The 72089-nt window shown below is 41.2% G+C and overlaps 2 long non-coding RNA genes across 2 annotated transcripts; both read left to right on the forward strand.

Moving 5' to 3' along the window:
* The first annotated feature begins 6701 nt into the window (after positions 1-6701).
* Positions 6702-31033, forward strand: LOC122456820. Its single transcript, XR_006275906.1, has 3 exons — positions 6702-6714; positions 12351-12354; positions 30894-31033. It is a non-coding gene; the product is annotated as an uncharacterized LOC122456820 (long non-coding RNA).
* Positions 31034-31602: 569 nt separating this feature from the next.
* On the forward strand, positions 31603-50421 carry LOC122456819. Its single transcript, XR_006275905.1, has 3 exons — positions 31603-31627; positions 33923-34078; positions 50254-50421. It is a non-coding gene; the product is annotated as an uncharacterized LOC122456819 (long non-coding RNA).
* Positions 50422-72089: the final 21668 nt, after the last annotated feature.

The following is a 72089-nucleotide window of genomic DNA, read 5'->3' on the forward strand; positions in this document are numbered from 1 at the left end:
ATAGGATAAAAAATTATAAGGAATACAAGTCCTCAGGCTTCAGGCTCTGATTCAGCCAAGCACTTAAGCATATGCCTAACATTAAGGATTTGAGTAGTCCTGCTGACCTGAATAGGACTTCATTCTTGCTTATAGTCAAGAACATATTTAAGTGATTAGTTAAATTGGGAGTTTTTATGGTATGAGACAATCATTGACTGCCTGAGGTTAGGAAGAGCCTTCCCCTAAGTAGTTATGGAATCCATTTGGAGGTTTTATGCCTCTTCTTCAGAACCATCTTATTCTGTCCATTATTGAATCAAGAAGCCTGGGTTAGAGTGGCCACTGGTTTGATCTAACATGGTAATTCCTGTGCTCCTAAATTCATTCTTCTCTTCCTATGAATGTATATCTATAATTATGTCAAAGAATTGTAACACTTTTGCCCTTCTGCTAAACTAATATGAATGTAACTTTGCTGGGTTTAACTTTGTGTCCTAATATTTTTTCACAGCCAGGTGATCTAGCTAGATGGCATCTAATATTAATGCTAAACCCTTAAAAACACAATGAGTGCATTTCACCACTTTCATGACAACATGCTACTGTAGGAACCAGGATGTGACTATCCCTCATGCTCTGGGTAAGGATAATTCAAACAGATGCACCATGGGTAAAATTATGTAGTATCTTGGTAAAAATGTTTAGTGTCACATTCAGGTAAGTAATGAAAATTACATTTAGAAATGGGAATGTGTTTTTTGCTATCTTTCCAGAGGGAACCAGCTTTATTTGATATGCAAATTAAAATCAATACCAAAGTGTGTGTTCATTCCGCTTTAAATCTCTGTATATTGTTCTTAGGTTGGCTTCATTGCTGTGTTTCTGAAGGAAGTCAATGGTCATTAACATAACTTTCTGCTGTCTTCCTCCACCTCCTTTCCTAGGAGTTTAAAAGGAAAATTATTTGTGATGGTGTTTGACTCTCCCCCACAGTGAAGGATTACAGTATATTATTGAAAGAATGAGGTGTTTAGAAATGTTCTTTTTGTCTTCAGACTCCCAGAAGAACACAGAGCATGAATCTCTCAGTGCTGGTTGAATAATGTCACGTACTATGACTTGTAGCTACTAAAGACAGCTGCACCTCATCTAACTCAGGGATGGCATCTCCTGTCTATATATTGGTTCTTATATGATGCATTTTGTGTGTGGGTGGAGATGGCAAAGTTTGTTTATTTATATATTTTTTTAAGGTGGCAGCAAAAGAAGGGTGCATTTAGCTGCTTATATGGGCTTCAGGGATAGTCCTTGCCACACATGGCCAGCATAATGAGTGTTCTAAGCCTGATGAGTCATCTAAGGTAATTCCCTTTGAGCCCTAAAGGTCCAGCAAATCCACAAGTAAGGGTCTAACGAGTTGTCCCCCAGGCAGGTATATATGCACCTAATGAAAGCAGCCACTCCAGTCTGCTCAGTGCTGCTGCCTTCCTGAGGATACTCCTGGGAATCTGGTAATTCTGACAGACTGCCTTTGGATATCTGCATTGTCCTCTGTGCTCAGGGCCAACCCATTCCTATTCCACTTACAACCTCATCAACCAGTGGAAAAGGGTTTATTGACCAATGTTGCCACATAAAGATGGCTGACTAACCTGTAGCATTTACCATATATACCTGTTTTCGTCTTCAAAGGCCCTTAACAGTAAGAAATGTTCCATAACATCTAGTGTCCTTTACTGTATAAGAAATTAGTGAAGAGGAACACATTACTCTACTGTCTTTTTCATATGATGATCATTACCAAATCAGCCACATAGTGGGACAGAGGCCCAGCACAATTGATCAGTTCCACTGACAAATTAAATGTTCTTTGTACAAGACCCTTGATTATCACATTTCAAGTGATATCTAGGGATTCCATTTTTAAAACAAGTCTCATCGATTGAAAAGATATTTCTTTGAAAAGGAGTCACAACAAGCTAGATAGAGAGCAATCCCCAGTAAATTTGTCAAACTTAAAAAAAAATGAACACTACAAAGGAAAATTAGGTGAGTTTTACTCTATCAAGCTGTTGGATAATAGGGGAGCTAACAGCCTGGCCACATTTTCATCTAATAAAAGGATGCAATTAGCTAGCTCAATTACTACTGCAAGCTTTCAACAGATACACAAAAAGAAGAGGGACAGAGCAATTTATTTTCACATTAAAACTATTAATCCCTGCAAAAAAACCCCGTACATTCTGAGGTTTAACATCACATTAACAATGCACTTTAATTATATTAAAAGTTTCTTTTGTTCACCCTCCCTCTAATTTTAGATCTGGCCTAAGCATTATCTGTCTTTAGTCAAAGTTAAATGTTCCACTTAATTGTGCTGAAACTACCAGTTTTCTGCAACTTCCTGCATGTTGCTTTGGCTTTGTTATTATTTAATTACTATTTGGATTTGAGGGGGAAAAATCCCATTTCATAATTACATTTCTCTTTTCACTAATTTAGCCTTTGAGTCTGAGTCCCCATCACATTTCTATGATCTAAGGTTAGTGGTCGTCCCCTAAACAGGCTTTCTTCAAGATCATTATTACATGAGCTGTAATTAATTCTTCTCTTTACAGAACTTACGATTCAGGGAATATAAGATCTACTGACGAACACAACTCAGTTATTGGCAATAGCAAGAGGTCCTGTTCCTTCAGTCAGCAAATCTAGCAATTGTCTGAAATGTCCTTAAAATGCCCTGTAAAAAAATATTTTCAAGGGCTGGGTAATTTAAATGGTTAGTAATAAGTTAAGGAGACATTTCATCTCTAGGTTGCCAGTTAGACTCTAAGCAGGGTTTGTGGTGATTGAATGTTATTAAGCAGCTTCTAGTTTGACATAGACAGCTGTCTGCATCATAAGGATCTCCACTCTCTAGTTTGTAGTGCCAGAGAGAGGTCAAGGTGTAAATGGACCTTGCAGACTGAACTTTTCTTGTATCCCTAGAATAGATTAATGCTCTGTCAGTGAGTTGCACTGACAGAGCAGTATAAAGAACGTAATGCTATGTAATTCAACTCATCATCATCATCATGGTCAAGTTTGTTCACTGTTGTGAATGCTCTAATGTGTAGGTGTGGTGGTGTGAATTTTATACAGTCATGAATGTTAATTGGTTATGACATGTTAAGAGGAAACTAGTCTCATGTTTCAGGGTATGAGACAATTACTGTAAGGGTCATGAAGGAATTCCCCCAACACACACCCCTATTTTCAGCATTGCAGAATATTAGCTAGGTGTTGTCAGGGCTGTGAAAATCCTAATCACTTCAAATAGATCATATGGAAGACTCATCTCTCTCTGAGGCATGTCAGATGAGCCATGCAGAATACTGGACTGGACAAACCAGCATTCTGATCTTGTGTAGTAAAGCCAATGGTATCTAAAGTGCACATGGTGACAAATTCACTGGTGAGAGAGTCTACAGCTGTTTTTGCTTCATTATTGCATGTTTTGAATACACATGTACAGTTCTGGGAGCAACCCTACTCAAACACCTAGATTCCTTATTTTATATTTTTTAGTGCATAGATTTAGGGTCTACCGTAAAAGCTCATTATGATGAGCTGTTCTGATGGAGATGACTTACATCACAAGAAAAACAATAATCTTCCTTGTCCTTTTGCCATGACTAGTTTCAGGAATTGAAGTTCACAATACAGTTTTCCCTTATTATGTTTGGTTTGAAGATTTGTTTCCTTGCAAACTTTTTGCTGGATTATTAGTCAGGAGACTTTTCATGAATTGGGCAACTCAATTTGTTTTGCAACATAATTTTCATAATCCTGTTATTTCAAGGGTCAAATAAAGGCCAGAGGAAAAAATAAAGATAAAGACTATGTATTTTGTAAAGAAAACAAATGTAAGAGGCCAGGTTTAGGTATTAATGGTGAATTAGTCACCCACAAAGCTCTTCCTGCTGCTATGAATATGATTGCATTTAGCTTTAAACCATGCCTTCATCTCATACAACAGTGGTTCCCAAACTTTTTGCTGGCATGATCCCATATTAATAAATATTTTTCCTCCCAACTCCCAACAGCATGGAGGATATCATTTTGAAGAGCAAAATGGAATCCTGTGTTCCACGTAATCTTGTACGTATGGTGTATGCAAGGTTACGCTTTGGTGCTATGGTGTATAGCAAAATGGCGTCCTCCATGCATCGTGACCTCCCACACACTGTACACAAGAGGTCATGTTGTGCAGAGCAAAATGGCATTCTCTGCACACTAAGGATCACTGCATTCCCATCTGCTGATGGTGCGACTCCATCTGGGAACCTCTGTCATACTGCATGGGACTCCCAAATTGCCTAGCATTTTGTTGGCTGGTAACCATTTAGAGCTTCATTAGTGTTAACCATTTTTTCAAATGGCAACTTCAAATGTTATTTCTGATCCCATCAATCACCTTACATATTGTTTTGTATCAGACCTAGAGGATATGAGTTTATCTTTTCGTGAGGGCTAGAGCAGGTCATAATTCAGAATTTCTCTTTCGCAGGAAATAATGACTTTTTTTTCATTCCAAATTGGAACGAGAGCAATTATTTTTCAAGTTTTCTTCAAATTGGAAATTCTGAAAAAATTTCATTCAGAGAACTTTGTTTCAGAAATTTGGAATTTCATTTCAAAACTAATTTTTTGTTTTGAAATTTATTTGATGGTTCTTTCATTTTGAGATTACTTTTGTTATGTTTACGTTGTTTCATGATGTGAATAGTAGTCATGAATATAATATGACTTGGCATATGATGTCATATTATGCACACTAATATTCACACTTCATGAAACAATGTAAATATTACACCAGTGATAACAAAATGAAAAAAAAAGTAAAATAAAATAAATCTCATTTAGAAATGAAATTTAAAAGTTTTACTTGAATGACTTCTTCCAAAATGAAAATTTTCTCATTTAGAAAATTATTTGGTTTTGGGAGAAATTGATACGATTTTGCAAAAATTCTGCTTTTATGAAATAATGTAACCTGAAGGAAAACTATTTCAACAAAAATTTCCCAGCCAGCTCTAATTAATGATTTTTTAATCAAGCTGTTTTTCTGCTATGATTATATGCTAGGGACTGTAGAAAATGAACAGCATTCAAAAGAACCACTGCAACCACCACATTATGAACAATGTATGATAATTATATAGATAGAATAGTTGCAACCAAATGGATATGCAGTGATTATTTAGAGAGAAATGGAGAGAGGCTACAAAGACTGGAATTTCCAGCTATAAGCTGTGAGTTCTAAGTAAATAAGAATGTCATATTGGAGTAGTCAGATATCTTATGCCAGACTGGCAACATTTATTCATAATGGAATATTTATGAGGTACTTAGGAATACATTCAATGTCTGTGACACAGGGCCTTCTATTCCTTCCTCACCCACGATTTGGTTACTTAAAGACCAGAACTGCTTTCCTAAAGCGATGAATAGTCAAGCCCTTTCTTTTGCCTTAGCACTGTATGTGTTAAAGCTGAAGTTATTTAATTTTACTGTGCTTTATTGAAATATTTTGTTGCTTTCAGCACAAATTTCATTAAACTGCATGAAAAAATATAGGTTGTATGTTAAGGACCATATTCTGGGGGCTCGTGAGGGAAGGGGCTGGTGGCACAGGAGAGAAGGGGGGAATGGGAAGCTTTTACCACCCTACCTGCAACTTAGGTCTTGTAAGCAGGTGGCATTTTCATGCTGTCTCCTCCATACTTGCCACAGGCGTTATCCAAATACTAATCCCTTTCCTGGAGTTTGCCTTTATTTATAAATGAAGTAACAAACCCCTACAATGGTTGATTGGCAGGTTGTTGGGTCTTCCCTCTTAGCTCCTTCGACCTTAGAGAGCTACTCAGACTTACATACCTGAGTTGGATATAAAAGGACTTACCAGGGTGAGTCAGCAGAATAGCTCTGCATATCCATTTAAGGTTGTAAAGCTTGGCACAGGGAAAGAATTGAACATAGTACTTTCCAGTAGCAGTGGAAACACTGAAAGGGTAGCGTATAGTGTGATCATGACTCTATCGGTATTTGGCTAAAGATCCAGGACTGGGGCTGGTCCTGGTGACTGCAGTGGGATGAGGGGGCAGGGCATATAGTACACTGACTCTTTATAAAGGTGTAGGAATCATCAGTCTTCCAGTACTCCTGGAGAAACTCCTACCTGTTTCTGAGTAGCAGCCGTGTTAGTCTGTATTCGCAAAAAGAAAGGGAGTACTTGTGACACCTTAGAGACTAACAAATTTATTAGAGCATAAGCTTTCGTGAGCTACAGCTCACTTCATCGGATGCATTTGGTGGAAAAAACAGAGGAGAGATTTATATACACACACACAGAGAACATGAAACAATGGGTTTATCATACACACTGTAAGGAGAGTGATACAGTGTGTATGATAAACCCATTGTTTCATGTTCTCTGTGTGTGTGTATATAAATCTCTCCTCTGTTTTTTCCACCAAATGCATCCGATGAAGTGAGCTGTAGCTCACGAAAGCTTATGCTCTAATAAATTTGTTAGTCTCTAAGGTGCCACAAGTACTCCCTTTCTTCCTACCTGTTTCTGTTTTCCCCAGGAAGAACAACTCCAGAAACTGCCTCTGATATGGTATGCTTCCACTCCCTGAATGCAGCCACGGTTGGTTAATTCACATTCTGTCCTTAAATGGCCAAATGGTAGGTAATAATTGGCTTGATGAAATATGGTACAATGTGTTTGGGTGGGACAGTCCTGATGGAATGAGACTGGGATAACTGGAATTGACCTGGAAGGAAGACACAAGATTTACTTGGCTTGTCCAGGGCTACCCTACTAGGTAAGAAGGAATTTCGTTGATTGAAAAGACTGTTTGATAAGGGGCTGAGTAGGTGGAAAGAGGTAGGATGGACTCGGGCTGCTTGGATGGAATAAGAAAGGTCTGATCTGAGCTGCCAAGATGGAATGCAAGGGGTTGATTTAGAGCTAATCTGAGACAATAAAAAGTGATTGCTCTGATGGAACAATGCGGAGATTCCCCTGATAAGGAACAAAAGTTTTATGGTTTTCAGAATCCAGTGTTAACACACTGCAAATGCTCATTGCATCACTCATCTGACAACTCCACAGCCCTGCGTGCTAACAAAGACATATGGCTTGTGGTTTCTCATTAGACAAATTGTGACTTTCATGAGGAAGGCTGGCAGGAGAGGAGAACAGAGACTGTCTTCAGTTCTTCTACAATTCTTGCAGACTGCCCAGCTCTGGGTGGGGGGAAAAAAAAATGCAAGGCTCTTTCTCACAGCCCAGCCCCTGGATTCCAGCTGCTTCAGACTAGATAATATTTAATGATGAATCACTCTGGAACTGAAGAAAAAAAATGAATAGTTGTCTTTGGCCTGTTTAATAGACTGTAATTTTTAATAACTGGAAATCTTTGCCAGAACCCCAGCTCCACTGTTGTCCAGTGAATTGATGAAAGATCCCAGAGCCACTGTCATTTTTTAAAATTAATCACGTTAAACTTTTTGCACCACTTACTGTGGTAGAAAAGGGTGCTATTTAAAAATTACAAGGATCATTAACGAAAACTAAATTATTGTTTAAAATCAAGCACATCAATCTCAGCCCAGGAGGAGCCTGACCTGTATTTATTACTGCTATCACAATAATTACAATGGAAAATGTACTGTCATTGTTAATTTCAGCCTCATGTATCAAGGTAACTTGCAAGGCACAATATTCCCTCTTTAGGAATGCAGGGGAAGCGTAGGACTTAGTTAGCAGTGAGGGAATGATTTCTTTAGCAGTCAAGCTTCATTTTCATTTGCTTAGACAGCCTGCACAAATACACCTGCCTGCAGGGCTACAAGAGAAATATTATTCAATGGGATCCTTAAAGCTCAAATAAATTTGTTAGTGTCTAAGGTGCCACAAGTACTCCTTTTCTTTTTTAGGACAGTAACAGGAATCATTTGTAGACAATGGGCTACGTTCATACCCATTGAAGTCTGTACTAGGTGACAATTTTACACTGATTGGGTAATGGAGCTGGAGGTATAATAGGTCTTTTCATCTCTAAGGACTTTGATTCTAGGATTTGCAGCAGGGGTGAATTTGGTCTAGCATGCTTTCACCGTATTTCCCAGGTGATCTGTTGTCATGCCAGTTTCCACTGAATGATATATAGTGCTATCAAATCACAATAGCTTTAAAACTTTAGCATATTCATTTCCTATTGCTGAAATACAGTGAAATATAGGTATTTTGAATTTTAAATGAGGATAGAGTAAATAGCAATGACTTATTCAAATTGTCCTTCATTGCTACAGGACCTATAAGTGGTAAGGTGACTATTATGTTTCATCAGGCCATTTAATTAACAAACGATCAGTAGTGACTGAGTTGATCTCTAGGATACTGTTACCTAATTAAAACCTAACTGAGCATACCTAGTGCTGTTTGTTCACAATTATATCTATTGCCAGTTGAAAATAAATAATTTAATGATAAATAATACACAATCATTATAAATGCCTAAGCACAAAGGCCTTTAATTTCCAATGGGCAATTCTCAAGAAGTCCAGAAGCAATAAAATACCACCATCCCACTGCTCAGCTATCAGTTGCCAATATACAAGGAGGGCCTGATTCTGCAACCTTTACACTGGGTAGCACTTACAAAGGTAAGTAGTCTTATTGAAGATCGAAAGGCATTACTTGCTTGAGTACATCCTACTCAGTTTGAGTAAGGATTAAAGAGTTTGGCTTTAAGTGACACAACAAATAATACATATCATGCTGTATTGGACTGATTATGGGACTAAGAGCTACAAGGTCCTGGCTCTTTGACCTCAGCCATGTCCCTTAAAGGATCTCATTTTTACATAGGGTGAAAACGATGGGAATTGTAGGTGCTTGGCATCTTTGCAAATCAGGCTCTCAACCTCTTTCTATCTCCATTTTTCCTCTATAAAATGGACATAATAATACACATCTACCCCACAGGGGATTATGAGGCTGATGTGATATTCTAAAAGATTTAGATTGTTGGATGGAAGGCATATTAAAATATAAAGTGTTAATAACTAATTAATGTTTGTTAGAACTTGTCAAAAAAGGGGAAAAATATCACCATACATTTTCCTGGTTCTCCCCCTACCCCAAATTTGAAATGTTAACAATTTTGAAATTTAAAAAGGTTGAGCAGATCTAATGTTTTGAAAGTGCCACACAGGTGCTTAATTACAACACAAGCTAAAAAAGTAAAAGAAAACCCTTGAGCCTTGGAAAGGTGTCTGGTGAAGGATTCTGGAGCCATGGTCCTCTGATGAAGAAGGCTCTAGTTCCTGTTCGTCCTAGACTAGGGACTGCCAACAGGCCTTGCCGGTCTGTTTCCATTGGTGGACATGGCGTGACAGGTAGACTCGATAAATCAGATATTCAGCTGGTACAAATCAACATAGCTTCAGTGAAGTCACATGAAACCACACAGATATACGCCAACAGAGGATCTGGCATGATAATATTATCTAGAGAGAGAATAAAATAAGGACACCTGCTCTTTTCTAATGAGTTTTCTTTTGGATACACAGAAATATTGAGGTACACATCATTGCAGCAGATAATCTAGATTTAAAAACTGCCCCAACTTTCTTCAAACCTACTTTATAAAAATCAACGTGTTAAGCAATTGTATGGTCCAAATATTTTTATTTTAATATTGCTCCCTTTCTTGTCTTAAGTAGCAGTGCAGAATCTTGTGTGGTTAGGATCCATAGCAACCTCACCCTTGGCATGAAGCCATCATTCCTTTTTTAAAGGCATGGCTCATGGTGGTTTTGATATACCATTGTTTTTAAGTCCCTGCACAAAGAAATCAATTTTAAAACAGCATATCTGCAAACTGAAGAATGCAACTGAATGGTTTGCTCAAAAATTCTTGGCAATTAAGATGAAATAAACCTGACACTATGGAATTAAACATGACAATAAGAAACCAAATAAAATCCTTAATTGACAGTGTAGGGAGAGAGAGGCTGGAAATCCATACAGCAGGAATTGATGTAGTCAGCTTGAATGAGGGATATAAAAACCAATGATGTGTGGGTACCCTGCTTGAACAGCACATAATTCCTTCAGAAGGTGGGAAAATGGTTTTACAGAGTCTACAATGTTAGAAGTGATAAAACTATCTCGTCTAGGGTGATCACTTCACTTTCGTGGTGTGTAGGAGGTTTGGGGGGGCAGGAAGGGGTGGAGTGGGGGCAGGGCCTGTGGCAGAGCCAGGGGTTGAGCAGTGGCACATTGGAAAGTTGGCATCTTTAGCTCCAGCCCCGGAGTCGGTGCCTATACAAGGAGCCGCATATTAACTTCTGAAGAGCCGCATGTGGCTCTGGAGCCACCGGTTGGCCACCCCTGCTTGTGCAGTACAAGGGTGTTCAACAAAGCTCACAGCTGTGACATTCAATAGTGTCTCTCTGGGAGATCCTGGATCAGAAACCAGAAACACAGACACAAAAGTGACTCAATTAAAGAACGAAGAGTTTTAAAGAGGAATACATCTGTTCAATATAGCAAGTTCCCTACAGAAAGCATCTGTCATTGGAAGCTGACTGTTAAAGGCATTTGCAACAAAAACTACAATGTGCATACTAGCAGGGAACCCTTTGAAATGAACACCTTTTAAGGCAGCAAGAGTGGTAAACAAATACATTTCTTGTGCACTGAAGTTTTACAGCTTGCTGCAATATTTGAACAAACCTACCAAGCGTTGAATGACTCTTCCAGTTCAAGCAGATAAAAGTGAGAAGTATTTATGCAGGGCTGCTGGAGATTTTATGTTGGGTTAGGAATGCCATCCAGTGAAAGCTGCTTAAAACATTTTTAAGGACCTTTTAAAATAATATGGCTTGTGAAGTTATATATAATATATGTGTGTGTTGCTATATGCATTGTTAACAGGAGCTGGGGAGACTAATCTCTACACTTCATATCTGAGCCGGTGACTCTGACCAAAAGGGGGACATTTCGCCTGTCAGAGCTACCTTTGAATGGTGGTTAAGGGCAGAATCATGTGGCAGATTCTGATTTCTGAAGCTGTCGATCCATGATATAGTACTTCCCCAAAAGACATCCTAGTATTTATCAGTCCCACTTCAAGAGAATCTTTCTAACATGGCTTCCTTAACAGGTTTCTCAAATCCTTTACTGTGGACACTCAGATCTGTGCTTAAGGGACCACTCAAACACCCACTGAAGTCAATAGAAAGAATGTTCCTCCTTGCCCCATTGACTGTAATAGAGTTAACCACATGCAAGTGGTGCTTTCATGCTGAAGTGCCATCTTGCGGGTACAAATGCGCCTTTTGAATGTGCTAATGAGACACCAATGTGAAAATTGGCTTCAAAGACATTGTGGAATACACTAAAAGAGCTGAGTCCATCTATGTGGTTACTTGTACAGCCCTCACCATTGTAGTATCTGAGTGCCCACTATAGTTAACACTTGCTGAAAGAAGGGCAATTGGCAATACCCTTTCCTTTGGCATTAAGTCCCAGTAATTTCCCACACAGTTATAGTGTAATTGCTATTGCAAATAAGAGCTGTGATGGGAGCCTGCAGGAAGGGTCAGAACAGGAATAGGAAGAGGCAGGAGGGTGGACACTAAGACTCAGAGGTGCCCCAAATTTTTGGGTGTCTCACGCAGCCACGTATGCTGCGAATGCCTAAGGACGGCCTCATGCCTACAAGACATTGTAAAGGAGTGGCTGAATAGTCTAGTCTCAGCCCTGCAATCCTTACTTGGTAAACCCCCTATGAAACTCAGTGGGTCCCTAATACCAACAAATCTGCAACCATTAGGAATGGTAGGGAAATGCAGATGAATTGTACAAGAACAGAATATTGTCTATCATAGCTACCACAAAGTTTTTGACTGGCTGCCAGAGGAAGGGGAAGTTATCCAGCATAGTCAGACTTATATAAGGTATGAGCCATTGACCGGCTATCCAGCCATGCAGCTAGTTGAGCAGCAGTGGCATCCCAAGTCAGGGTTGTCACTGGCTGACTGCAGCCACTTTGTGGGATGTGGGAGACAAGTCTCACTCCCTGCCTTGCAGTGTGGTTGTGACTCAGTCTAATAGGTGTACAAAAAGTGATAACACTTAAAGCTTCCTGGCGGATAGCCAGGATACTCACAATAGGCTATATGCTGAGCATTATAAATCCACATACTTTTACTATCCACTTTTGTTTTGCATGAATGAGAGAACTATTTTAATTTTCTTCAGTTGTCCGGTTTCTTGGTGTAGTTTGTAGCTGGTTGTTTACCAGTTCTGTCTTGATAGTCCAGATTAAAAAATAAACCTTGCCTATTTATCACAACAGGTATATTTTCAATTTCCATCTAATTCAAGTCTTTTAGAAGATAAATAATTTCTTCCTTTTCCAATTCAGGAGAAAGCAAAGATAAATATAATCTCTCCTGCCTGTAATTGCACTGATAAACTAAACATATATATAGGGTTACAGATAAAAGTATCACATCTGTTTTAGTGACTGCAGCAACCATACAGATTATCCTATTTATTTCTAACCATATGAATTCTAGAACATCTCCTTCAGATTTCTATTCTACAGCATGCCAATAACCTATGAGAAATGCATTTATTTACTCTGAGGAGATAATGTTGATAAGGTAAAGTATAAATTTGAGTATCTGAATGTATTTTAGAGGGATTTTCAAGGATATGTGCTAGTCCTTTTCTCTGTTGACCTGACATGGTTAGTTCCATCCGTCTAATGGGACTATTTGGGTTGTAAAACTAGCTGCATTATTGTGCTGTCTTGAGAAAGATCCCATGAATATGGACATATACATACAAACTTGTAATTGATTATTATACACCAGGGAGAGCAATACATTAAGCTGCTGCAAGTGATATGCATAGGGTGGGGCAGAGAGGTTCCTCTGTATGCAGAGTGAAGGGAAGGAATATGCAGGGTCTGGGGGATGGGTAACAGCACTTAGAAGAGCGGATATGGGGATCATGGGGGTTAGACACAGCCAGCCTCTGCATTCAGAGCTGCTTTGCTTTTTAACCCTCCAATGACTCATTAACATGGATCCTCTTCCCCACCAGAACTCTCCTTCGCCCTTCAACCCTGACTTGGAATCACTACTCCCCTCTACCCCCAATACATAACCTTTCTCCTTCCAAAGTCAATATTTCTGGTGGTTGAGCTGAGAAACCTAGACCCTGGATCCCTGCTTCCACCCCCTCATCCACCCACTTCCCCCTTTCTGGGTCCCTTTTTCTCTTATCACCACTGCTTCCCTCCAACTCCTCTCTGGGCCTTTATTTCCTCCTATTTAATATGCCAGGTGCTGGGTGATTACATGGGGACTCTGTGCCTTTACAATTAAATTGGCTCTTTATTAAGAGAATTATTTACAGAGACAATGCAACTGCAGCTAGTATTTTAGCCATGTACCTACAGATCGACTTCCTGGTGCTGTTCCTCCTGCAAACTCTTCTCTCCTAGAACCTGTACCCCTCCCTCCTAGTTCCATGCAGGTTGCTGCATATTTCTTTTTAATAATTTTTGTTGTTGTGTCTTTCGTGCAAGTGTTTGCTGACTCGCCGGGGCCAGAGCTTAATAATCTGTAGTGCACCACAGAGGCATGACATTTACTGCTGTCCTGCTGAGGCTTGTTAGATCTCATTGCCCTTCAAGTTTGCTGGGCTTCGAGCCAAGCTCCCACTTCTTGTGTGTGTTATTGCAGATGGAGGGGGACTTGCTTCCACCTTGTGGATGTCTTCGTTCTATTGGATGGCTTCCTGTTGGCCCTCTTTAGTGATCATATACTCCTTTTCTTCTGACTCTCCTATGCCAGGCCAGCTGATGGCTGAGACTCTAAGTCTTCTCAGTCCTGGCCATGCCAGATGCCAGCCACTACTCTGCTTCACTTCCACTGTTTCACTTTCACTTCCTGAGTCTATAGCTACCTCTTATCACCTGTATCCCGCTGTAGCTTGGATGCTGTCTTTTGCCACTGCATTTAGAGCAGTGGTGGGCAACCTGCAGCCCACATGCCGCACATGGCCCATCAGGGTAATCCACTGGAGGGCCGCGAGACAGTTTGTTTACATTGACCATCCACAGGCACGGCCGCCTACAGCTCCCAGTGGCCACGGTTCGCCATTACCGGCCAATGGAGCTGTGGGAAGCGGCGTCTCCTTCTGTTGTCAATCATTATACACTTTGCACATCTTTCACTGTTCCACATATGTGGTCAATTGGACATTAGTGCCTGGCCAGTAGATACACTCCATGGCTAGTCTGAGACATGCCTCTATCTCTAAGTGTGAAGTGTGTATGCATCTCATTATGTCAGCTCTTATATCTTCTGAGATTACTGCTTGGTCCCCTTTAAACAAAATCCCACCTTGCACACACAGCTCATCCCTTACTAGGCTGCAGGGGTAAACTCCTGTGACACTTGCTTCTTGTGATCCAATGGCATGGATTATTTAACTGCCTGTAGGAGCCCATCACGTCTCGTTCTTTGCTGGATTGCCTGGAGCCTCCCATCAGAGGTGCCAAGGAACTGTAGCATGTTGATAGACTCAATCTCCTTCCACAGAGCCTTTCACTTTGAGGATGTTCTGGTGTTGTACTGCAATCAAATCCATGGCTTGCACTGCCCTTCCGTTTGGGGGACCCTGATTTTCCTCTGATTCAGGCTTTTCTAGTCTTCTGATTTTTGCCAAAATCAATAGGGTTCTGTTTACTGATGCCTGCAACATTCCCTGAAATTTTAGAATTGATTGGATATGACATTCCAAAGTTATCATGTTACAGACAGACACACAAACAGACATACCATGATGTAGAGCGTAGGGCCTCATTTCATAGGGCCAAATATTGCGGAATCATTGCAATTGGGGATGGGTGTGACACTTCCCAGGGGTACCCAGGGCTGTGAGATACTTTGCTACCAACTGTTCTTAGCATGATAAAGCCCATTCTGTGCCTATCGTGAGTCAGCTCCCATACTGCACTGGCCATGGGCAACACAAGTACTCTCTTCTAGGTCTTGCAGGCCCTGCTGTTACTTTACAGATTAGCTACTGGCACACCCAACCCTCGAGCCTTCCGAACATCTCCCTGGAGCATCCAGCCTCGGATGTATTGGACACTCACAGTACTTGTAGATTCTCTACTTCCAAAGAAATAGCCCAACCCAGTTTTGCAGTTACACCTCAGACCACCAGTCCCCTTAACACACAAGCATTTAGATGTGTTCATAGAGAAATCAAGTTTACGTTAATTTAACAAAGCCCAGAGATTCAATTAGTAATAAGTAGATGTATTGGAAATAAATGGTTACATATGAAATAAAATCATAAGACACATGCTAGAGCCTAGACTTAATTAACAAGATACTCTCATGTCTAATGAAGTATTGTGCACCAAAATTCTTGCAGTGCTTTACAGCCAGATTGACTGTGACCATCCTTTCATGAGACAAGCACTCTGCCAGTTGCATCCTCGATGAAGGATCCCAGGTGTTGCTTTGCACTCCAACATATACCAGGACAATCCATTGCTTTTATTAATAAACAGGACACCACCTTGCTGCTTGTTACATCCTTTAGATTTCAAAATCTCTTCTTTTCCACAAGGCTTAGTATGCCAATGGGCCTATGTTGTAAGGTGCACAATACACAAATGGTGAGACAGGGAGATAGGTGTCTGTTACCTTCTGCCTGAAAGGAACATTTTTGAGGTACGTCATCTCCTGGTGACCTGCCTTAACTTCAATACTTTAAGAAGAGTATAGTTTTCATTATAGTTACATAAACACACACACATTTAGCAACTAACATGACAACCAGTGGACTTCTGGCTCTCAGTAGAGACCTCACATGCTATTCTTTGGAGAACTATTATACATATACCTGACCCCATGAACCCCCTATGTCTTCTGCCAGTTGGGACCAGGAGTCCCTGGGTCACAATGGGAAGGAACAATTGCATCACATTTGTTCCATTCCCCTGTCAGTGAAGGATTATTTCCTGAAACACTTTTTCTATTGCTTTGTCTAGTTAATTTTAAATGTTTTGGATGGTGGAATTTCCACTATTTCTCAGAGGAGATTATTTCATAGCTCTCAACCTTAGCATGATTTTGCCTGATATTCAGCCTTTTCTGAATACTGTTGCGTAACTCCTGGTTATACACTCACAGAGCACCTTCAATGATCTCAAAACAAAAACAAAACAAAAAAAGCTTTGCAAATGCTAATTAAATCCTCTGTACTTCTGTGAGATGGGAAAATGTTATCTCCATTTTACACATGGGGAAAGCAGACGCACAGTGAAGTGACTCATCCTTGGTCACTCAGGATGAAATTCACTCCTGCACAGTGGGCTAGTGTAAGTCCTATGCACCATGTAAGTCCTGCTTTGATGGTTTACAGGGCGTGAATGGTGTATAAATGTCATGCTGTGACACAGAGGTAAATTTCATCCCCAGGCAGTTGAATGCCAGAGCCTGGAATTGAGCCCAGGAGTCCTGACTCCTCATTCCATTGCCTTGTACTGACCATATAACTTCTAAAGAATTCCTCTCCTTCCCTACCTAATACTTGCATCCTTTGGCACTTTTTGACTGTAATCATGAACTCTTAAGCATTGTTGATCTATATACATTTTGCTCCTTGCTTCCTAATAAATCAACCCGTTTGCTGCTTTAATCTATGGATGATGTAGGTTCTGTAAAGAATAACAAAACCCTTGTGCCTACCTAGAGATCTTTGTATTACTTAACGCTTGGCCGTCAAGAGCTGCACACATCCAACTATGATAAATGCAAGAAGCTTATTTGCTTGTTTTAATGCTAATCTGCGTGCTGCACAAGATACAATCAGCCTAAGAACATTCATTGCTCACCTGTTAGATTTAATAACAAATAATCTTGCTTAAATGTAAACAGACGTTCTCCAAACATGAAGCTGAAGCTAAATGTGATGAGATGTTTAAGAGCCCATGAAGTGGGGTTGGAATAGATACTTGTTTATTATGGGTTCCATTTAGTTTGTGAGTCATTCTGCTGTAACCCTGAAATAACAATAAATTATAGCACCAATTGGTTTAGATGAAACCATAATGAGTATATTTCAGGCTATGTTCTGCACTGATGGCCATGCAGGAAGACTGTAACTAACTGCAAATGTGCTCTTGAGGGACCCGATTCGGAGGACTCTTGTATGTCTGTGTATATAAAGAAACATAAACAGTCCAACACATAGAAGAATCACCCAGCTCCTTTGTGTGGGCTAGAATTCTTACTTGTTGGTTGGACTCTGAGCTCCTGGAGCCAACTGAAGGTCAGCAACCAATCCACTTGCTTAACCATCTGCGGATCACGAAGATAAGTATTATAGGACAAGCAGAAGTAGCAGAGTTTCTTTCCAGGGACTAGCCAGAGGCAAGATAACTCTGGCTCAGAATGCTATGCTTGTGAAGCCCACCCTACCACAGTGTAATGATGCTCACAGACAGATGGGCTACAAGCACTTTGAACCTAGGTTTTAAATGCCAGGGCCTGTACTGCTGGAGGTAAAGGGTCACATTAGCTCAGAGGTAGTAACAAACTCATAAAGCTCCATACATGTTGTAGCCACTAGATGGGGGACAAAGAAACACATGGTGTAAGCATGGGTTACACCTACCCAACAGCAAGAGTTTGCTATTGTAGCCTGATTGATGGGCTGATATATTGATTACTGCTTAATCTCTTAGATCTCAGTGGTTAATAAATGTATGGTCTCCTGAGGTCTACAGATATGGGGAATATTATGATCACTATCATTAGAATGAGAGGTCCTAGAAGCACACAAGAAACAATTGGAATTTATCACAAAGTCCCTTTATTAACAAATCTGCTAAACAGATAAACAAACCCACAAATGCTGAAATACAACAGCAGAGAAAGAGAGAGAGAGAGAGAGAGAGTGCAAAGCCCTACAATTGGCATCACTCACAGCTCCTGCTGGGGGCCCAGGAGCGTCAGTCATTTTCATCATCATCATCTTCATTGTCATTGTCATCATCTATCCTTCTCATCCTGGCATCTCCCAGTGCGTTTCCCTCCCCGCAGTACACAGGCCAGGCAACACCTGAGTTACAAATATACCTACTAAGATTCCTTCTACCCCTATTTCCTTATCCATACTTCCACACCCCACTAATTTAGGGCTGCCCTATTTTCATAGGCTACCTCATTAATGCCTTTTTTACCTCATTTTATGTCAAATAGTTACCATAGCAACTTGTGGTAAAGTTAAAATTCCCCAAGATGTTACTACTGGTCATCTTGCAATATTAACTGATCCATTGCAACATATTTTCCAGTCTATTGCTTCACAGTTTCCAGAATATTAACACTTAACTGATCTTTTGCTTTAATTTTACACTTTACTGGTACAGGGTTATTTCTCAGTCAATTAGTTATGTCAACCCATTTCAGGTTACAGACCTAAAGCCTGTAGGCCTTGTGTTACAGCCTTATCTGACTTATATACCTAATACACACTCATCAGAAATGCATACTTATACTTTACCACTTAAACCTACAACTCAAATCTAATCTATTATCTATACATTGATTACATAATTATATGATTATATATAATTAGCTACACTATTGTAATAGTTTTTGTGCATGTGAACTAAAGTTGTATTTAAAATGATGCATCCTCTGTTATTAAAAATAGCCCAGATTTGAAATATTTAAAAGTTTTAAAGCACTATTGTGCATTCATGTTTCGTCTCATCGGCTGGAGACCTGGTTAGTGTTTGACAATATTTTGATGAAGTGATGTGACACTGCACTTCCTTATCTAACTTTCACGGCCTTGAAAGCCCTTTTTATGTATTTCCAAACAAACTCATGCTATGAAATCATCCTGACTGCTTGGCAGGCTGTGAAAAAATTTGAAAACCCCATTGATAATGATACTTTCAAGATAATATTCTTCAGATGGCCTTGAGAATAGTTTTTGTTTTTGTTTTCTTTCATCCTGAATAACAGGTAAGGAAGATACATTGTAAACCCTGATATGTGAATGCTAGGGATAGGAGCTCATTTATTGCTGTCAGCTTCTTGAAATTGTGTTATCTTCTGCAAGGTGAGAAGTGGGGGGAGGGATAGCTCAGTGGTTTGAGCATTGGCCTGCTAAACCCAGGGTTGTGAGCTCAATCCTTGAGGGGGCCATTTAGGGATCTGGGCCAAAAATCGGGGATTGGTTTGAGCAGGGGGTTAGACTAGATGACCTTCTGAGGTCCTTTCTAACCCTGATATTCTATGAATAGCTGCATGTTTGCTCTGCCCAAGCTGTAGAACATTGTCAGCCAAATAACATAGGGCAACTTTAACCCACCCTAAAACCAAATATCTACCCTTTTGGAACTCCATTACCACCAGAAGACTTACCATGGTGCTTTCCCCAATAATAAGATCAATGCAATGGGATGGTCCTTGTCCTTTGTGTATTAATGCTTGTTGAAAAATGGAATAAAAGTTTAGCAATAATTTTCTTGATATCTTTTCTCATTTTTGGTCAAAGTTTGAAATTTCAAACAATTTTTTAAAATCAAAATTTGGAAAAGTTTACATTTAGGGTCAGATCCTGTCTTGCAGAAATCATAGACTCATAGATATTAAGGTCAGAAGGGACCATTATGATCATCTAGTCTGACCTCCTGCACAGTGCAGGCCACAGAATCTCACCCACTCACTCCTGCAATAAACCTCTCACCTATGTCTGAGCTTCTGAAGTCCTCAAATCATGGTTTAAAGACTTCAAGATGCAGAAAACCCTCCAGCAAGTGACCTGTGCCCCATGCTACAGAGGGAGGCGAAAAACCCTCAGGGCCTCTTCCAATCTGCCCTGGAGGAAAATTCCTTCCCGACCCCAAATATGGCGATCAGCTGAACCGTGAGCATATGGGCAAGATTCACCAGCCAGATACCCAGGAAAGAATTCTCTGTAGTAACTCAGATCCCATCCCATCCCATCTAACATCCCATCACAGGCCATTGGGCCTATTTACCATGAATAGTTAAAGATCAATTAATTACCAAAATCGTGTTATCCCATCATACCATCTCCTCCATAAACTTATCGAGTTTAATCTTGAAGCCAGATAGGTCTTTTGCCCCCACTGCTTCCCTTGGAAGGCTATTCCAGAACTTCACTTCTCTGATGGTTAGAAACCTTCATCTAATTTCAAGTCTAAACTTCCCAATGGCCAGTTTATATCCATTTGTTCTTGTGTGAACATTGGTACTGAATTTAAATAATTCCTCTTCCTCTCTGGTATTTATCCCTCTGATATATTTATAGAGAGCAATCATATCTCCTCTCAACCTTCTTTTGGTTAGGCTAAACAAGCCAAGTTCCTTGAGTCTCCTTTCACGAGACAGGTTTTCCATTCCTCGGATCATCCTAGTAGCCCTTCTCTGTACCTGTTCCAGTTTGAATTCATCCTTCTTAAACATGAGAGACCAGAACAGCACACAGTATTCCAGATGAGGTCTCACCAGTGCCTTGTATAATGGTACTAACACCTCCTTATCTCTACTGGAAATACCTTGCCTGATGCATCCCAAGACCGCATTAGCTTTTTTCACGGCCATATCACATTGGCGGCTCATAGTCATCCTATGGTCAACCAATACTCCAAGATCCTTCTCCTCCTCCGTTACTTCTAATTGATGCATCCCCATCTTATAACTAAAATTCTTGTTATTAATCCCTAAATGCATGACCTTACACTTCTCATGATTAAATGTCATCCTGTTACTATTACTCCAGTTTACAAGGTCATCCAGATCCTCCTGTATGATATCCCGGTTCTTCTTTAAATTGGCAATACCTCCCAGCTTTGTATCATCTGCAAACTTTATTAGCACACTCCCACTTTTTGTGCCAAGGTCAGTAATAAAAAGATTAAATAAGATTGGTCCCAAAACTGATCCCTGAGGAATTCCACTGGTAACCTCCCTCTAGCCTGACAGTTCATCTTTCAGTAAGACCTGCTGTAGTCTCCCCTTTAACCAATTCCTTATCCACCTTTTGATGTTCATATTGATCCCCATCTTCTCCAATTTAACTAATAATTCCCCATGTGGCACGGTATCAAATGCCTTACTGAAATCTAGGTAAATTAGATCCACTGGGTTTCCTTTGACTAAAAAATCTGTTACTTTCTCAAAGAAGGAGATCAGGTTGGTTTGGCACGATCTACTTTTTGTAAAACCAAGTTGTATTTTGTCCTATTTACCATTGACCTCAATGTCCTTTACTACTTTCTCCTTCAAAATTTTTTCCAAGAACTTTCATACTACAGATGTCAAACTAATAGGCCTGTAGTTACCCAGATCACTTTTTTTTCCTTTCTTAAAAATAGGAACTATGTTAGCAATTCTCCAGTCTTACGGTACAACCCCTGAATTTACAGAGTCATTAAAAATTCTTGCTAATGGGCTTGCAATTTCATGTGCCACTTCCTTTAATATTCTTGGATGAAGATTATCTGGGCACCCCGATTTAGTCCCATTAAGCTGTTCGAGTTTCGCTTCTACCTCAGATATAGTAATATCTACCACCATATCCTCATTCCCATTTGTCATGCTACCATTATCCCTAAGGTCCTCATTAGCCTCATTAAAGACTGAAGTATTTGTTTAGATATTTGGCCATGCCTAGATTATCCTTAACGTCCCCTCCATCCTCAGTGTTTAGCTGTTCCACTTCTTCTTTCTTTGTTTTCTTTTTATTTATATGTCTATAGAACCTTTTACTATTAGTTTTAATTCCCTTGCAAGGTCAAACTCTACTTGACTTTTAGCCTTTCTCACTTTATCCTTACATGTTCTGACCTCAATAAAGTAGCTATCCTTGCTGATCCCTCCCATCTTCCACTCCCTGTATGCTTTCTGCTTTTTCTTAATGACCTCTCTGAGATGCTTGCTCATCCAGCTTAGTCTGTAACTCCTGCCTATGAATTTTTTCCCCTTTCTTGGGATGCAGGCTTCTGATAGCTTCTGCATCTTTGACTTGAAGTAATCCCAGGCCTCCTCTGCCTTTAGATTCATAAGTTCTTCAGTCCATCCACTTCCCTAACTAATTTCCTTAATTTTTGAAAGTCAGCCCTTTTGAAATCAAAAACCCTAGTCGCAGATTTATTTTTGTTTATCCTTCCGTTCAGTTTGAACTGAATTAGCTCATGAACACTTGAACCAAGGTTGTCCCCTACAACCATTTCTTCTATGAGGTCCTCACTACTCACCAAAACCTAATCTAAAATGGCATCCCCTCTTGTCGGTTCAGCAATGACTTGGTGAAGGAATCCATCAGCTATCGCATCTAGGAAAATCTGAGCCCTATTATTATTACTAGCACTTGTCCTCCAGTCTATATCTAGTTGTACCATTGATTTTACTAGTTCAGCAGTCTTCTGTCACTGACATCAGTGATGGTACTGCAAAGGTCTCTGATGTATTTATTGGCTTAAACAGACAATAGGAAGCAAATTCTCTACAGAAAATATCCAGGAATTTAGGGTAACTTTTAAGGAAGACAATGAAATAAAGCAGATAATTAATATGGTCCATTTACATGTTTATCAAACTACAATCCTGCTCCCTGGACACTAAATGCAATGGAGCCGATTCCTGTTTCTGTTGAACTCAGTGGAATTTTGCAGCTGATTTTCAATGAGAGTTAGATTAGATATTAAAGGGACAGTGCCAAGAAAAGAAAAATTGCCACCACCAGCAGCGACAGCATGAACAGCTAGCTCTGTCAGCATTTACTCATTAGGTTTAAATTAAATCCATAAGACTTCCTCTTAGATTAGTACAAAAACATAATATAGCATAGCTAATGGCTTCTAATATGTATCTGGGTTCTACTTTTATGTGGTTTGTGTCTTTTATGAAAAAAAAATCCATAAAGTATTTTAAATAGTTGGAAAAAATTCATGAGTTATTAACTACACTTTAGCTTAATAGAACTGAATATTTTTAAAAATTAACTCTTGGTTGTCTGAGCTTTTGGTTGTCTTGTCAATCACACTCATGCAATGTGAATATAAAACACTATCATTGTGATCTAGTAGTGTCCTACGCTCGCTTTCTATTGGTGAAATGATTGCACAAGGTGCAGAGCAGCAGTGAATTATATTACCAGTATTTTTATTAATTTGTATTTCAGTAGCACTTAACAGCCCCAATCAGAGACCACGAGACCATTGTGCTAGATGCTGTACATAGAACAAAAAGATTGCAAGCTCTCTGCCCCAGGGACTATCTAAATAGATCTAAGTGCAACCAGGCCTTTTGTATTTTCTATTTCTCATTATTGTTTTGGGGTCTTAGACTATCGTTTCACTGAGATGATTAATTAAACCAGTCAGCTTTTTCTAGTCTGGTTCATGTGTACTAGCCTACTGATGTCATTGTTAGGTTCACAGAACTACAGGGAGATGTTTGAATTGAAAAACAAAACCTGTTTTTAGTTAGATCTTTTAAAATGAAACTAAGAAAATTTTTTAAAAGATATGAAATTGTCGCCTTGTATTCTGTTTAATATTAATCATATCTCAGTGAGTTTGGCTCTGGTGGCTACCGTCTCAAGTTCAACAGAATTACCTTGGTTTGTTCTAGATTTAGAGTTCATAGGAACACATGAAACCATAGGTAAATAACACATACAATTACAAGAGCATCTATCTTTTAGTAATTTATTAAAGTTACCCACAAAGCTGTAAATGCCACAGCATATACAATTCCTATAGATACGTATGAACTAGTTGTACCTATAGACTAACACCATCTAGGCTGATTGCTAATTATGGCTGAGAGCTTATGTACAGATTTATAATGGACGATACATTGATTCAGAACCCATTTTAATTTATACTAAGAGGATTCGTAAACTGATGATCCATTAAAATAGACAGATAAACCATGATAACAAACCATAACATATTTCAATAGCTATTCTAATCTTTCCCCTCATGCTGTGGTTTGCTGGTTCCCACCCCCTCTCTGCTACACCTTACCTAAATATAATTTACAGTTTAATTAAATACAGGAAATCTGTTGTAAAAGGATCCACAAACAGAAGTATGCTTGAGAAAGCAAAACTAGTCTTGATCCAGTTCTAACATGTTGTATGGTGTCACAAGAAATGAGTCAGGGCACCCAAGAGGTGACATTTCCTGTAGCACCCCACTATCAGTGTCACTTTGACATTTAGTGAGATCATCAACCTGTGTCGAAACACTGTCAGGGACTCATGTTTAAATAGCTTTCAACTGTTTCTAAAACCCAATGATGCTCAAAACTAGTCCCACAGTAAATGTCCAGCGTGGACCTGAAGAGCTGCTCTCAAGTGGGGCTGTCGTTTTTCCAGTCAGGGAGCATGTTGCCAGAGAAGGAGATACGCTCTTCCCTATCTCATGGAACCCCTCTTGAGTAAATGATGACTCTGACTCTGTGTGAATGTAGAGTCATTGATGTATGCCAGGTGATTCTCTGCTACCGCCTTGAACTAGTGTCTGCAACTTGAGTTATTGGCCATTCAGCTTTATCTCAATGGACCTTTCATTGCTAGCTTCCAAAGCCTTCCAGGGTGTTTATTTTGCAACCCAGAAGTACTTTATTTTTTTACAACACTCTGAGACAACCTTAAAGGGACACCACCAGGAAAAGAACATGAGATGTGCTTACTCTGCACCTAGGCCAGGAAGGTGGCGAAAGGGAGAGGACCCGCCTCCCGTTCTGGCAAAACTACTAGTGCTGCCACTTGTGGGAAAAGAGCAACCTTCAGCTGACGTTTTTTAAGGCTGGAGGAAATTAAGGAGAGATGGTCACAAGCTGACGGTCTTCCTCAGAAAGAATTTTTCCTTTTCTGTTCTACTGGGAGGCTCCTATAAAGAAGAACACAGGTATTGGGAGGAATGGCTGAAGCTTATCCCCTTGCTGCATGGAGAAACTGTACCACTTTGGGGATGAAGCTAAGGAGTGAGAAACTGGATATTAGGAACTCCTAATGTTTGATGAAAAAAAGAATCCAGGTCTGGCCTCCTATCAAGGACCTTAAAATGGCGGGACACTTCCTGCTTTGTTAATAATAAAGCCAACACACGAGTGTTAAATGTCACCTTGCTGATTGTTTAATGAGGAGATCCACGAACAGCTATGGGATTCCTAAGTGTCAAGTTACGGCATTGCCACCTGATGACCTTTGCACAGGGTTGAGGTCCACTGGGCAACTAGATGATTTATTAACTGTAAGTAGGAGTGTAGAGAGGCTCAGCCGGGACTCGTCTCTCTCTCAGGGCAGCAGGGAACCACACAGCCTCACTCCCTTTGGGAATAGCTCTTGTGGGGAATTAGTCGGGCCGCGGGAGTCTTCCTCTAGTCTATGGCTTTGGTGAAGGTACAACTGAACACTGTGAGCCCAGGCCCTGGGTCAGGGCAGGGCACTGGTGAGTCAGGCGCTCAGGCCCTCAGGCAGGGGCTGAGCAGTAACAGTATGATAACAAATCCAGACCCTAGGTCAGGGCAGGGCAATGGTAAGTCAGGCACTCAGGCAGGGGCTGAGCAGTAACAGTATATAATAACAGACCCAGGCCCTAGGTTCCAAAGGGCCTGGGAGAGGGGAGACGGCCACCCGAGAGTTGGGTGGCAGGGGGAACACAGGTCCTCCTGCTCCACTGCGTCCCAGCTGAGGGCCCTAGGAGCGGCAGAAGACCTGCTGCTGAGTCAGTGGGGATCCTGGTGCAACACACTGACATGGGGTCTGGTAGTGCTGCAGACTAGGGTCGGCTGCCCCAAGGCTACTTCCAGACTCCCCCTCTTGAGGTACCTGGGTCAGGGTGGTGTCCTCGGCGGGATCCAGCACCATGGGTTCCTCGGGATAGCTGGCGCGGGGCAGGCTCCTCTGGGTAGCTGGAGTGGGGCAGGCTTGGCAACTTCCTCAGGTAGCAGGCGCAGGGCAGGTTGGGCCCATCCTGGGGTCTTCCATAGATTGCTGGGCTTTCCCACTCGCAGGCTAAGCCAGAGGCGTCTGGCCTCCCCAGTAGCTGCTTCCCCAGTGAGCTCTGAGGTCGGGCCTTTATACTTCTGGGGCAGCGCCTGACCCTCTGGGGGGCAAGCTCAGAGCTCCCTGGCTCCGCCCTCTCTGGTGTCTGGAGGGGCTCGTCTCTCTCCAGGGTGACAGGGCACCACACTGCCTCACTACAAGGAGGCTATGGAGTCAGGCCACCTCATAAGATGTTCAACATCTTTATTAATGATCTGGATGATGGGCTGGATTGCACCCTCAGCAAGTTCGCGGATGACACTATGCTGGGGGGAGAGGTAGATACAGTGGAGGGTAGGGATAGGGTCCAGAGTGACCTAGACAATTGGAGGATTGGGCCAAAAGAAATCTGATGAGGTTCAACAAGGACAAATGCAGAGTCCTGCACTTAGGATGGAGGAATCCCATGCACTGCTACAGGCTAGGGACCAATTGGCTAAGCAGCAGTTCTGCAGAAAATGACCTGGGGATTACAGTGGACGAGAAGCTGGATATGAGTCAACAATGTGCCCTTGTTGCCAAGAACGCTAATGGCATATTGGGCTGCATTAGTAGAAGCATTGCCAGAAGATCGAGGGAAGTGATTATTCCCCTCTATTTGGCACCGGTGAGGCCACATCTGGAGTATTGCGTCCAGTTTTTGGGCCCCCTCTACAGAAAGGATGTGGAAAAATTGGAGAGAGTCCAGTGGAGGGCAATGAAAATGATTAAGGAGCTGGGGCACATGACTTATGAAGAAAGGCTGAGGGAACTGGGCTTGTTTAGTCTGCAGAAGAGAAGAATGAGGGGGGATTTGATAGCAGCCTTCAACTACCTGAAGGGAGGTTCCAAAGAGGATGGAGCTAGGCTGTTCTCAGTGGTGGCAGATGACAGAACAAGGAGCAATGGTCTCAAGTTGCAGTGGGGGAGGTCTAAGTTGAATATTAGGAAAAACTATTTCACTAGGAGGGTGGTGAAGCACTGGAATGGGTTACCTAGGGAGGTGATGGAATCTCCTTCCTTAGAAGTTTTTAAGGCCCAGCTTGACAAAGCCCTGCCTGGGATGATTTAGTTGGGGTTGGTCCTGCTTTGAGCAGGGGGTTGGACTAGATGACCTCCTGAAGTCTCTTCCAACCCTGATCTTCTATGATTCTATGATAAGTACTGTTAGAAATTTCCCATTGCCAGCTCTCTATGTCATAGCATCCTTTATTAATATTACAGGGACTAAAATATTCATGAGATGAGGTTCTTGCAAGATTTTAAGTAATAAAATGACTGAGCCCTGAACGTGATTAGTCTGAAGCCTGCCTATTCAAGACGGACTTTGCTAACCAGCCTTCAGGAAATCTTTAGTGTAGAGTGGATGCTTGGAGCTAAAATAATTATGCATACGGTGTAGAGTGGTAGCTATTCTAATAGAAGCTGCTGTTGATTACCATGCAAAGGCTCTGTGCCTCAGAACTACATAAACACCCACACTGCTAATTTTGCTTTCAAGCTGCAAGGCTTTTAATTACAATATTTACCACTCAACATTCAGAGGTTTTACAGACATTAACTAATTCATTCTTGGAACACACAGGAATGCAGGCAAGTGTGAAGAGACCCATTTTACAGTTGCTGTGAAGGGAAACTGAGGCACAGATGAATTGATTTACCCCAGACTACACAGCAAGTCAATGGCACAGATAAGTCTAGAACACAGGCATTCTTGGTTCTTAGCCCTGGGATCAATCTGTTAGTCCATTCTGGCTTCATTGCTCATTCTTGTCCTCTTTGCTCCTGTCCCAATATTGGGGACACTGTTTAGCAGTTTCCTTAATCTGTCAGAATCATGGAACTAGATAAACAATAGTTCCAGAGAATATGAGTGTTGGGAGTCTGGGGTAAGGGGAAGAAGGTAAACTGGTTATTAAGACAAGAACATTTCCTTAGGAATTACTTTCAGAAGTGAAATTTTGGAGAAACACATTCAATTTATTCGACAAATTGGACTGGCTCATGCAAACTACCTCTTGTATCATTGTAGACAAGAAAATATACAGTTTTTTAAGACAAAGGATGTTTTTCTTCAGGATTTGAATGTCAATATTGATCAGATTACTGTGAAAGTTCAGATACTTTGGAGATCTGAACTCTGATTCTGTCTATTTCAACGTTTATCCGGCTGTTTGTTAGACTTACCCACTGCACAAGGAATAGAGCAGTTAGCATATCTCAGAATGTAATCAAAAAGACAGCATTTTGATGGAATAGATTCCACTGCAGGTATCCTCGTAGAATCTAGAGGCCCAACTTGAAATCATGTCCCATTTTGCTAGGCACTGTACAGACTCACAATAAGAGATAGCCCCTGTCTGGAAGAACTTTATAAGACAGAGACAGGATGGGCAGGGACATGGAGGCATAGAGAAATCCAATGAATTGCCCAAGAACACAGAGTATATCAGTAGCAGAACCCAGGTGTCCTGACTCCCAGGCCAGTGCTGTATCCAGTGACTAGACCCCACTGTGTGCACGTACATGAGTAATAACACTTAGCAATTATTCATTGGCAAAACTCTTCAGTTTGTCTGTAATCTTCAAAACCCCTTTTGCAGGTAGGTGGGAATCCCCATTTTGCAGGAGGTGAAACGGAACAGTGTTGGCTTTAAGTATTTCACTAGGTAGATCACCATCTCTATAGATTACAAGAGACATGGAAATTAAATATCGGACGTATTGCAAAAATTAATCCTCCCACAGCAAAATGTACGTTACTCTAAGCACATACAGTGGCAAATATGTCAAGAATACATTCTTGATGTGAAGCTCTTTGCATAGCAAAAGACACGTCATGCAGCCCCCAGCTCCCAATGTAATGAAACAGCATTTGCATTTTAAATTGTTTTTTCGCTTTACAATTTTCATTTTCTCACCTATCAGTAGCCTCTGAAGGCAGCCTCAGTAGATGAGAGATACCAAGGGCTTGGCTGAGTGTCTAGAAACTAATGTGACTTGTTAACTAAGGTTTTTTTACTTTAATGTGCAATTGTTAGCTGAAATAACACCGCCCTGCCTCCCTGTTCATGTGGGAAGAGAGCTAACCAGCTAAGATATCATGTATTCTAAATAGGTTCCACACTATGTGATAGCTCAAGGATTTAATAACCTGAGGCCAAAAATTGGGTTCTGACCTACACCCTGTGTAACCCTGTTGAACTCAATGAGGTTACATGAGGCATGGATCAGGGCACAATACAATCTTTGGTTAAGTATCCAAGATGAGTGTTCTCTGTGCTAGAGGCTGGGTTCAGCTCAATGATTTAGCAAGAAAAATTGGCAGTGAACAAATTATAAACTGGCCAAACTGGACTTCTTCACATCTTGCTTGTCCCATGGCAAGCTCACAGCCAGGAAGCAGAGATGCTGCCATCTGTCACAGTGAATATAGATGCTGGAATCCATGATCAGAGAAGTGCTGAAGGAGGAAACCTCCACAGTGGGAAAGTTACAGCATCAAGAAACTTCCTGAGTAAGCAGGGAATTAGAGAGGATCAGAGACACTCTGAGGAATGATGCAAAGAGAGCAGGTGCATGGTCAATGCAGCCCCTACAAGAGTCTCCAATGGCTTTGGTGTTAAAAACTCTCACATGAGCTATAAGCAAGGGATGTGTCTTTCTTGTCCGGTTATTGAATTGTGCATGTTTCTATCGCACTTATCCCTCTAGAACCTTAGTGCCTCCCAAGACTGAGTGTCGTAGGAAGGACAGTGTGACTTCATGCAGGACCCATGCTGCAGAGCCACACACCCACCATTCCTCTTTACGTGACTGGGAGTTGTGTATGCAAGACCAATGCAACGTATGGTCTGCAATGTTTATCTCTTGGCATGGTTACTCACAATAATTTGAGCACCAAGCCTGTTTCCAGCATATCTAAACAAATAGTGCCAAAGAAATAAAATTGCAGATCACGCACAAGCCAAACCTGTCTTTGCTTGGGGATATTGGACTCCATTTTGCACTGGGTGAAAAAGGGCATTGTGATGGGGCATCTCCCATCACCTGTTAGACAAGAGGTTAAGAGCAGTGAGCACACCTGTGACTGAGGGATTGCCTCCTGGCCAGAGAGGGAAGAGCTAGGTAAGAATCATTAGGCACCTTGGCCTGATTAGAAACTAGAAGGAACTGAGAATGGGGAGGGATTGCAGAACAGATGGGACTCTCCTATGGAGAGAAACCCACAGAGAGCAGGAGGGAGCACTCAGATAGGATTTCAACAAGCAGGATGATCTACAGGGAGCAGGTTAGGCTGCTGTGGGGGAGGCCCTGAGTTAGGACCAGTAAAAGCCCTTCAGTGGAGCCTGAGATGGGTGAAAGAGTTCAGCAGAGAAAGGAGAAACTGGGAGGACCTACGGACAGGCATGAGAAACAAAGGGAGGCTTTGTTAAGCACAGGCTTTGCGAAAGCAGCACAAGGGGGCTTGGAGGTAGCAAGCAGCCCAGGATACAACAGCATGTCTGAAGAAGCAGATTTAGCTGTTTAATACAGAGCTGCTGGTCTGGAACTCAGAGAAGAGTACAGGGTGGGCCTGAGTCTCCCTATCAGCCTCTGAGGAAGCAGTGTGCAAGCCCAACATAAGGAATATAATATAAAATGGATAGCAGAAAATATTTTTGCAGAGCACGTAATTAGCTTGTGGAACACTGCCATAGGATATTGTTGAGGTCATGGGCTTTAGTAGGACCCTATTCATAGCCATGCAAATGGCCAAATCAGGCTTAAAAAAGAAGGGGGTGGTGACTCAGGGCTTGAGCCAAGCACTAGCCATTGGGAAGTTAGAAGGAGATTTCCCCATAAATAAGTTTCTCCATAATTGTTCACTGCAAGGTTTCTTGCATAGACCATCTGCTTCAGATGGTATAGGCTACTATTAAAATATAGGATATTGGACTAGGTGAACCACTCACCTTGCAAGGCTGTTCCTATGTTCCTCTATTTTAAAAATGAATTTGCTTCAGCCAAGCTTATGTTCCTTGTGTTTGCTTTCTATGAAGATTCCTATGATCAAATGTTCCTGGTTGAAGAAAAGGAAACCTCAAGGTCATGTGTTTCCTAGGATCAGCCTAGGAATGTGCAGTCATGAGTATCTAAACCAGAAAAGCTTTAGCACTCTCCATTCAGGGAGTGGAAGAGAACAAGAGCCTTGTTAATTACCTGATCAACAGCAGTTACTCAACACCCCTTGAGCAGCAAAGGCTAGATATTCACAGGATTGTTCACAATCAATTTGTAGTAAACAAATTGCAATAGAATGGTCATGTTTTGAATATGAATACATCTAAGGAAAATGTGTTCCCTTAGTGCATATGCCAAATAAAGGGGTAAAAGGCTAAGGATGGGATTTTTAATAGCAGAGAGAATTGGCCTAATTATGTGCCATGATTTCAAGGGGAATATAATTAGGTCAACTGTAAGGTGATGACAGGTTTCAGAGTAGCAGCCCTGTTAGTCTGTATTCGCAAAAAGAAAAGGAGTACTTGTGGCACCTTAGAGACTAACAAATTTATTTGAGCATAAGCTTTCGTGAGCTACAGCTCCCTTCATCAGATGCATTTGGTGGAAAATACAATGGGGAGATTTATATACACACACAGAGAACATGAAATAATGAGTTTTATCATACACACTGTAAGGAGAGTGATCACTTAAGATGAGCCATCACCAGCAGCAGGGGGGGGGGAGGAGAAGGAGGAAAACCTTTCATGGTGACAAGCAAGGTAGGCCATTTCCAGCAGTTAACAAGAACATCTGAGGAACAGTGGGGGGTGGGGTGGGGAGGAGAAATAACATGGGGAAATAGTTTTACTTTGTGTAATGACTCATCCATTCCCAGTCTCTATTCAAGCCTAAGTTTATTGTATCCAGTTTGCAAATTAATTCCAATTCAGCAGTCTCTCGTTGGAGTCTGTTTTTGAAGTTTTTTTGTTGAAGGATAGCCGCTCTCAGGTCTGTAATCGAGTGACCAAAGAGAATGAAGTGTTCTCCAATTGGTTTTTGAATGTGTTAATTCTTGACATCTGATTTGTATCCATTTATTCTTTTACGTAGAGACTGTCCAGTTTGACCAATGTACATGGCAGAGGGGCATTGCTGGCACATGATGGCATATATCACATTGGTAGATGCGCAGGTGAACGAGCCTCTGATAGTGTGGCTGATGTGCTTAGGCCGTATGATGGTGTCCCCGAATAGATATGTGGACAGAGTTGGCAATGGCCTTTGTTGCAAGGACAGGTTCCTGGGTTAGTGGTTCTGTTGTGTGGTGTGTGGTTGCTGGTGAGTATTTGCTTCAGGTTGGGGGGCTGTCTGTAAGCAAGGACTGGCCTGTCTCCCAAGATCTGTGAGAGTGATGGGTCATCCTTCAGGATAGGTTGTAGATCCTTGATGATGCATTGGAGAGGTTTTAGTTGGGGGCTGAAGGTGATGGCTTGTGGCGTTCTGTTATTTTCTTTGTTGGACCTGTTCTGTAGTTGGTGTCTTCTGGGTACTCTTCTGGCTCTGTCAATCTGTTTCTTCACTTCAGCAGGTGGGTATTGTAGTTGTAAGAATGCATGATAGAGATCTTGTAGGTGTTTGTCTCTGTCTGAGGGGTTGGAGCAAATGTGGTTATATCGTAGAGCTTGGCTGTAGACAATGGATCGTGTGGTGTGATCTGGATGAAAGCTAGAAGCATGTAGGTAGGAATAGCGGTCAGTAGGTTTCCAATATAGGGTGGTGTTTATGTGACCATCGTGTATTAGCACCGTAGTGTCCAGAAAGTGGATCTCTTGTGTGGACTGGTCTAGGCTGAGGTTGATGGTGGGATGGAAATTGTTGAAATCATGGTGAAATTCCTCAAGGGCTTCTTTTCCATGGGTCCAGATGATGAAGATCTCATCAATGTAGCGCAAGTAGAGTAGGGGCGTTAGAGGACGAGAGCTGAGGAAGCATTGTTCTAAGTCAGCCATAAAAATGTTGGCATATTGTGGGGCCATGCGGGTACTCATCGCAGTGCCGCTGATTTGAAGGTATACATTGTCCCCAAATGTGAAATAGTTATGGGTGAAGACAAAGTCACAAAGTTCATCCACCAGGTTAGCCGTGACATTATCGGGGATACTGTTCCTGACGGCTTGTAGTCCATCTTTGTGTGGAATGAAGGTGTAGAGGGCTTCTACATCCATAGTGGCTAGGATGGTGTTTTTAGGAAGATCACTAATGGATTGTAGTTTCCTCAGGAAGTCAGTGGTGTCTCGAAGATAGCTGGGAGTGCTGGTAACGTAGGGTGTGAGGAGGGAGTCTACAGAGCCAGACAATCCTGCTGTCAGGGTGCCAATGTCTGAGATGATGGGGCATCCAAGATTTCCAGGTTTCTGGATCTTGGGTAGCAGATAGAATACCCCAGGTCGGGATTCTAGGGGTGTGTTTGTGTGGAGTTGTTCTTGTGCTTTTTCAGGGAGTTTCTTGAGCAAATGCTGTAGTTTCTTTTGGTAACTCTCAGTGGGATCAGAGGGTAATGGGTTGTAGAAAGTGGTGGAGAGCTGCCTAGTAGCCTCTTGTTCATATTCCGACCTATTCATGATGATGACAGCACCTCCTTTGTCAGCCTTTTTGATTATGATGTCAGAGTTGTTTCTGAGACTGTGGATGGCATTGTGTTCTGCACAGCTGAGGTTATGGGGCAAGTGATGCTGCTTTTCCACAATTTCAGCCCGTGCATGTCGGCGGAAGATGATGAGTTATCATTGAACTAGAGCCTGATTAAGCCACATGCATTGATGAGTCATTTCTGTGCTAGGCTCTAGCCAGTCCCCAAGCCAAGAGCTGGTCTAGTGATTCTCAGGGCAGGTGTCTAAGCCTCAAAGGCGAAACAGGAGGTTGTTACAGGTGAAATAAAATAGTGTGGGAAAGCATCTTGCTTTTTGGTCTGGTAGCTGCATTCTAATGCTTATGGTGTATGTATAATAAATATGTTTGTGTGTTGTGTGAAAAAGTACTTCCTCTTATCTTGTTTGTATTAAACTTGCTGCCTATTAAATTCATTGGGTAATTAATTTTTGTGATTTTTTTTAGATGGTGGGAAGGCATAAATAACATTTCTCCATTCACTTTCTGCACTCCATTCATGATTTTATAGACCTCTATCATATCTGCCCATAATCATTTCTTTCCTAAACGGAACAGTCTTAACCTTTTTAGTCTAGCCTTGTATGGAAGCCAGTCCATTTCCTTCATCAGCTTTTTTGCCCTTCTCTGAACCTTTACCAGTTGTGTTATATCTTTCTAGAGATGCAGTGACCAGAACTGCAGAACCGTATTCAAAGGGTGGACACACCATGGATTTATATAGTGACATGATGATATTTTCTGTTTTATTTTCTCTCTCTTTGCTAATAGTTCCTAACAATCTGTTAGCCTTTTAAACTGCTGCTTCCCGTTGAGCTGAAATTTTTAGAGAACTATCCAGGGTGACTCTAGGATCTCTTTCTTGAGTGGTAACAGCTAATTTAGAACCCATTATTATATATGTGTATTTGGATGGTTTTTTCCAGTGTCCATTACTTTACTCTCATCAGTGTTAAATTTCATCTGCCATTTTGTTGCTCTTACATGGCAGGTGAGGTAATGTCTTTTATTAGACCAACTTCTGAGCTACAATGAGCTCTTCCTCAGTTTATGATTTTTCCTCTGTAGTTCTCGCAGTCAGCTCTGGACTTAACTGTCTTGAACAACTTTGTATTGTCTCCAAACTTGTCGTCTGATAAATGTGAGAGTTCATGGGTGAAAAACTTGATGGTTACAAGAGGGGAGTTTTTCCCAGCTAAGCATTAAGAAACTTCTGAGGTTTATAGACCTGAGTATGGCAGAATGTCCTGATGGAATGGCTGCATATGCAGATTAGCACATTTGTCTAAGTTGCTGACAGTGCAAGACTGACTTACAAAGAAAGAAATAACCTTGAACTTGTAAGTCATTTGTAAATGGACTGACAGGTCCCATTCCATCATGTAGCATTGCACAAAGCCACATTACTATTATTAAGGAAACATATAGGCTCATTCTTTGCACAGTGTGCATGCTTATCTGTGCCTGAGTCAAATGTTGGCTTTGTTGCCAATGGATTTACTCACAATTTAGTCTTTGAGTAAATCCTTCGGTCTCTGTGTGTTTCTCATGTCCAGTGAAAACAGGAATACGTTTTCAGGTGCATAAGCATCCTCTCAGAGTGTATATATATGAGTGGGAGCTTGTAGCCGGTTGGTGTTTGCTTTTCGTTTTTTTGAGGGCTGGGGTGCTTAAAATGAAAAAGTCAGTGTATGGTGAAAGAAACTAAATTAGAGAGGAATCATGTTACTATGCAAATGAGATGATATCATGTTAGTATGGGAATGAATATGCTAATATATATGTTCTCTATCTTAGATATTTATATGGCCCCCATCACTATAGTAAGCACCATACAATCTTGAATGTATTGATCCTCACAACATGTCTGTGGGGCAGAGCAGTGCTATTACCCTCATTTTACAGATGGGGAGCTAAGGCTTAGATAGACTGTGACTTGCCCAAGATCACACAGGAAGTCTGTGGCACAGCAAGGAAGTGAACTCAAGTTGCTCATTCCCTAAGCTAGTCCCTTCACCACTGCACCCATCATAGGTGCCAACTTGTAGTTGTTTCGTGGAATGCAAGAGGTTCTGTGGGGGGAGGAGCAAGGACATGGCACGCTTGGGGAAGGGGTGGAATGGGGCTGGAAGAGGTGGGCGGGGCCGGGGCAGGAGTGGGAAGAGGTGGGTGGGGTCTTGGGGGAAGGGGTGGAATGGGGGTGGGGCCTGGGGCAGACCCAGGGGTCGAGCACCCCCCTGACACATTGGAAAGTTGGCACCTGTGGCACTCATCTTTCCTCTCCAGACTTGAGCATGCTCCGTATGAACCAAACATTTCCAGAAGCCTGAGGAGACTGAATTTTAACCATGGTTTTGCAATTAATAAGAGGTCTTGTGCACCTCCTCCAGCCATCCTGCTGCCTGAATACTAGAGCTCCTGTATTTTGTGGGCTAAGCAATTAAGTAGATAATGGGCCTGAACCTAGATTCCTTATAGGAGTAAAATCCAAGTCAATGGGAATTTTGCCTGCATATGAATTATAGGATTAGACCACGAAGAGGGGGAACATCTCAAAGACAACTCTACCAAGCACCTTATTAGCATGAGCCATGCAGCCATGTTAATACTGACTCCTCCCTCTTTTCTTTTTTCCTTTCCCTTCTCCTCCTGCACTATCCTTCTCCCCCCTACCCCCAGATTTGGATGAATTTGGTACCTTTTTAATAATGCTGTTTTCTCTGGTTTTAAATGATGGGTTCTTATGCATATTGCATCTTAACAGTGCCAGGCTTTGAACATTTGGGGGGGGGGTAGGGAAACATTAAATAATGGTCTAATTAAGGCAAGCTTAAAAAATGAAAACCCATATTTAAGGTCCGTTAGGGAAGGATTATCAAAAGCACTCAGCATCAGCCCAGCTCTAGTCAGCTGGCATCTTACCTCCCATCCAAAAGAGACATTAGTCAATGTTTATGGGTTGTAGACTTGTCCCTGGCTGCTATTAGCCATTATCCCAAGTGGAATTCCCCTCTTGATAGAAAGGCCCACAAAAGGCCTGCACCATACTGAACCCCGTAGTTTTCTTGTGCAGGAGCTTAGGGCACTGCTGAAGTAGCCACACAAGTAGGGTGAATACGAGAATGGGTCTCTGTATGCTGGGGACTGGCTCCATGAGGGCTCAGAATATAACAACACTGGGGAAGGGACTACTGGATCTGGATTATACGAATCCAGTGGCTAGCAGCCCTTGAAGTGGGGCAGTGTCTACTATTCTAGTCCATAAACTAGAACAGTTGCCTCAGTATCTTTCTCTTGTAATAAAGATGCTTCAAGGGATTTTTCTCTCTAGGAGCTTTTCACAGTGAGGGTGGACGCCTCTGTTCTTTCAGATGTGCCAGCTCAGAGATGTGGCCCAAATCAAACCCCTGGTTCCGAGCACATTTAAACTCTGTAGTAAGTAATCATTGCTGTCCACTCTCCATGCAAGTACATCATAAGAGAGCCATAGGAATCTCTCTGTTTGCAGTGTTCAGATGAAGCGTTTGTTCGAATCAATGCCAGGCAATGCTTGTCTCATATCTAGAGTCTGATTGGGTATCCTCAAGCCAAATCCTAACTTGTCTATTGTTCTGTTTTTCATAATAGTTCAGTCCTCTTTCCATCTCTAGCACAGAACTGATTTTCTAGGTTGAGCTGGAATCATGTGCACGTGGTCTAGTTCTATGGTGGTGATGTCAATATCAGTTTAAATTGGGGGGATATCCCCATAATGCTGTGCCACTGAGTCTAGAAACTCTTTGAAGCATTAGCGTTCATCAGATTTGAATAGCTCTTGGACTTCAGTTGCATAGTCTGCCATGCACTTCGGGACATGGATGTATGCCACAAAACCTAGGGCCTACTCCTATTGATTTCAGTGGAAGCAGAATCTAATATTTGAAAGAATCAGCATCAGTAACAAGGAGGGAGCCTGCTGGCTTCTGCCACCATCTGAACTTTTGGGTGCTATATAGAGAGGGGCTCCAGATCCGGCTTTCAAACACTTTATAATGAAGGGACTCTTTTGGAGAAGGAGGTGTCTTGATGTTTGTCTGCCTCTTATTGAACAAACTCTGAATCCTTGGTGGTTTGCCCATTCCTATCACTTTCCCTCAGCTATGACAGGAAATATCCAGCCCTTGAGCCTCTCTGAAATGTTAAAAAGAAAAACAGACAATGGCTTTGACTATCAAATACCAAATGAACGTGGAGTTGAGGCTTGATCAGTGATGTTGGATAATGAAGGGAGATAAATGTCTCACCACACTTCTCAATCATCCACGGGAATCTGAAGTTGCAGAATGTAGATCCTGTAGCTGCTTCAGCTATGATCAATGGGGGTTTTGTACAGCCGTTAGTCCCTGCCTCGTTGAAACAGGGGAGATGAAGCAATTATTAAACATGCTTGAGCTCCAAGACTGAAGAGAAATTTGACTTTTTGTAAATCAGTCTCATAGAGTACGCTTAAAAACTTGGCTAGTTGCACCTAGCTAATCTGTACATCCCATAACTTGCCTACATGAAATGAGTCTCCCCCTACTTCCCAGAGTAGACTAAATAGATAGAGACAGTCTGACCTCATTTATTTGTTTATGTGTCCCCCTGGTCCCTGGATCAAGTTTCTAAAGCGTAACTCTAGTCACCCAGCTGTGTTCTGAGCACCTATGCCATAAATTAAAATCACAGCATAAGGAAAAAGATCTACTCATAAATATCTCCACCTCAGCTCATACTCTCCCCAACAGTCTTAGAGAAGAGAGACATAAGATGGGCTTTGCAGCATGTCTGGAAGATTGTCAAATTTGGGCTCTGGCTGACCAAAGAGAGCAGTGAGTTCTGCAGTAGAAGACTCCCCAAGCAAAGAATACCCTATCTCCTTATTTGTATCTCCCCGTTCAGTGCCTCAACTGAGATCAGCTATGGCAGTCTGTCACAAGGAGAGAGGCAGTTTCTCAGGTTCCAAAGCACTTAGGGCTTTATTAAAGCATTATTACTTTTGCAAAATATCTGAGACCACTTACTAGAATACTGACATAATTAACACTTAGCTGCTCTCATCAAATCAATGACAACGATGCCCTTTGAGGCACCATCAGTGCATTTCTTAGATTTGTTTGCTAAATCATAACATTCAGTAACTTGCAATGGATTTCTTCATCACTAGTGGTAATCAAGGAGGTTCTGTATGTTTGATTTTAAAAAGAAATAATAAAAAAATAAAGCAACCCAGAAAAGGGCTCCTTCTGTGTCTATAATATTAGAGGAAGGATTCCTCTTCCTGACACTGGTGCATCAAAATAACTGCAGTCATCAGTTGTCAATTAGTTATTGCAGTTATTTTATTTACTGGCTTTTAAAGGGCACATCAATCTTGGCTGTATGTTGCAGCATGATACATTCTATTGCTGTAATGTATGTAAAATGCATTATTTACCAGTAAGCAATACATTGTTTACTGCTGGAGTAGGTTTTTGTCTCCAGTGTACAATATCCTGTAGTGATCTCCATCAGGAAGGGAGAGCTGAGACTGAGGGTAAATGGCTTGTATAACAATATTACTCCTGCATATCTCTATCACCCTCCATGACAGAATCAGAGTGAATAGACATTAATTCATGAAACCTGCATTAAATGTAGTAATCCTCTACAAATGTTTGCTCTCACAAGGCCCCAGGTGAACTAGGTAAGTACTATTCCTGCTCAACTGATGGGAGATTGAGGTGAACAGAAGTGAAAGCCAACATTTTTAAACATCTACTAATTACAATTTTCTCCACTTTTGGCTGTCAGAAGGATGCTCTTCAGAGACCCTGTGTGGCTGCTGTTGCCTTCCGATATTGTCTTCATCCAAAATGAGTGGACTCCTTTGGAAACCTTTGCCCAAGATGAGACAGCATGTCTGAGGAGAACTGGAAATCTAGCACATTCTGTCTGACTCCCAGTTCAGCGTGTCAAACCCTAGATTTTGCTGATTTATCCAATGCCTCAAGTGGAATTGATATCAGAGCCAGGATTAGAATTCAGGAGTTTCTGGCACTCCTACTTACGAACACGCTCCTTTCTCTTTACCATATGAGAGAACCTCATTGGTCATAATATCAACACACCCATTATGAAGCACTAAGAATTATAACTTAGAAGTTATAAGAAGTAAAAAGTATACTGTGTTGAAGACATATGGTATGAGAATCCCCTCAATACCACATCGTCCATTTATGCCAACTTTTTTGATTCAGTCTCTTCATATACCTTTAAGGCTGTTGCTAGTCCTACCACACACTGCTGGATAACAGGCTCTCATGTCAGTGGTGAAAACTACTCGGTTCCAAAAAGACAATTCCAGCTTTACAACCAGAACAAAAAGGTTTGGATAAGCCATAAATTTATCCATATTTGGAATTCCCATTGCTTCATCATGAGCAGCTTTACAAATCTCTTTCTCCTTTTCAGTTGTGCCTTGCCTAAGATGCTAACTAAAGACACATGGGTCCATTGGATGTGCATTATTAATACTGAAGACTGATGTGAAATTTTTAGGTCTGTTGAACACTGAATTTTGACAATAGAGTTTGAGAGAAATTATTCAGACCAGGTGTTTCTGTAATTGCAATGCATTTGGGGAAATTAAAAACGCTGAATGGATCCCAAGTTCACCCTTTCATCTGAGCGATGGGGCAATTTAGCATAAGTACACAAAGCAGAAGGCTCAATAAGGTTTGATAGATGGCTTTGGAGCTCTTAGAAGGTGTTGATTACACTCTCTGGACCTCTTTATCGTTTGTTTGCTTTTGCTTTGGCATTTACACATAGTATGTTGATATAAAGAGATGAACCAAGCCATTGAAACTGAAATGAGTTCATGGGGCCAGAAGTCCGGCACCTGGGTTCTGTTCCTTGCTCTGCCACTGCCTTTTGTGTGGTCTTTAGCAAGTCACTTGACATCTCTATACCTTAAATTATCTATCCTGTAAAATGGTTAATAATGAGGCCTGTAGCCAACTAAGCCAAAGTGGGAGAGGATGTGAGACAATTGGAAGAGAACACACTAAGGCCCAGATCCTTAAACATATTTAGGCATCTCACTCCCATCTAAATCAATTGGAGTGAGGTGACTAGGTGTCTTTGAGGAACTGGGCTTAAATGACAGGATGTTTAATGGCCTCCTCTTCAGGGTAACTGAACCACCAAATGTCACTTTGTGGATTTGGGATGTTATGCCAAAAGTGTCAGTGCCCACTTAGCATTCAGAGGAGTTTAATTTGTTCAGCTATAAGTAGCATGAGACTATTTTTTTAACTGGAAGGCTTACATTTTTTTAATGTAAGCCCATGAGCTTCCTGTTGACCTGAGTTATCTCATATAACAGTACTGCACAAGGACTTTTATTCCATACTGCTTTGAAATGACATATTCATTACTTGGCTTGTGTGTATGACTGGGGACCCATTGTTAGCGGTAGAGAAAATTGGTACTGTACAGAAACTTCACTGTTCCAAGGAAAGACACTTTTGGTCTTTATTTATTTATTTATTTAATTTAATTTAATTTAATTTAATTTTATTTTTGTATTTATGAAAGCTGTAGCAGAAAACATTGTCTCTCTTGTGGTGTTTTCAACTGACAGCCACATCTGGGTCATTCTGATAGAATATTACTTTTCTGTTGCTTGTCACCTGTTTTATACAGTCACCCTCATTTTAAACCCAGTTAACATATATGTAGTTCTTGTGTTTATCATTTGCAATTAATATTTGAAAGGGCGAGAAAATAATCCGTAGAGATGTGTTTGCAGATGGTTAATAAAGATTGCAAAGCCTTTCAAAGTTCAGTGAATCAGACTGCAGGTTTTACAAGTTAGCAACAAGGACACATGGTCCTTTCTAGCAGTACATGAAAAGGAGTTCAGTGCTGCCAGTACAGATTTGGAGTGTCTTTGAGTCTTACTTAAGTACCAGTTAATTTAGTGAAGTAGTATACAAGAAATTCTTGCTACTCGACTATTTGGAACTCAAATTAAAAGGTGTTTTTCCCTATTTCTGAAAGATTGAGTGATAAAGTTGCTGTCATAAAACCTATGACTAAATACAACGAAATGATTTTTTTTAAAGTGAATAAAAAAAAGTCAACCTCTGCTTTTACTCCTGAAATCACGTTCACATCATGTGTGAAATTCCCTCCCTGACAGAGGGCCAACACACCTATGCACCATTAAGCCCACTCTTGATGGCTTGAAGGGTGCACATTATTTGTACTGGCCTTTCTTTCTGTGACTTCAACAACAGTCCATCCACTTATGTCTGGGCTGAATGTAGATTTGAGAGAATACAAAAAATCTGTTAATTATACATTGCTTTGCCTCTGACCTCACCACAGCACGTCCACTGCCATTTGATGTCACCACTGAATTTGGCACATTAATCATAGTAATACGTGGCATCTCTTCATATGACCAAAGACTTCAGGACCAATCGATAGGTACAGATATAGCTAGAGAAAGTAGATAAAGATTCTAAAAACCACAACAACCTTCCCTCATAAAGGGGGAAATGACAGAGACTGCATGAATCCATTTGGGGGATTTCACTATTGCTCTTGATTTTAAATGGAAGGTGCTTAAATACTATAGTGATATTATAATACCCTAAATAGAGTAGTAACAGTGACAGCCTGTTATAAAGCATGACACAGCAGTAAAACTTCAGTAAATACATTTATAGACTGATATTTATTGGGGAAAAAATATGCAGGCCTGGTTACCCATAAAAATAAACATTCTCTCATCATTTTGAACATTTTTCCTACTGTTCCATAATGAGGCAAAGAACAACATTTTAATTGCAATATGTTTACTAATAATATCCAGATTTCCTTAATAGCTTTCCTCGTCCATTTTACTGTTTCAATAAATTTTCTATAGCTCACCATGGATACTGCCACTTGATCTTTATACAACTTCTCTTGTATAACTTGAGTATAAGAGAAGGAGCTAGAATCAATTTGTGTAGCTCTAACCTGATAAAATTGAAAAGCCAGTAAAGCTATATATCTAATTGAAAGAGTGACATGCCGGGAGCATGTTAGAGGCTTGTACAAGATCTTTCTGTGTAATCCATCACATCCACTCTAGTTCTTCAATTAGCATTAGTGCAAGAGTATGGAAAACGTATCTGCTGGGCTTTGGAGACTGCAAAATGAGGAGCCTATAAAAATACAAAGATCAATTCCAGAAATGGTAGAACTCTGTGCATCATCATCAGTAAGAGCACCATGGAATACATGTAATCTTACAGAAGAGCTTTGACTAGGAATCTTGAAGCTGTAGCAGAGGATAATTCTGCATACAATCAAAGGGTGCAGTAGATAACCCAGAAACTTAATTGCAACATTATCTATAACTGTACAATTATATTGAAGAGAAAAAGCAATTTATTGAAATTTTAGGGCCAAAATCTGTGCTGTTTTTTTTTTAATTTAATTAAAAAAATTGAGCACAACCACCATGTTGATGACAGTGAGCTTTTGGTCAATTAAGGACTTAGTAATTCACTTCAATCAACTTTGAGAATCCTTTTACACTTTCAAGTGGCTAACTGTCGTGTGCAAGGGAATAAAACTTCCTATTTATGAACAAAGTCTCCTCTCACTTCCACTTATGCAACTCCATTGACTTCAGTGGAGTTCCCCCAGTAACATGAAAGAAGAATTTTCCCCATGCATGTTTAATGAGGAGGACATTTTAAATGTTTCCTGTTCTGATTCTGTTCTTCTCTGGCCTCAGAGAGGGAGCCCTCTGAGGCTAGTTATTGTTCTCCTTGCCATTTTTGCATGGACAAAACCATCCTCTAATCCAAAAACTTTAATGCTTCATTTAATTGACCTCAAATTATTTTGATACACTGCTATTTCTTCTACCTAGGCTAGTGAGGCTGTAAATAAAGAAATCGGAATAAGCAGCATGATGGATTATAGGCATCAAGAAGATCAAACTAGTGTTCAGACACTATGGTGATGGGCACTAGTATAAGAACCTAGATGGTACAAGTATCAGGCTGGTTTTTCTGTTATAACACATGCTTTTAGTCTACCTTATTGAAAGATACTACAGTTCTCTTTCCCAGTGACAGCTAGTGAAACTGACTTACTGTAATGTCAGAAAGCCCGCTATTTGTCTTAACAATGGCATTTGGAACATAGCCCTATTGCAAGGATCCAGCAGGCTGGAGCATCATCTCATTAAGCCAGGCTTATTTCTGTATAATCCAAAGCAAAATCTCTCTGAAGGATTTCCTGTCTGTGTTCCCCTGGCTCCCTGCACTCATGTCCATTGCCTTTAAGAACTATCAAGCATGTCACCTTTTCTTTGCAGCTTTCATTGTATAACAATGGATTTAGTGAGAGAACAGTTATTGACGCAGAGGGACATGCCAAAGTGTTATGAGACATCCAAAGTGATCACTGCCTTCAAAGCATGCTTCTGAATGCCATCACAACTGCAGGAGTCACTACAGCTCAGTCTTCCATTGTTCTCCCAATTTCACTCAAGTGAGGAACAGAAGTAGTAATGCCATTGTGACAGGTTCCCCCCAGGGTGCCACCTATCACGGGGAAACCACTCAGCCCCCTGACCCAGCAGCCTGGGCTCCCTTTCACATTGCACTGCTGTGTCAAGCTGTCACTCCGCTCCTTTTTTGGGTGTGTGTGCGGGGGGAGAGAGGATCCAGCTCTCCTGCAGCTGGGCTTTATCTCTAATTGGGCTTGGCCCACTCTCCAGGTGCAAGCAGGCAGGTTAAGTAGTCCCTCATGTCCATATTAGCCCTTTCATGACATTGTCTCATGATCAGGAGAGAGCTGCCTAGTTGAATGCTATAGTCCTTGGCCTCCTGGACAGCCGGCCCATACAAGCTGCTAAGAGGAAAGATGATCTCATGCCTTAGGTACTGGTCTGGGAGTCAGGAGATCTGGATTCATTCCTTGGCTCAGCCATAGACTTGCTGGGTAACCGCAGGTAAACCCTGTGTTATCGCTCTGCTTCAGTTCCCCATCTGAAAATGGAGATAATAATGCCCTTCCTCAATCATGAATGACTGAGGAGTTCACATCCTAGGGTGTCAGGAGAGAGAGAGAGTGTGTGTGTGTGTGTGTGTGTGTGGGGCGGGTGTTTAGAAACCTAAGATCTACATTAAGAATAACAGCTCTGTGAAGCCTTGTGCCGGCTTCCTGAAGTGGTTGAATTCTCCTCTTGAGAAACAAGGGAAGAACACACAGAAGAAGCAAGCCAGCTGGCACCTTCACTTTCCTAGCAGCCATGATGGTATTTATGATGGAACAGGAACGTCTCTGAGGGCACGTCTCCAGGTACTGGAGCTCAATGCTGTGGCGATCTATGCGCCGGGGGTCGATTTAGCAGGTCTAGTGAAGACCTGCTAAATCAATCGTAGGTCACTCTCCCATCAACTCTACTACTCCACTGGAGCGAGAAGCATAAGGTAAGTAGACGGGAGAATGTCTCCCGTCGACTCAGCACGGTGTTAATACTGCGGTAAATCAACCTAAGCTATGCGGACTCCGGCTACGGTATTCACGCCAACTTACCCCCCGTAGTGTCGACAAGGCCTAAGAAGTCATTCCACTGGCAAGCTCCTGCAACCAGAATCTGTCAGGACCCCAGAATCGATGAACGGAGGTGAAACTAAGGAAAACTGCGCCTTTCGACAGACAAAAATTACACAGCAGATAAATTAGGTGCTTAAGACTGTGGCAAATTTGTAACTTTTACATTGGCTTCCTACCTGTCTAGCTTGCAGGAAAAGAGCAAATTGATAGGCAAAAAGCAAGGTGGGAATATAAAAAGTAAAACAAGAAGCTGAGGGATGCGGTTATTATAAGAATCAGAGTAAAATAAAAATAGGAAAAAATGCTGTAAGATATAAAAGGAACATATAAATGGGGTGAAGCGGAATCACAAGGGAAAAGCAACTCTGGAAGCCAAAAATGCTTCCCTTATTGCCAGCACGTCTCTACTGTTTTAAACTTTAGTTCTGACAGGTTTTTATTCTAACCTTGATCTTTTGATGCTATATGGGAGTATGCTGTCTCTCTCGGTTGTTTCCATAGCACTGATTGCTGTAGTAGCTAAAGAGATACTTCCGCCATAAGAATATGCTTTACTTGAAGTCCTTACCTTGAAGTTGATTTTAATGGGGCTGCACACATGTGTAAGGTTAAGTATGTACTTTGCTGGATTAGGGTCTAAGTATGTGACCTCAATGCCTACCTGAAATTTGGACTATGTTCCAAAAGAATGAATATAACAAATAAAAACTAACTCAGAACATCATGGGATAATACTACTCATCAAATCCTGTAGCGCATGGTGTAGATCCTTATCTGGTATAAATTGTCATAGCTCTATTGACTTAAATAGGCTGAGGATCTGCCCTCTTTCTGGCAAAAAGTCCCCTAGCTTCAGTGGGGAATCTTGACTGAGGAAAGTATGTGTATGAATTTCATGATCTGGCCATGTAACAAATTGTTGGAGTCTGTATGCTGTATGAAATGCAATCGCAATGCCTTACAATAAACTCTCATCCATCAAATAAGGAAAGGCCTAATCCAAAACTCATTGTGATGACTTCAGTGGGCTTTGGATCATGTCCTAAAGAAACTAACTAGATAAATGTGTACCCTGAATGAGGAAAGGGGGACAAGATCTAGGCTATGTCTATACTGGCAATTGAATGACAAAACTTTTGTCTTTCAGAGGTGTTAACCCCCCTCTTTCCTCTTCCCCTCCCGCCGAAAGACAAAAGTTTTGCCGTGGCAAGTGCCAGTGTGAACAGCGCATTGTTGGCAGGAGTGCTCTCCCGTCGACAACACGAACACCGCTCATTGGTGTAGAAGTGTTTTGTTGGCAGGAGAGCCAACAAACAGCAGCTACACTGTGTGACTTTTAGCAGCACGGTTGTGGTGACACAGCTATGTCCCTAAAAGCTATGTAGTATAGACATAGTCCTACAAGGAACAAAAAAAATGAAATCATTGTACACACTGCTTTAATCTAGTTAGTTTGGGTACCAGTAGCAGTACAGTCATGGCAGCATGGGTTCAGCCCTGACTGTGCAAACCCACCTGGGATTCTAATATTTACTCAGATGGGCTTATTCTAGCCCTTTGTGTTGCCATGGTTTCACTGCTATTGGTACCCAAACTAGGTAGATTGCAGCTCATGTAGACGTTGCTTTAATTACCCCCATCTCCAGCCCTCCCCCCTGATTGCCCTGTAGACACTGATGATGGCATCTGTTGCAAGCCTTTACAAATCTCTTTGCTCTGCACTAATGCTATTGCACATTGTTACACCTGAACTGAACCTGACTTCTGAAATGCATATGGGAAGACTGAGCATATCATGGAACAATGTTAGGATGCCAATGAAACTCCGGTCATAAAATGCAAATATACCATGATGCTCCCAGTTCATTCCTGCTGCTTTCAGCTAATGAGAAAATTTTTTACCCTTGGTTCTTTCTGTGCAGTACCTGCTGAGTATTTCATTGGACAGGAGGGTTATTTCTGTACTAACTTGCAACAATCAAACTCAAGGTTGTTCTGTTCTCTTTCAATATAAGATTATAGTAGCAAGAGCTGGGGAAATATAATGCACATTTAACAGGATGAATCTCTGGTGCAACTTGTTGACGTCAGCTGAATTACAACAAAGACAAATTTAGCTCATTGTTTACAATTACAGAAGGCTGCATTGTAACAAATTGGAATCCATGGTATATTTTCCCAAGGGTTCTTACAGATGTATGCAAACCTGCTTAACAAACAGTGACTTAATGTTATGAAAAATAGATTTGTTTCTGGAACATCAAAACCATCAAGTTCTATGAATCTGGTGTTCAAAGCAGGTTCCTATCGCTGTCACTCCCTCCCCCCGACTCCTTCATATTACTGCATTCATATGATCTTGCCTTGTTTGTACAGCACCCCACACTTGGTCCAATTAAAAAGGGTTATAAGCAAATAAAAGTGAAAATGCATCTAAAAGTCTAAAACTTAATCTAGCAAGATACGGGCTTTGGTCAAGATGGTTTCTAACCTATACTCAGTTTCCAGAGACTTCAGCCCCCTCCCTTCTTAGCTGAAGAACCCATCTTTCTCAGCTTGCAAGAGCTCTGTTCCCTTTTGTCTGTCTAATGATGGATGCCAAAGATGGCTTTTGTCTTTGCTTATATCTTCCAAAGTTCAATGGTTTGTTTCAAGAGGCAGGATGACATTATGCTCTTTCCCCCTTATTGAGGGCTTTCCATTCCATTGCATGTAAATGAAGCTTCCATTGTTTTGAATCCACCATAGTTAATTTATATAGGAGACAGGTAGATAGCTGCCTTCTTGCCTGTTTGGGAGGGAACCTGTTTCTTCCTGTTTGGCCACAACATTTAAAACAATATCATGAAGTAGGGGGGCTGGAAGTATCGATATTAGTGTTAATAGTATATTTCACTGTGATATTAATCAACAATGTGTCATTTGCTTTCAGAAAACACCTCACATGATACATTCTTATAATATAGTAATATTGTATACAAACAGTTGATTCAATTGCCTATCACTTGAGGTTCAGCCCCTGGTCTTTATAGCCCAGTAAACCTTTGAAATGGATTCTTCTGAGGGTTACCCCTCAAAGTAAAGTTTATTCATGCTGTGAGGAAGGTGACATGGAGTCTGGTGGTGAAGGAAGCTCCGTGATCTATCTTCCTCTGGTGCTATTTGCTGAAATACAAATTGTTCTGTTTCCTGCTCTCTTCTCCTCCTGCTGTTGTCTTGATGGTCCTGTTCACTGCTTATATGCAAATTGAGGTAGACACCCAGTTCTTTGTTTAACAACTCCCCTGACACACCTGGTGGTTGCACATTTTAGTCATAATTCCAGCATATATTCATAACTCTTTGTACACATCATGTACAGACCTCATGCAAGAATATTAACGATCTGTTAATTTGTTTTCAGATGATGCCTCAAAAAGGCAGGTTTGTACAAAGATTATTACAGTCAAGTGTAGGCTATGAATACCGGGCTTCTTAGTGCCGCAAGAGCTTAGCACACACCCCTGTCATCAGCATCTCCCATTGGCTAGCTCAGGCCGCTCCTCGCATAGCATGCTGACTAGGTGGACTGCATTCTAAGGTGCCTATTGCTACCCGTTCATTGTTTAGATGCCTACCTCAGCGTTGTGGATCGCAGTGTTGGTCCTATGATTTCCTAGGTGCTGAATTTTGCAAACCCTAAATCCCTGTGGATCTGGGCCTCATTGCATATGAAGGTGCTATGTGTGGGGGTGACTATGCAGAAGTAGGGGGACTGGAACAATTTGTATAGTGGCGGGGAGGGTGCTAAGAGCCATTGTACCAAACTGTAAACCCTGGATATGATGGAAACCACTTCAAGCCAGGGGTGCAACGGCACCCCCAGCACCCTTAATTCTAGCACCTATGCACAGAAATTTCTCTTCTCCTCTTCATGCATAGAAACAACACCACAACACCAGCAAGTACTGTGCTATTGGGATGGACACAACACAGCAGGCTTTACTCACTTTAAGTAGAACCCCACTCTGGCCTCAATCCTGCATGGCACTTACCATCATCATCCCAAATGAAGTCAGTGGAAGTGGCTGGCACTCGGCATCTCACAGGATTTAGCCCTCTGCCAATAGTCCCCTTAACTTAAATAAGACCACTTCAGAGTATCACCTTACTCCAGCATGAGTAAAGGTGTTGTCCTATGGCACTAGGTTTTTGAGTTTTCAAGCCTGCTCCCAAGCATTCTGCCTGCTGAGTTATGCTCATGTCTGTTATTTCCAGTGATTAACCAACCTCCTTAATATGCAACTTATGCGAGCACTGATTAGCAGTTTTAGAGGTATTGACTAGCTGAAACATATAAAGTAGAACTAGGCTTCCAGCAGTGAGCAGGTCTTTAAAAATATTGCAGAATAATTCTTCTGCAACCTTCTCGGTTTGTACAAGCAAAACTGAGATTATTGTACCACTCACTTGTTGCAACTGTCCTATTATGAATATTCTGATCACTCCCATGAAAACCACACTGCTATGTATATTAAAGTACAATACTATTAATACGGTATGTTTGTTTTAAAAACAATACAATAACAATAACTGTATTTTCATTTTTAATTAGCAATTTTTGTTGCAGAAAGCTGTAAAATACCAGGAGTCTGGGCATCACTTCAACACAACCATAAAGTACACTGCAGTGCCTGGATCCATATTGCTGTGAATGAATCAAAAGTGTAAATCAAACCTTTTATATCCCTGTGCGGTATCTAAGTTTAAATTAGTAATGGGCCGGCAGGTAATTTGCTTCTCTTCTTATTTTTGTTTGTCAGATCAATGATGGGAGAATGAACACTTCCATGAATCATTTGCTGTCCATTTGGGATGTAACAGTGGGCATGGATCTGATACCCAAGTCCATCCAATAGTCATTTTAGGGTTTTTGACTAGAGGCTGGCATACATACCTGGACGAGGAATATGCAAAGAAATATACTATGTGGAAAGGCAAGTGCTCCTTTTTTTTTTTTATATTGCTGCTTTTACATGTGTTTCTCATACCTTAATACTTTGCATTTGCCCAGTGGTTTTTATAGGAAACTGTCCAAGAACTTTACAGGTGTTGAATATTGAAGCCATGTAACATCAGTGGGAGACAATAGGAATGATCACCCCCATTTTTACAGATATGTAAAAATATTCAGAGGGTTTGAGTGACTTCAGTGGGAGCTGCTAGGTTGTCAGCACTTCTGAAAACCAGGCCAGTGGCAACTGGGCCTCTGTTAGTCACCCTAGCTAGGACAACTGATGCCTACATGTGGACTGAGGAGTCTGGCTTTAAGCATCCATTTAAAAATACAATCTTGGTTTGAAATCTTTGTTGAGTGGTGGTTTACATTTCATAGATCAAGGAATTTTAAATCCAAAAGGAGTTATTATCATCATCCAGTCCAGTGATTCTCAAACTTTTGTACTGGTGACCCCTTTCACATAGCAAGCCTCTGAGTGGAACCCCCCCCCTTATATTATTAAAAACATGTTTTAATCTATTTAACACTATTATAAATGCTAGATGCAAAGCGGGGTTTGGGGTGGAGGCTGACAGCTCGTGACCCCCTATGTAAGAACCTCATGACCCCCTGAGGGGCCACAACCCCCAGTTTGAGAACCCCTGATCTAGTCTGACCTGTTACCATACAATGTGACTTGCACCCATGTTCCTACCAGTCTCAAACCCCACAAAGCAGATGGAATTGTACAAATGTCCAAGCTGCACCCACAGTCCAATTATATAACAAAACACACTGGGAGATCAAAGTAAAACAACAGCGTTATGTTATAGTGTGGGGGTAACCACAAGTATGGGAGAATGGCTACCGCTGCAGGGGGAAGTGGGCAAGGCAGGAAAGAGATGCTTTTGTCCAGCTCCCGTTTCTTTTTAGGGGTGTCACTGCACCACTTCATCAGCCAATTGTGGTCAGCATTGGGACTGGCTCTGTTAGCTGTTTTAACTGATCATGGCAGTTGCTTATGTGGCTGTGGCAGGTTCCCTAGCCTTCGCCGCCTTCCAACCGAGCCAAGGGGGTTGCCTCATATTGAGAGAAAAGGGTAACAGTAGACAAAAAACAGACCACAAAACATCTGAGGCAGAGGTATGCTGCTGTCCACAAATCTGGTCAGGCCCCCTGGCTGAAAGCCCACCAGATTGCTGTGAGGAGGCCCAGTTGCTGGATCCCCAGATGTGTTAAGCCTGTGTAGTTTGAACAGCGCTCAGGTTCTATCTCTGTCTTGGGATCCCTAGGCATACACTCACGGTGAAGTTTGTCTAACGCCCCATCTTCAGAGCTGTGACCATGTGCCCAGCCCCTGGCACCAGTGCTGACTTCTCCCTGAATTACATCCTCTCCCAGAATCACACTGAAAGTGTAAGCCTTCTGGTTTGCCTCTTCAAGGGGTAGATGTAGCATAAAACACACACATAGACACTTGGCACAGAAGTCTAACATATTACTGCACTTTACTTAATCACATGAGAAATACACCGATCTATCCATAAACCCTACACACATTTCCTCACTACTCCAGGGCATTCTTAGGACAGGGCCATGTTCCTTTGGGCCCAACCAGACTTGTCCTGCTCCATGGTGTGGCTTGTGTGCTGAAACATGGAGTTGCCTTTCCCTTGGTCAGCTTGTTTCCTCCAACCTTGGCCAGTCCATGCTCTTCTTTCCACACAAACAGAAAAGCTTCAAAAACTGACTCCAACAAGAAACTGCTGAGCTTGAATTAATATGCAAACTAGATACCATTAACTTGGGTTTGAATAGAGACTGGGAGTGGCTGGGTCATTACATATATTGAATCTATTTCCCCATGTTAAGTATCCTCACACCTTCTTGTCAACTGTCTAAATGGGCCATCTTGATTATCGCTACAAAAGTTTTTTTCTCCTGCTGATGATTGCTCATCTTAATTAATTAGCCTCTTACAGTTGGTGTGGCTACTTCTACCTTTTCATGTTCTCTTTATGTGTGTGTATATATATCTATATCTATCTTCTTACTATATGTTCCATTCTATGCATACAATGAAGTGGGCTGTAGCCAGTGGTGAGCTGGAGCTGGTTTGCGCGAACTGGTTGTTAAATCTTGAAGCTGGTTTAGAACCGGTTGTTAAAGGGGTGGGCAAACTCTGGCCCACAGGCCACATAAGCTATGGCTTATCTTAAGTGATCACTCTCCTTACAGTGTGTATGATAAAACCCATTGTTTCATGTTCTCTGTGTGTGTATATCAATCTCCCCTCTGTATTTTCCACCAAATGCATCCGATGAAGTGAGCTGTAGCTCACGAAAGCTTATGCTCTAATAAATTTGTTAGTCTCTAAGGTGCCACAAGTACTCCTTTTCTTTTTCCCTCTTGGATCATTTGTTTCCCCCCACTCAGTAGGGGATGTCACAGCTTCCTCCATTCACAATGTTCCACTTATAGATTGCAGTTAATGTAAACTCTTACAGAGTTGCAGATGGGAAACTAAGCGCATATAATGTTCTGGAAGCTGGATCTCTTCCTACAGGCTCATATAATATCATCCTTGTTTACTCAAGGAAACAGCTGAGTCAAGAATCAATGACATACATTTTTGCAGGCAGATGGAATTTCCCATTAGTGGGTATCTTCCTCACTAGCCATGGATGTATGAAGGAAATAACACAGAGAAGATGCACCTGTACATTATCCAACTGATTTCCAGTTTCCCATGAGCCAACCAATAAATCAGCACAAAAGCTGGTATGATAGCTTGCTTCACGGTGGAGTGTGGGAGCCAAAGCGAAGGAGCAAAGAAAAGGGATTTTTTTTTAAAGGGAAAAACCTGGGGTGGATTTTTGTGAAGATACTTCCACTGGCTCCCTCTGTCTCTGTTGCACAGTATTCTGCCTCCAGAGCCCTTGGGCTGTCTCTGAGCATACTGTAATGTGCGTGAATTGCATGTTTTGGTGGACACATGCGGTTCTCTCTTCTTGCCACTCTGCTGGAACCTGCCAAAAAAGAAATCCATAAATCTGCTAGGGATTCAGTGCGCTATGATAGACAAGAGAAGCAACAGCAATGCAACAAGACCTTATTTCTATATCTCTGGAGTGTGTGGGTGTGCGGGGTGGGTGGACAAATGACATGTCAGAAGATTGCACTGACTTGGGCATTAAATCTTTCTCGTGAAGTGCCTGAGAAGGGCAGAGGATTCATGTTTGTCCATCTAGGCATACTGAGCTCCCCCTCTGAGTGATTGCTGCAGTAGCAGGGGATGCTAATCTGCAAACTTCTTTATGTCACACTAAAGAGAAAAAGTGGACCCAGCATTTTCAGTTCATGATAGGGAACTAGGAGATTTGATGCAGCATAGTGTGAATAGCAGCATTAATCCCATTGCTGCAGTTTCCCTCCCCCCCTCCCCGCTACCATTTGATTCAGACAGAACAAAATCCTGTTTGTTTCATTTTAGTGACTCAGCAGAAACACTTTCTATTGCCACCTTCTGCACAGGGGTTCTTTGTCTGGTGTTCTACTTGACCGAACTTCAAATCTTAAAGGTACAGCTCACCTTAAACTAGTGAATTCCAAATGGTTTTACCTTGAAACCCCAGCTGTGACATAGATTTGTGCTCAGACACCACTGTGCCAGACCTAGGCAATAACAACTTGAATACAATAAATAAGAATCATGAACTCCTACTGAGACCAATGTTCTATCTCTCGGGTGAGATTCTCAAAAGGGTTCACCATTGACCTAACATGGTTGTCACTGGAGTCAATGGGAGCTTTATCCCTGACTTCGCTAGGACCAGAGTTAGGCCAACACTGAGCCCTTTTGTAAAATCCCACTGTGACAGGTTTTCCCCGGGGTGCCACCTGGAACTGGGGTACCACTGAGCTCCCCTGGCCTCTAGCCTGGGCTCCCTCTCACACTGTGCTGCTGTGACAAGTTGCAAACCCATTCAAGCTTGCACTTTCACTAGCATTCACACAGGTAGGGACACACCCAAGTGCAGTTACACACAGGCTGTCTAACCGCCAGCCTCCCAGCATAGGACCCCAGAGCAGTACAGTCATGCCCTGGTCCAAGCTGGCCAGTATATTAATTTAGCACCTGGTCCGCCTCTCACTCCAATGTGAAGAGGACCATGCACACTTGTAGTAACCAAGCTGAGATTTTCCCCAGACACCTTAGTCAAACACACACTGGTTTGGATTTAAAACACAAAATAAGTTTATTAATTACAAAAAGATAGATTTGAAGTGATTATAAGTGATTGCAAACACATCAAAGCAGATTGCCTAGTAAATAAACAAAAGCGCAAACTGAGCTTAACATACTAGATAGGTAGGATATGAATTAGCAAATTCTTATCCTTAGTGATAAACAGGCTGGCAGATTCTTAAGGCACAAGCCGCCTTTGCTTTGCAGCTTGGGTTTCCCAGGTTTTCATAAATAGTACAGAAATCTCTTTAGCCTGGGACCATCACTTCCCCCAGTTCAGTCTTTGTTCCTCAGGTGTTTCCAGGTGTGTTGTTGTAGGAAGTGTGAGGTCCCCAATAATGTAATTTCCCCCTTTTATATCTTCTTCCCACTTGCTGGAAAACTCTTTTGCTGTGACCTGGGTCAAACAGTTCCCGTTGTGTAGTGCTCTCTCTGAGAGGTTTCTATTGTACACAATTCCTGGGGTAATCCTTGTGTGCATTTCCTCAATAAGCCATTTACACTGTTTGGCCTTTTAACTGTTGTACCTGAAAGATTGCTCGTGGGTATTTTCACCCTCACAACATGTTTCAGTAACAAATACCTAGTCAAACTTCATAACTTCACATACGACAGTAGCGCATACAATCCAATGAGATATTACTGTCTATCAGATCAAGACTTTTAGAATGATACCTCACAAGGCATACTTTGTGCAAAACATATCCTAATTATATGGCAGCAGTGAATAAAGGTGTGTGAGAATGTCACACACATCTCTTTGCTTTTATACTGCACTCATCCCCATGCTCTCCTAGGCTAGTTGGAGAGTGCTGTGAACCACAGCAGCCATTTAATGGGTGGGGTTAACACCAACATGATTTAGGAGCACAAGTTCCATTGAAAGCCAATGGGACTTATGCTCCTAAATCACTCAGGTACTTTGAAAAATCCCACTCTTAGAGTGGATATTTATTTGAGTTTTTAACTGGTAACAAAAAATCAATCCAGGTGACTGGAATCTGTTTGGGACTTGTAGCTTGCATGGATCTAGTTTTTGGATAGTGAGCTTAGTGCTCTTGTTGATCTATTAAAAGCCACAGAAGTCTTGGCAGTGTAAGGAGGACAGAATTGTGCCCACTGTATCCTCCAGAAGATGTGAGAATGAGAAAGAAAGCAGTTTTATGCTTTTTTAGAATAACGGAGTTTAAAAACTGACTGAAGAAGCCTATGGAAGGTAGAGCCCTGTGGAAAATGAAGTTGTAGAAAGGTTCCATTTATACTCTAATGGAACATTTGAAAAGAAAGAAATTTTAACTGGATAAAAAAATCAGTTTCTCTAGTATAATACAAGAAACGCAATCTAAGTGTTACTGTTAACCAAAGATATGTTAAATATGTGGCAAAATAGATATGGATTTTATAAGCTTTCTGTTTCAAGTGTAAGTACAAATGACTTTAAGCAGTAGTAATGGGAAAAGAGTGTGACGCTCTCAGATATGTTTAATTTGGGCTGCTCTTCCCTCCACCCCAAGCAGACCAAGAATGTCAGCTGTAACCTCTTTCCTTCACTGAATATGAAACCTGTAAGATGCATGAGTTTTTCGGCGGTCTTCCAATTATTCTCTCTTTGTCCTTTTACAGAAATGAATGTTTGATCAGACTTGTACCTTTAGTGAGCTAAAAGAATTTAGTGAATCAAAAGCAAAAAAAAAAAAAAAAAAAGAGGGAGAGAGACTTGATTTGACTCCCCTTTGAAGTCACTAGGAAGACTCAGCTTGATTTCAAAGGAAGTTGGAGTAGGCCCTTAGTCAAGGCCTACAGTTATAGAAAACACAACATTGTCTTGAATGTGTCAGGAGCAATAAAGATCCAAGGGGCATATCTTGGTCCCAGTGAAATCAATGAGAGTGTTGCCATTGGCTTCAGTGGGGTCAGGATTTCAGCTCAGGTGTTCTCAAGTCCCTTTTATTATTTGGGGAGGCGAAAGGGACGGTTGACTGGTAAAATAAGGTTAACCATAAAATAAATAAATAAATAAAAAGATAAAAGGAAGCAACTCAGTCATAACTCTAGCCTGTGGCTGCATGAGGCAGTGCTATGTTTTATTGTTCCAGAATCCAATCTAGAATGTTTGACTATTAAATTTAAATTTGACAAATCCATAGCAGAATACATAACTGACAATTGAAGCCTCAGTAATTAATGATGTCAATTTAAGGGATATATTTTTCTTAATTAACCTCTTTTGCTTACTCCTACTCAAAGCAGTTATGTATAATTAACATACACAAGGAGTAGCTTTCTGAAGGATTTAATTAATTGAAATCTACCAAGAGGTAAATAAAAAAACACAGTTAAAATAAACAACACATTTAATTTTGTTTCTCTGTCTGCAAAAGGCTTCAGTCTGATCCATTACTTTTAAATGGTTGATGTTCTAAAGGGGCCGTGTGCAAACAGTGAAATTAAGTCATATGGTGGCTGGAATTAAAACAAAATTCTCTTGGGTTGGAGGTACCTGACCTGAGCATTTAGAAAATCCAAGCCAAGTAACAGTTCCAATATATTGCCATGACAAAGCATAGATGGTAGTGAGATACTTGGTCCCTTTGGGGGCAACTGGATCATTTTGGGAATAACTGCCTGTAAATAAAACAGGAGGCTCTATTTTAATAAAGATATCTGAACTTTCAAGCCTAGGGAGAGCCTAGACAGATCAGATGGTAAAATTATATTAAGCATAGGGGAAAAACTGTAGCAGTAGCAGAAATAAATGTGGTTTTTGTAATTGTGCTCAGAGCATCATTAAATTCCCTCCCAATTCACCAACAGTGAAAGCACTTGGGATGTGGTAAATTGTGTACCATGGCTAGATCATCAGCAACACAAGACCAGCTGAGCATATCTGCCACTGGGTGGTTCAACTCATGTTAGAGGGGTAACTGAGCAGCAGAAATCCTGAATAAAGGTCCAGAGTTACACACAGTTGCTGCTCAGAAAGAGCAAGAGTGGTTAACACCTGAGCTGTGCAAAAGGTTTGCTACTGAGAGCACAGCTGGTGAATTAGAGCTTTCAATAATCAATGCTTTGCATTGGCTACTACATTTCATGGGAGATCTCAAAACACTTTCCCATTAATTAAACCTTGCAATACCACCAGAGAGGCAAGCAGGTAGGCGTCAATTTGTCAGACAAGTTTATAGGTGAGGAAACAGAGGCACCCAGAGGTTGAATGACTCACTCAAGGTTACACAGGGAGCCAGACTCCGAACTCATGAGTATTTAGTGTTTGTAAAGCATTTGAAATTCCTAGGATGAAGGTTCAAAACACTATGTTTAAAAGTGTCAAACCTGGGTGCCCCTCCTGCCTTCATAATAAGGCCTTTGAGGGCAGCGAAGGAAGTGTAGTTCAGAAAGATCATCAGTTTGGGCCAATGTCAGTGAGCAATGCTTTTTTCCCCAAACCCATCCATCAGCACTTTGAAAAATAATTCATCCCACTCTATGGTGCACCCTCCACCCCAGCTGTCACCTAGGTTCCCACTGAGCAAAACCTTAGCAGACTGACTCACATCTAGTGGGAGCAATTGTAATGATTAGAAGGAAGCCTCAGATCAGAATACAGTAACCCTAACCCAAGACGCATCCTTCTTTATACCATCACAAACTCAGAATCTCGGTGCACAAGGTACTGGTGCTGTGTACTGATAATCGTTGGCCATCGCTCCTCATTCTGCTGTGTAATTGGCATTGCAGCCAATGCAAGCAGAGGTCCCACTGTTTATGATCTATAACAAACAGTTTCAAAAGTGAGTCATTGGCAGTAATTTGATTGGATCTTTGCAGAGCCTGTACGAAGCACACAAGAGGGTCTTTGATAAGCATCAAATGGATTTTGAGACCTCTGTGGACAATTTTCTATATTGCAGCAGCCTGAGACAATAGTATTTTAGCAGAATTTATTTTTGAAACCCAGTTAAAAGTTCAGGTTTCAGAGTAGCAGCCGTGTTAGTCTGTATTCGCAAAAAGAAAAGGAGTACTTGTGGCACCTTGGAGACTAACAAATTTATTTGAGCATAAGCTTTCGTGAGCTACAGCTCACTTCATCAGATGCATTTCCGATGAAGTGAGCTGTAGCTCACGAAAGCTTATGCTCAAATAAATTTGTTAGTCTCTAAGGTGCCACAAGTAATCCTTTTCTTTTTAGTTAAAAGTTTGTATTATTTACAGAGCTGCGGTGAGCTTCACAGTCAAATGGACATAATTCTCAGTGAGAGGAAATTCAGCTCTCACTGGGTTTTTGCATGGCAAAGTAGTAATGGTAAAAGGGCCAGGCACACAGTCATGAACAGTGAAGTGTTCAGTAGAACTGGATGGAGAAAGTGTGACAACACCTTTTATTCATTAGAATTGACATATTAATAAATATCAAAAGGTTTTGTGGAGAGGGTGATGTTGTTTATCCTCTCCGAATAGGGCCCCCGATTACTGCAGTGTCTGAGGGGAAACCTCACAATCTTTAATGTATTTATTTTCCCATCTCCCCTGTGAGGTAGGGATATACTATATATCAATTTTAAAGATGGAGTAGAGAGAAACTAAGTGACTTGCTCAACATTACACAGGAAGTCTGTGGCAGAGCAGCAACTTGAACCCAAGTCTCTTAGTTCCCAGGCTAGCATGCTAACCACTGGATTATCCAACCTTTCTGATTTCCTACTCCAACTCCTATGAAATCAATGGAAAGACTCATTGAATTCAATGGGCACTGGATCAGGCCCTCGTTGAGTGTGGTGTAAAGCCTAAATTGTGAACTCTCCAGGGCAAGGACTTTTGTTTTGGTATTTGTTTGCAGTGTCACAATGGGACCCTAATCCCTGTCTGTGGATCTTAAGCAACCACACCAGAAATAATTAAATGCACTTTTGCAGTGCCCTTATTACTACCTTTTTAAAAAAAAAATCTGTCAGTTTCACAGCCCGCTATGATTAAAGCTAGTTTAGTACCTTACTTATTTTTTAAAGCCAGACGAGAATGATTAAGTATCATGTAAATGATAGATGAAATCCATTCCCTATCCAAGGAGCAGCAAGAACTGCTCAGCACATCTGTGTCTCAAAGGAAAGAGATATCTTGGCTTTCTCTGTCACCAGTGACAAGAAGAACAAGAGGAGGTTTAAGCAAGAATTTTAGTCTCCTGGCAGAATCGAGACAGCTAGAGGGGATAAATATGAAGGCAATGTTAGTCAGCCTAAAACAAGATCCAGTTGCATCTGTTGAAGGTGATGATTTTATTGACTGAAGCCTATGTGGAAGAGATGCACAGTGAACAGCAGGCAGCAGCAGATGTATGATTCATTTCACAATAAACCCCAAGTGCCAGATATTTTGTTACCTTATACTGAGAGTTACTTCCAGAGGTAGCAAATTTTTCACTTAAGCTTCCTTTGCTGGCTATTATCCTTCTGATTTCTCCCTTTTAATTAAAATCATACAGATGTTCTAGCTGCTTTTTCATTGTTTTGTTTAGCCATTTGCAGTCTTCTAAAAGTGACAAGCAGAGAACAATAAATGCAAAACAAATATGATTGGCAGCAAAACCAGCTCCAGTAAATGCTGAAACTCTGAGACTCTACTGTGAAGGATATTTACTGCATTTCACCACCCCAAAAGAGAGCTGTGAAAACAGTAATCTGTCCCAGAATCCCATATTAGATACTGTAATATGATAGAAGAAAGATAAGGAGGGTCAGAATGAATTTTCTTCTCTGTATTGAATCCCTTGTTAATATTGGGCATTGTTTGCATAAGAAATCTTTCTAGCAGCTTAAGATTTGGATGTGTCACATCTTTGTAATTACAGTTGGCTGTATAACATTTTACCTTATGCTCTGTATTATATGTAGTTAACTATTCATAATCAAGTAGCTAGTGCTAGTGAATATTTCTGGTTCAATAACATTGTTTATTTAAGGTCTTATTCAGCTCTCTTTAATCAAGGCAAACTCCCATTGACTTCAACAGGCAGGGGAGCAAAGGAAAGTTAACAGGTTCAAGCAATAAATGAATCACAGTGATAGGTACGGCATAGTTAATTTTTAAGAATTAATTATGTATTTGACATTGAATGCAGTGGTAAATAGGGTTTATTACTGACTGATTATCTTAATTGCATCTTCCTATTCAATAATGTATTTGCTAATTAATAGTTACTGCAAGGTGTAGAGTAGTCTCCCCATTTGGAGAAAACCTGCTAGAAGTGGCATTTGGGCACTGATCTTGCAATTTACTCCTATTTTAATTGGAGTGGAGCTGCTGTATCCCACTTGGAACACATACTAGTGCAGCAGTCCACCCACATGTTGTAAATGGCAGGATTGAGGCCTTGTGTGGAAGAGAAAAAGTGGGTTGTATCACCCTTTCCAAGGACTAAAGTCAACCCCACAGACTCCCAAGGCTCTAATCTGTCACAATTCCACCCAGATTTGCCCTGACCATTCTGGATTTGTTTGCAAGGATTATATTTTTGAAAGTTATTTGCTCTTCTCTTTAGAAGACAGCAAGTATCCTGAGGATTCTGAAGCACAGTTTAATTGGCATCCCTTCAAAGCTGTAATTCGGTGTTGGTTGGTTGAATTTTTTTTTTGAAAGTCGTATGACTAATTAAATGATGATTTTCAGTTTTCTTATTTAAGAAGTAAAACCAAAAAAAGTCCCAACGTACAAACCCCACTATACTTTTCGAACCCAGTTTCTGTTATTTTTTCACTCCCTCCCCCCAAATAAAGTAGAAATTAGTGGGCTAGAGACCTTGTTAAATTGGATGGCTCATATTATTGGCAATAAGATCTAGAGCATTTCTTCTCTGGGTCACCAGTTCAAGTCCAACCCTGCAAATCATGAGCATCTGACATCCATTCAGAGGGTTCATAAGAAACCTCCCAGACTTAGCAAAGGGGTCAAGAGCTGAGTGGCAACAGAGCCCAAATGATGGAAGGTCCTGTGAGATCAGGTATGACCGTTAGTAAATCACATAATTTTCAGTGCCTCCATTTCCCTCTTCATTAAAATAGGGGTAACAAAACTTGTCTGCCTCCCCGGGATGTTGCAAGGGTAAATGTATAGATGCTATAATAGTCATTGCCATAGAAAACTCTATAAATACATAAGATGACAATTACCATTCTACCTTTTTTGAATAGTTATCAGTGCATGTCCGTACTGAACCTTAAACCTGGTTAAATCAATCAGAAAGCCACTCTCATGTAAAGATTTGTAATAGGACACTGTTGATGATCCATTGTGGTTGAAAGACAAGTCAACTCCCATGATGATGGGCTCTTCTGTAAATCAAATAGTAGAATTCCTGCCAATGGAACTCCTTTGATCATTCTAACACAAGCCTTTTGTAATTTCAACAGCTGTCTACCCAATAAGTAGTCTCTGATATCCCAGGATGTGACAATAATTGCCAAGGAGAAGGAACAGAGCTTGAATAAGTCATCATTGATGTCAAACCTCAAAGATAATTTCTGACTACCTATGATTCTGGCCCTACTTCACTATTAAACCTAGTACATGTGTGGAAGATATAAGCAAGGAGAAAGTGAGCTCCATGCCTGCTACTATATAGGCACAAGTTCTGTATCATGTCACAAAAAGTAATAACTATTCCAGCTGGTCAGTACCTCTGACATCAGAATGGAGCATACATTTTTCCATCGCCCACATGGATTGTGTTAGTCCTCAGCTTTACATGTGCCAGGTAAAAACTTATTCATAATACTCCTCTAATGTGAGCAAAGTATGGAGCAGAAAGCATGGGCTACTAGTTTGATTGCTAGGCTGGGACTCCAAATATGAGTGTTCAATTCCCAGCTCTACCACAAAATTCCAGTGTGACCTTAGGCAAATCATTTAATTTCTAAGTGTTTCAGTTCAGTTCTGTGAAATGGGGATAGTATTGTCTTGCTCCCACCCTTTGTCTGTTGTATCTATTTAGATTTTACATTTATTGTGGTCTTTCTACTCCTCAAATGCTTTGCTGGTATAACTATGCCTTTATAGCTAAGCTGCCAGAGCCCGTTAGTGTAAATGCTATGTATGCCAACAGAAGGAGTTTGTCTATTGGCATAGTGCACCACCATGAGCTGGGGCTTTTGCTGGCACAGGTGTGTTGGTTAGGTGGTGTGGTTTTTTTTCATACTGCTGACCGACATAATGATACTGACAAAACTTTGCGGTGTAGACCCAGCTTTTGTGTATGTACAGCACCTAGTGAAACCGGGGCTCTGATCCTAGCTGAGGGGTCCAAGCACCACTACTATAAATTATGACCCTTGTTTTCTTAGTTGATTGAATAATTTTCTGTAAATGATCTGAAGAGTTGGCAGTTTGCAAGTCAGTGGGAAAGTCCAGGCTGGTTGAGGCTGTGAGAATCAGGGAGGTAATGGGATAATGCTCAGACCAGGGCAAGGTTAGAGTATAATTGAAACTGAACAACCTGCTAAGTAAGTGAGGCTCAGATTTCTGGAATTGTTGACAACCATTTTCCTTTCCTTGCAGGCCTCTCTCCTCTTCTCCATTCTGTTGGTCATTGTGCTTTGTTACACACCGGCCTTTGTGGCTGGGCTGGGAGATGAGATTTTACAGTATTCTCTACCAAAGAAGAAGGTGTGCAAGGCTGAAATGACACGCTGATGTTGATAGTTTGGGGGTTGAGGCAGGAGGACTAGTTAGGTATGGAGATATGGAAGAGTCTTACATTGAAATAGAACGATATGAGATGTGGGCACATTTTATCTTCACAGAACTTACTGCTCCCTGAAAACAGTATTGTTCTTTACACAACTCTTCACTTTTGTCTTAGAGAGAAGGAACTCTTCTGTCAATGCTGATACAAAGAGTAAAGTGAAATTAAATGGAAATAGTGCCTGGTACCTGGACTGAACTTTTAAATAAGTTTTAAAAAAATCTTCTTTACATTCTGATAAGTATAGAAGACTTCTTTGCTGTCAGTGCAGTTTGTAAAGCTCTTGAAGAAAACTAGTGTAGCTTGACAGTTTTGGTATTACAGTGTTAAATGAATTATAGAAGCCTAGGTATATTACCCTTATGAATCCTAGAGGGGAATCTATCTAGAAAAGTCAAATTTCCATACTATTATACATTTAATATTCCCAAAAGCAAATCTCCCACTGCCAGTGAGCAAAAATGTCCTGTTTAAGAGCTGCAAAGTTTCTCTTCTTCTTCTTCTTCTTCTTCCTTTTTGAGTGCAAGGAAACCTCAGAACTTTATTACAGCAGGTATCTTCAAGTCAGGGACTATGTCTTTGTGTGTTGTGTGGTATCTACCACATTGTGTCCCTGTTCTTGACTGGGACTTCTGGGTAATACCTTAACATAAACATTTAATCATTTTAAATCAATAGGTGCAGATTTTGATACCGTTACTTAAGGTGCTACTCAATGTGTAGCAGATTAAGTGAACCGCTGCAGCTGTGCAGTTGTAAGGTCTCCTGTGTCTCCCTCCAACATAGCGCTGTCTACACCCGTGCTTTTCTCAGTGAAACTTATGTCAGGAGTGTGGGTTTTTTTCCACAGATATAACCAGACTTAAAGTGGTACATCAGACTATACCCACCCCTCATGATCCTGTTGAGATCATCACAAACCACTTGAATTTCACCCTCATAGTTACCATAAGGTCACCAGAACACACATCTCCATTCATGTGAGTATACCACTTTTTCCTGTGTTCTCTTTACCATCTATGCAAAGCCTTTTCTCATTTGAGACTCAGGATATAACAACAGTAAGGTACCCTTTATAGGGTAGTCATAGTACTTTAATGGTTTAGGCCCTGATCCAGCAACAAGATCTGTGCAGCTGGACCCCTGCACCAGCATAATACCCCACTGAGGTGGGACAGGGTGAATGGTCTTGTTAAGGCACTGGACTGAAACTCAAACCTGGGTTCACTTTCTGGCTCATATGCAGATTCTGTGCATGACCAGAGACACATCTCTTTGTCTGCTCTGTGCCTCAGTTCCCCATCTGTAAAATGAGGATAATGCTTCCTTATCTCCCAGGGGATATTGTGAGGATACATTCATTAATCTTTGTGAGATGCTTAGATACCACATCGGTGAAGTCCATAGAGGTCCCTAGATTGGTCAAAGACAAAGTGGCCTCAGATGGGTGCAGGGGCATAGAGGGAGCTCAGTGCAGGGTTGGGATCAGAAGTGAGTATCCAACACCCATGTATTCTGAGTAAAGCTATGACAATTTACAGAAGATTTGTGTATAATCTCCATGATTGCCAGACTCTTGTGAGTCCAGGGTCATGGGTAAATTTAATTAAATTATGGCATAAAGGAGCTGTTTGAATAGATTTAAAGGCCATTTCTTCTATAAGCAAGCCTTCTCCTAAAGGCTTATTGCAATCGAACTTCTCTGATTACTTTGTTGTTCTATCTGCCTGTAAGATTCTTTTGCACAATTGCTTCCAGTGTCACTGCTTAAGGCTTGTTCCATATCACTCATAAACCTCTGTCAAGTATTGCAACCATTTGCTCTTAGAGTCCTAATGCTTAGATCCTCTTAGGATTTTACCTTTTACTTGTGAGAGCAGCTTACTTGTTTCCCTTGATCATTTTCAACTCTTTCAGTTAGGTCCCCTCAAAATCCTTCCTCTTCCTTTTTTTAAGAATTGTGCTTGCTGTCAACCCTCAGAACAAATACTCTGAAAATCCAAGATAATTTTTAAGTGTTATCTTCTCCAGAGGGCACTAGAATATTCTCTGTCTGAAATTGAATCCAACCCGAACACTGTGTCCTAGACAAAGGAAAATCAGCCTATACTTCACTTAATAACAATCGGTCTGATTTGTATTCTCTTCCTCAACTAATAAGCCTTGTTTGTTGCTAGCATCCACTAGGCTGATGGCGTCAATGTCTCATAAATCTCTTCTTGACCACTCTGTTGAAAGCTGGTTTCACTGAATGGGCACTCTCTATTTTGATTTATTGTCCTTCAATTTATTATTTTGTATTTCTCCACATAAAGCTGCACTCTCACTTTAATGGCTCCAGCCCTCTAAAAGATACAAATCCTGCTGAGCAATGAGCAGAGGGATTTAGCAGTGTGGCTCTTATTAAATGTAAAGATGGCCTGATCCCAAGACCAGTGAAGTCTATGGAAAAGCTCCCACTGAATTCAATGGGTTTTGGATCATGCCCTGAGATCTGTGTTGCTAAATCTCTCACCCTGCTTTTGAGTTTACTTCAAATGACCTGCCTTAAGCAGGAGAAAATTCAGTTCAACCTCAGATGCTATCCTCAACACTAGCAGTGAAATTCTATTTGTCGGGTGTATTTATGTATTTAAAATGTGTAATTATAGGTGTAGCTGTTAGATACACCTATAATTAAGGTTTCCCCATACTTCTCATCATAAAACCCTGTTTTCAGTTGCTTATAACTGCCAAACTGAGCTGGAAGTTTACATGCCAGGTATCTGCTTCATGCTGAATTTTTCTGTTCAACAAAACCAATATGAATGAGGCAGGCATCTAGTAGAAAAAAATAGTATGTAATCATGTAATTAAAAGTTTATCACAATGTATATGCACAAGAGGGGTGAATTAAGGTTGCACGGGCAGCCTTTGTATTGGCTTTTTCTAATTTTTTAGCTCTTGTCTTTGCAACTTAAATGTTGTTTTAACATAGATTTTTATGTGTAATATATATTATATGACTTGTGGAATCTATTAATAGTAGGCCCTTGTCATGCCATCTCCCTGCTGTGGTGTGGGGTGGTACAATATTTAGTAACCCTCACACGTGTCTTATAACTGAGGTCAAGATATAAAGATAGGTCTCCTTCCAGCTCAGCTGTATGTCACAGCTTCATTACAGTATTTACTAGTAATCACTTTCAGGCTAGAAGTATATGGGCTTGATCCTGCTCTGTAGAGTGTAAAATTTAATTATTCTAACATTACATGGAGATGCATAGCCAAAGCCAAACCCTGATATTTGAACTTTTTCGAATGTCACAGGGATTTGGATCCAAAATTCGTCTGTAAGACCAAATGAACAGAAATGTTGGTGGGATGGGGGATTGTGTGTGTATTTGTTTCCTGAGAAAGGGGGCTGGCTACAGGAAATTCATCTGTGATGTTTTGAACCCAAACACAACAGTACTTTTGCTAGTGCCTGAGAAGACAAATGGGCCCCTCTCCTTACAGTATGTTGTCTGAGCTGACTAAGATGCAAAACAAAGAGCCCAAATTGACTAACAGTAGAGTATTTATAAACATTCTTCTGAATAGAGCTGAACAAAAATGATGCAATGAAACGTGACATGGGGTAAATTTACCAGCTGATGTTTGTGTCTAGTTACTTGGGGTTATGAACAATCTGGGATGAGTTTAGGGTAAAATTGGGTCAAATTATAATTCAGAAGAGGCAACCACAGGGTTGTGTTTTTGTTTTACCCCTAAACCAGGGAAATTTGGCTGTTTTGGCTGAGCTTGAGTTTGAACCTTGGGTTCAAAGAAACATAAACTTTCAAAGTGAACCTCTGGGGAGTTGGGACGTTAACTGGAAGAAAAAATCTGGGTAAACTAAAGTGAAGATAGCTCTGATCCTGCACTGCACCCAGGTGAGCTCTATGGACTTCTGTGGGCCTCCTTGTGAGCACAACAATTTACATACAAGGAGCTCAGTGCAGGTTTGGGGCCCATGTTTCTTGCAGTTCTCGTTAGCAGTGCAAAGAAAACCTTTACCAAAAAAAATCATGTCTTTTTAATCTTGACAGTGTGCCTTTAGCCTTTTTTCCATTTGTTGTTAAAGAAAAGCAGTCTAAGTGAGTCTGTGTGGGAGCTTTTCGTCTCAGCAGAAATTTGGTATGGGTCTTAAATGAAATGGATGTGGCAGTTTTTTGTCTTACTACCCAGAAAATGTCTCATTTCATCCCATTGCCTCCGAGTGATGTGAATCTGTACAGGTCATGCAGAAGTCCATCAATGAGCATACTGCAGGTCAGGTTATGATCATTAACATTCTCATTCTTGGTATCCTGTATCTTTCCTTTTGTGAGTTATAGTGGGGGTTTTGAGGACTTGCTCAATGATTAGAAACTACTTATACTGTGATTTGTTTAGGACAGCAGCTCTCTGTTTAAACAGCCTGGCAAATGCATCAAACCCAAATCCTCATTCTTACCATCTAGTGGTATTTTAAATCCATTCCAAGGGGAATGGAGCTGAAGGGGAAGCTGAACCTTGTGGAACTATGCCCAAGTGCTCTCAATTCTGTCTGCTGCTATATTTTCAAGAATTCATGAGGTGACTGCAAACCTCATTGTCACCAGAGAATTGAGCCCTTATCTGAAGGCACTTGCATAGAAAATGATATAAATAATGTATTTTTAGGGTAGGCTGGCAGTGCTGGTGAAAACATGCTTTAAATATGTCACACATTCGTAAAAAGATGGCGATAATGCTTTTAGTCTTGCAAGTGCCTTGTTTATATTTGCTAGTTAATTTTCACTGGACCCCTGTGGAGCTGATAAATATTGTTCTGCTCCATCTTACAGTTGCAGAAAATAGAGATAGAAATGGACCTAGTTTTTTTTATTTTATTTTTTTTTTGGTAGTGACTAGTGATTTTGGGGTACCTTCATTTTTGGTTGCCCAAATTGAGACTGCTTGAAGGAGCCTGATGTTTAGAGTGTTGATGTTCAGCACATTGTAAAAACCAGGCTCCTTTAAGGTGTCTCACATTCAACACCTAGAATCACTTCCGAAAATCTTGGCCTAAGTGGCTTGTCCAAAGTCACAGAGGGGAGTCAGTGGCAGTGTTGAGAAGGTAGCACTCAGGATGGAGTTCCTGGATTCCATTCCTTTGTTTTAGTTGCTTACCTTGACACCTGTAATTACAGGTGACCAGTGAACCCCAAAATACTCAGTTTAGGTCACCATACAGAAGTTCTTTGTTTCTACAAACCTCTTTGGGACAACAAAATAGAACTAGAAAGCTTGTAAGAACAGTTACTGTCATAATATTTGTGGTGGTTCTTGTCAACTCATAAGGTAAAATTTATCTTTAAATAAGCACACTGGATTGGAAAAATTGTTCAGCCTATAATAATCAACAGAAAATATAACCAAACCCCATTGAACTACAAACAAGATTTTAACCATCCCAAGTGGCTAGTAACAAAAGATTTGTATTGTATTCCCCCTTGTTCAAGCATAATTCCCATTAACTTTAAAATTCTACTACTACAGCTTTCAAGACTTTCAATCTTCTAAACATCGGCTCATTCAACAGTGCAGTGTGATACTGCTTATTTGTTACAACTTAGTTTTTCAAATGGGGGAAGGAATGAAACAGTAACAGTTATAAAATCAAATGGAGATTGGGTGGAAAATTACTGTAAATAAGTAGCCTCAATCTAACTTCATGATGGAATTGCTACTGTCAATGGCACTCTGTGCAGTTTCTAAAAGGTCAAAATCATAAAAGTGCAGACTAAGTATTGGCTGATTTAGGCAAATTACTGGAAGCAAATTTTATTCCAAATTAGTGGACAGCTTGAAATATCTGCTACTTTAAATATTGCTTAAGAAAAATAAAACTAATTTAATCTGGTTTTATCTGTACTTTAGGGTCCTATGTATCTCATTCTCATTTTTTCTACTGTCATCAAAATTTTCAACTTTCTGAATTAATGTGACATTTGCTCGGCTGCCATTAAAAGATGTGGCTGGGAATGTGGAATCTAGCAGATGGTGAATACATGGCACATTAACATTGTTTTCACCCCCATCCACGTCAATATTAATGTGCAAAGAAAATAGGGGAAGACTAACGTATTACAATAAATAGCTTCACAATAGGGGGACTACAATATGATGGAGTATGATGAAAGCTCTGCTTTCAGAACATGTTCGATGAGAGAGAACAATATTAGTGGAAGAAGAAATAAAACCTGAATGTTACTTTTTTTTTTGTTAGCACACTGAACAATATGCAAATAACATCTTTCGTCAAAGCATTTCAATGCACACAATACATTTTGGAAGGTTAATAAGGACACCACACTTAGGACTAAGGTCTCCTTTGCACTTAAAGTGGGAGTTCTACCTCTGTTTCTGTATAAAAAACACTGTGCATTTACCCTAGAATTTCAGCACATAATCTACAAGTAAAGCTTGAATTTTCTAAGGATTTTTCAAGTAAAGGTGTTAATTAGGTTGAGTATTAATCAGTTAAAAGGGGCCTCGAAGTTCACATTCTCAATTTCATTTTTTGGGGGGGGGGTTCAGTTTCAAATCTTTCACTGATACACAGTGTACTGTGCTAGTATTTATTCATTTTAAACTGAAAGAGTCTGTGAGGTAAGTTACAGATGAGTAAACCAAGGTGGAGAGGTTAAGTAATTGCCCAGGGTCACACAGTGAATAAGTAGCAGAGCCTGAAAGAGAACCCAGGTGTCCTGACTGCCAGTGGTCTGCTCTAAGCACCAAATGACATTCCCTTCCATATTAAAAAGAAAACAAATTCCTAGGAGTGAAGAACACAGTGGTATGAAGGATTACATTGAAACTTTCTCTGTAGACCAGCAAAATGTAAAAGTCCATGATAGCCACATCAAATGTTTTGTATTATCTCCACCAACACCCATCTATTCTGAGTGGCTGGAGGGAGCAGCAGGTGTGGCCATTAAATTGGAGTGGAGCGGGGAGGGATGGTGGCAAAAAAGATTATCAGGCCCACCTGAAAATCCTAAAGCTGGTTCTGCAGGATAAAACTTTCCTCCCTCTCTGGGTATAAAAACCCGTGGCTGGCCAGTGCCAACTGACTCAGGCTCGGGCTAAGGGACTATTTATTTGCAGTGTAGACATTTGGGCTCTAGGACCCTGTGCGGGTCCCAGAACTCAGGCTGCAGCCTGAGCCCCAGTGTCTACACTGCAATTAAACATCTCCTTAGCTCTCCCTCTCCGAGTCAGCTAGTATGGGTCAGCCGTGGGTGTCTAGTTGCAGTGTCGACATAGCCTGGGAGACGCAGGCTGAGCCTGCAAGTGTGTTGTAGGCAAGGATGCTAATGCTACAGCAGCTGCCACAAAGGGCCACTCCTACACCTACATTGGAACAGAGGGAATGTGACGTATATAGTCTTGTCCCACCCCCAGGCTGGCCATTCCCGTGAGGAGAAGGTCGGGGCCAAGCTGCTGTCCTGAATGGGAGCGCTGCCACCTGTACCCCTCCCCCACTAGTTTGTTTAGAATCAGAGAGACGCTGAGGGTACTTGGAGCCTCCTTAACTCCCTGGGCTTCACCTCACACGTACACCGCTAGCCAGGGCAACTCACTCAGCTCAAGAATGAGGAGGGGTCTAGTTCCCAGCCACCATCACCAGGCGGGACCTGCTCCTCAGCTAAGCGACTACCAAAGGGCTAGAGGCTGCAGGACAACCTGTCTGCCACTGCAGCAGCTGGGAACAGCTTCCAGGTAGGACTACCTCCTAGAGAGGATGGAGAGGAGGGAGCACTGCATGCTGAGAAGTGCGGAAGGATTGATGGGTTGGGGGTGGCAGGCCATGTCACTGCCTCACCCCCTGCATGGACCTCACTGTATGTGTGACTAATGCTCTCTTGCTCATCTCTGTGCTGCGCAGTGATGGAGAAGGAGAAGGGCCAGATTTTTAAAGGTCTGGAGGTGTTGCTCCATTCAGGCTTAAGTCCCATTTTCAAAAGTAACTAAGGAGCTAAAGCCCATTGCCTTTCAATGAGATGTAGGCTTCTAAGACACTTTTGAAAATGGCTTGTAGCTATCTAAATCACTTAGGCCTTGCAATGCTTAGTGGAGCAATGTTTGCATATGTTTTATAATCCTGTGTCTGGGTGTAAACGAGAGGCAGGTAAAGTCCCACAACTATAGGAACTGGGTTTAAATGTTTTAATCTTTGAAATGAATATGTAGTTTGACAGCCAAGAGAAGAGAGCCAGTGTGCTGGTGAGAGGATTTCATAGGCACAATCCTATTTACATCTGGCATCTGTTTCATTTTTTAAGAGCCTCATAGAGATCATAGTGGGTAGGTAGAGAAATTTCTTCTGCTGTAGCAAGGCAGATGGAGAGTGGCTGCAGCAAGTTCTAGAAACTACTGCAGAAAATTGTGAGGGCCCATTCAGAAAGAACAGGGTTTTGGGCATGTGGGGGACACAATACTGTAATCATCTTGGGTGCCAATTGCCTAGAGCCAGTGTGCTGATCGGAGGCGTATGCCAAAGGTTTTACTTATGGAATATAGTTTCAAGACCCATTTACACTACACACTTAAACTGTGCCTGAGATGCAAGTATTGTCAAGGGATATGATCACTGGGTGACATTTGTAGGGTTAACGGGCCTTAGATC

Source organism: Dermochelys coriacea, chromosome 15 (assembly GCF_009764565.3).
Source record: "Dermochelys coriacea isolate rDerCor1 chromosome 15, rDerCor1.pri.v4, whole genome shotgun sequence".
Taxonomy (NCBI): domain Eukaryota; kingdom Metazoa; phylum Chordata; order Testudines; family Dermochelyidae; genus Dermochelys; species Dermochelys coriacea.